This window comes from Thalia democratica, chromosome 8, assembly GCF_965202585.1.
Source record: "Thalia democratica chromosome 8, ktThaDemo2.hap1.1, whole genome shotgun sequence".
NCBI lineage: Eukaryota > Metazoa > Chordata > Thaliacea > Salpida > Salpidae > Thalia > Thalia democratica.
The window spans coordinates 16,852,955-16,925,043 of NC_139172.1; the positions used below are offsets into that span (position 1 = coordinate 16,852,955).

Genomic DNA, 72,089 nt, shown 5'->3' on the forward strand with positions numbered 1-72,089 from the left:
TTCCGACCCTGAAGTTGAACCTTCAGATGCCTGTCTCCAAAAAGGTCACGTCATCCTTTCCGACCCTGAAGTGGACCCTTCAGATGCCTGTCTCCAAAAAGGTGACGTCATCCTTTCCGACCCTGAAGTGGAACCTTCAGATGCCTGTCTCCAAAAAGGTGACGTCATCCTTTCCGACCCTGAAGTTGAACCTTCAGATGCCTGTCTCCAAAAAGGTCACGTCATCCTTTCCGACCCTGAAGTGGACCCTTCAGATGCCTGTCTCCAAAAAGGTCACGTCACCATTTCCAACCCTGAAGTGGACCCTTCAGATGCCTGTCTCCAAAAAGGTGACGTCATCCTTTCCGACCCTGAAGTTGAACCATCAGATGCCTTTCTCCAAAAAGGTCACGTCACCCTTTCCGACCCTGAAGTGGAACCTTCAGATGCCTGTCTCCAAAAAGGTGACGTCATCCTTTCCGACCCTGAAGTTGAACCTTCAGATGCCTGTCTCCAAAAAGGTGACATCATTTTTTCTGATCCTGAAGTTGACCCTTCAGATGCCTGTCTCCAAAAAGGTGACGTCATCCTTTCCGACCCTGAAGTGGAACCTTTAAACAACCAAAAAGGTAACGTCACCTCTGCTGATCATAAAGTCGATTCTTCAGTTGTCAGTCTAGAAGAAATAAACGCCACAACATCATGTGCAATTGAAGCCGATTTAGCTTCTGTATTTTTAAATTACCTGACTGACGAGGCAATAACAGAATTCTTGAAAAATACAGGCAAAAGCCAGAAGACAGACACCAGAAAAAAACTCAATAAGGCAGTAGCTGTCTATGTTGCAGACCTTTTGAAGACCAGCAACCAAACCAACAAAAAAAATAAAAGCATTAACAAAGGAAACATTTCAGTTACGCGAAAAAGTAAAAGAGCCAAAAAAAGAAGAATTACAAGGGAGCTTCCTCCGTTAAAGGGTAAATTACCTAACCTGAATCTAGACTGATTTATTCAAAACTGAATGTTAAATGTAAACTCAGTGTTTTATGGAAATTAAGTATTTTTTGTCAAGTAAGTATTATGTTCAATAAAATGTCTTGTCTTGTCATTTCACTGTTTTATTTTCTATTTTAACCAAATTGTATATTTTCATTATGAAATATTTTATATAGAAAAGCTTTGAGTGTTTAGAAAATATAAATCAAGTTGAACGATAAAAAGTTTAAAGTCAGAACATATATGAAGATAAATTTTTGATCAATTATATAAGCGTGTAGTAACTTTTTTAAAGTTAGTAAAACTTTTGAATGCTAGTGGGTTTAAGCTCAAATGCTAACTTATAACACAAACAAAAGTAAAGACTTATAAAATCTAAACTGCTTTATGTTACTTAAACTTAAATTAAATTTCTTTTAAAGAGAAATTTACTACCATCAGAATAATAAGTAGTGGTAAAATAATATATAATAATTATAGTAATAGGGCCCGCTATCAGACGAAGTCGGCAGTAGATATTGTGCATAAGAAAAAAAAAAGTTATGTACAGAATACACTGCGTTAAAACCAATTATGAACACAGTGATGCAATGAATAAAAAACAATACAAAAATAGATAAAAAATAAATCTACTTTTTAATCTCATTACTTTTTCTGCTTCGGTTTCTTTGTCTTTTATTCTTTTGTCTAAAGTTTAAACGTTTTACGCAGTCATTTGCAAGATACTTCTACTCATCTGTTGTTGTATTTATCTTTTTATACGCCTTTAAAACGTAGTCTTGCACGACTCCGTCTACGTTTGCCAACGATCAATCGCTATACAACAGAGACTTTAGAGTTCGCATTTCATACATTCTTAGAACATGACTGAGCCAGCAAGGCCTGCGTTGACTGACGGTAAAGTACAAGGTAAGACCAATACGTCTCAACACTTCCATATCGGTGATTTTTGTCGCCATGCATTTCTAAGGATGCAATTCAAGGCATCTTAGGTAGAAGGTGTTGATTTTCTTGTCTTGCACGCTATAAAACGTCCATTTTCGCTACTTCTCGAATATTGATACGACCATACTGACTTAAATAAGTATTAACTGAACTTTGTAAAAACAAATTGTTTTTTGATATTTTTCGTAAGTTTTTTACGACAAGAAAAACATAACTAACAGTAGTTTTTCATAAGTTTATTATTGAAATACCTCTACTAATTTTTTTTCGCACAATCTTGATCAATGTAGGCTGTTCTAAAAAGGTAATAACTATCAATAACATCCGCAAAAAAGGAAGTAGTGTTAACTAACAACAATATTTATTTTAAGTTTTTTAACTAACATTTAAGCACTTTAATTATTTTTTTTTCTGAAGTGTGGATAGATAAAAAAAAGTTCGCTTTGATAAAAATACTAATAAACAATAAAGTTTAAATTTGTAATAAAATATTTTTTGAAGACTATTATTTCTAAAAGTTTCTAAATTTTATGTTTTTTTGTACTTTAAATTTTTAATTACTTAAAGAAAGATTACTTAATTTGAGCTTGAAATAGTTTATGAAAGTGTTTTGTTATTGTAAACTCCAACTTTAAGCAACTTAGAAAAAAGTTTTGTTTTGCATATAAGATCTTTTAAAATAAGTGTTCATAATGATATTACATTTAATTATAAATTTTAAATTTCTTTCAGCTGCTGGTTTACTCAAGCTTCTCACCTGCGATTTCTAACCAATCATTCGGCCATAGTAAGAATTAGTAGTTTACAAAGTCTTATATACCTTAATGATATTTCTTAATCAATATACGTGACTATTTCCACGTGATATTACTGAAATTTTCTTTAAACTAAATGTTTCTAACTTAAATTAATCTTGAAACTTAAAACAAATCTAAATAATCTCGCTTTGTACTTGATCATTAAATGTCACTTTATCCTGAAACATTTATTTCTTCAGCTTCGCATAATTTTTTATCAGTTTGAGTAATCTTGTTGTCTCTTGCATTGTCTTTAAAAGCAACAACTTTTTCACACTATCCATATTTTTTTTCAAGCCGTAAATCCAGGATTAAAATAAAAATTACAGTTATCATGATTTAAGATAGTTTCAAAACTGATATTTTAACTCGGAAATGCTTTCTAGCGCTTAAAAACAGACTATTTATTGAAATAAAAATAGAACTTCTTTAGAAATTAAAAGTAAAATACTTTATGCTTAACTCTGTTTAGGATCAGATAGGCTAATCATAAAAAAATTTTTTTTAAAGGCATATGAAAATGGTACTGAGCTTTCAAAGTATGTTTAAAACTTAAAGCGCAAATACATTGACTTTATTATCACTTTGGTGGTGATAAAAACAGCACAGACTATAGCCGATGATAATAACCCGGTGTGTAGGATGGGTCTAAAAGAAGCTACTGCCGTTATATACGCGTTGAACCAAGAGGGTTGTTTAAATAAGAGAAGCGAATTTTTGTCGTCTTGTAGATAAACTAAAAAACAAAATTTATAGCTAAAGTTAAAAAACAAAGCAAAATATGTTAAAGGTTCAATAAAAAGCAAGCTTAGTTTAAATCTATAAATCATGACGTTAAACTGTTCTGGTGTATGACTTGATAACCGAAATGTTTTTTCGTGCACCACGACCTTGGACCAAACTTTTTGAGTGTTTTTTGTCGTTTAATAAACTATATATTATAGGTTGATTGGAAAAAATTTAAGAAGTTGAATTCAAAAAAAATGTTTAAAAGATATTAGTAATATAATTACGAAAAAAGGTTATGGTTTTCTCTTTTGTTTCAACTTTGGCTGTATTTTTTTATTTAAAGTTTTTTACCAAGACATTCCTTTTGCAAAAAAGTCGTTTTTTTTTAATTAATCGTTTGAAACTTACATTTCAACTTTTGAACGAATGTGGTGAACAGCTCGATGAACGGGAGTTTTTCAATACATCAAGTCTTTAGAACAGAATCTTTTTAGCGTTGACTTTTTATCGTCTTCAATAAACTATTATAAATGTTTAAGATTCAATTTTTTTAGATACATTAAAAAAGTTCTAAAACAACTTAAGCAAGTAGCGGGCCAAAAATTAATGCTGAAGTAATAATATTTGGAATCTCATTAGTATATTCGGCAATCTAATAGTTTAAATTTTAGTATCCGTATAGTTTCAATCTATATTAAGTAAATAAGTTTAATTTTAAACTAGTTTGAATAGAAAAAAACTAAACAGTGTCATTTTAATAAAAAATACTATCAACTTCAATTTAAAGTTTAGTTATTGTTTAGCTAAAAAATTAGCTAAAAAAGCTTTATGTCTGATTAACTGATGCCTGTATTTAAACTGATAAAAATTATACTATTTAGAAGATCTCGGACGTTTAAAGATTTACTAAATTGAAATGTTACTGTAACAATTAAATACAACTTTGTACCTAACAACGTTTAATTGTTAGAATTTTATTGTCGTTATCAAAATATTTTCTTTCTAACTTGACAGTTTGGTTATATACAACTCAAAGTAACTATATACAGAAACTGACGACAAGAAACTTACAAGCTAAAAATTGTTAGATTTTTCTTTGGTTAAGATTTGCACATTAAAAAGTATAAAACTAAAAAAAATCATTTAACAAGTGAATAATTATTTTTCTTTAATTAAAATTTTTAACTTTAGGGTTAAAATCAAAATTAAGCAAGCCTAGTAAGCAATAATTTATGATGTCATCCTTAAAACGTTGTAAATAATGCTAATTATGTTCAAATATGAACGTGTATGAATTTTCTTGGCGCAAACTACAAAAAAAAATCGTAGTAAGTAAAAAATATAAGTTTGTATGAAATAAAATTAGTTAGAGTTAAAACTTTAATAACCAAACCATTTTTTACAAACAAGATACACAAGTAAAGAAGCAAATATAATTGAAAACAAGATAAATATTGATAGTTTTAAGCTCAAGCATTCACCACTTCTTTCACTGATTACTTCTGAACGTTTAACCAAGCTTTCGTTTATTAGCAGTTTTAATTCTTCATTTGTTTTTTCATTAGGATCCTGATATGTTATAGTTTTGGTATAGTGAAATGAAAACAAAACTAAAAATCGATTAATAAAAAACACTAAAGTAATTATACACGACTTAAATTAACATACTTATTATATTTACTAGAATTTTATTCCAAATTAAATTGAATTTTTATAAAATTTTAAAAGTTTTGTTTCAATTTTACTAATTGCAAAACGCACACAAGTAAAGTAGTTTTTTTTAATGTTTGTCATACATTTTTCAAGATTACTCTTTTTTTCGTTATGCCGTTTTTTAGCTTTTCTGACTTTCTTTGTTTTTGATCTTTTCTCTTTAGCTTTTCTTTTTTCAAGTTCTTCTTCTAACACCAGTGCAACTTTGCGTAACTAAAAATAAATAGAAAAAGAAAAAGTAATTTGTTTAACATCTTTTAAAAGTTTATATAGCTATATAAACTTTTAAAAGATGTTAAACAAATTACTGTATGGTTATTTAGCACGAAAAATAATAACGAGTTTTTTATTATTAAAAATTTTCTTAAGTATTTTACTTTTAAAGCATACCATTATTTTCATCATTTATTTTAACACTCACAAGAATATTAAGTTTTTAATTCAAGTTTAAATTTGTACTGTACTTCTTTTAGTTATTAGTTTTTAACTTTAGGTCACAAAAATTCTTGCTTCATTTTAATCTTAGTCGACTAAAATACTACTAGTTGACTACAATAATTCTTAATAAAACACAACACCAATAAAAATAAAACTCAGGGTTATATAATTATTCTATAGGTCATGATCTTTTTAATTGTTTTTTTTAAACTAAGCATCAAAAATTCTTGTTTAGTATGAATAACTTAAAATAAAAAAGTTTACAAGTTTATAGTACTTATACACTCAAGTAGTTAATAAACTGTTCTCTTACTGTTATAGTCGTTTCTGAGTCTGTTGAGATATTAGAATCATTTACACTTTCCTTTGAATAACTATACTTTTGATTTTTGTCTTCATTTATTCTAAAAGTAAATAACGACCATTTATTTTATATTATTTCATCTAAACATATAATCTCTTACACACATTATTAATTACAATACTTAAGTCTTAACTCACCCTATCCTACCGTATGTAGCAACTTCTTTTAAAGAGTTTTTTTCTTGATAATCGCGGTCACTTTCTGAACTATCCTCGAAAAAATTTTGATTATAATAAAATTGATTAGAGTTCATTCTGAAGATTAATTTAGACTACATTAACTTAGGTTACATTAAAAAAGTATTGCGAATTTTACACAAAAAAAAACTATCTTAACAAGTATATATAAAAAATTCGATGGTCATTGATGCAGTCAATGGACTTTTTGCAAAAACAGCCCTTTTGGACATCGTGTTAATCAAAACGTTTTTTTTTTCTTTTATCTAAGATATAAACTATAGTTTTTAACAGTAAATATTTTAGTTTAAAAAAAAATACGACACTAAACTCAATAATATTTTTCTAAGGAAAAAAGTTGCTGTTATAAATCTATTATTATTTTGGTAATATTTATTATCAATTATTATAGATATTATTATTTTAACTCTAAATTTTTACAACTGTGTAGTTATACCTAAATCAAAATACTTAGTTATAAAAAGATAATCAGTTTAAACAAAACAAAAACCACTTCATTAAAATAAAATCTATTAGTTTCTCAATGAAAATAACATACGAGCTAAAATAATACTAATTTTATTTTTTAACATAAAGTTAATTTATGGTTTGACTAATTGAGACTTTTTTTAAACATAAAAAATATCATGAAAATTTAAAGTAAATAAAAAACTAATCTAGCTCAAACTGTAATTATTTTAAAAACTAGAGAAATAATATTTAAAACAGGTTGAAAAAGCTTAAACTTAAACTTTTTTTCTAAAACAAAATAGTAAATAAATGCCTACGCATTTTTTACATACACTGATCAATAAAATTTACAGTCTTAAGTAACTCACTTAGATTGCACTTATTACCGTATACTTAAAATTATTTATAAACTTAAAAATAACCTAAGACAAAGTACAGTATGCTTTTATTACAGATAACGTAAAAATAAGGCACTATTTTAACTCTACCTTCGTTAAATTTAATACAGATTTTCCTAGTAATTATTATCGCCAATTTTTTGAATTCAAGAGAAATTTATACTTTAAAATGATAAAACAAAACTTACAAAAGAAAAACAAAAATCTTTTTATTAAAATATTGAAAACACAGATGTTTACTTACTTTTTTAATTTTTTATTTCTTAAGTTACACTGAACTAAGTAAAACAAAAATAAGTAGATGTTCAAACGTATACTTTGAAACTTGAACTTAACTTAAATTTTTTTAATTGTACGAATACTTAAACTGAGTTATTTTTTTTAATAAAAATGCTATGTATTTTTCTCAAAGCAGCCATCGATTCTAGAAAAACTAAAATGTTTTTTTACTAAGTCGTAAACAAAAAAACATAAACATTTTTCTAAACTTCTAAATGCACAAAAAGAGTTTAGTTTATCCTTATAAGTATTAAAATGTTTCTATATGGAAATATATTTAGAGAAAGTTATAATCTAAAGAAACATTTAATTTATTATAATAATAATCTGAACTTTATATCATGTTTATTTTTATTTTTTATTAGTTGTTACATTTTTACTTATTTTGTAGGTTTTGATATTTATTAAAATATGACATCATTATTCTTTTGAAACTTTAAGAAACATAAAAAAAGTATTACAGTATTAAAAATCTTTCGTTTTTTAATTAAAGTGATTCATTCATAAACATAGCAAACGAAAATATTATTTAAATTTGTCCATTATAAAATTATAATTAATAAAAAATTATGCTTTTTAATTTGTAATTTAAAATTAACTTTTGGCTGAATTTTATAGATAAAAATTGCAAGTTAGTTTTATAATTTTGATTTTGCTAAGAAAGGAGAATAGTAATTTTGTATTCATAGTAAAGTTGAGTTTTTTTTTTCAACTCATATGAATTTGCTAATAACGGTTCGTTAGAAGATGATAACAATTGTTTAAAAAAGTATAAAATTTTATTTAAATTAATAAATAGTTTGGTATCAATTTAAATCAAAAACTCAATAGAAATGTTTAATTTAAAATTTATAAAATTCTTACAAAAGCGTTTTTTTGTTTTAATTTACTTGTGGAGCAGGTTTTAAATCTACAAATAAAAAGAATTAATTTTTTTTCAAGTAAATAAGAAGTAAAAGTTTAAAAACAAGGACTTTTAAAGAATGACTTGTTTTTTAATTTTAAAACTAAACTTCTTTATAATTTTTTTTATATACGTTTAACTTTATTTGTTACAACAATTAAAATTCTGTTATGTATTTTTCTATTACCATAAGTTCTTAATAAGCTAATTAAGACACAGATAGTAATAAAAATTATCTTGTTTAATGTTACAAAAAGTCTTTTTTAATAACTTCTAAAGATGTTTAAAACTTACAATGAAAATATCTATTTTTTAAATATAAAGACCGGTAAAAGCTAGATAGTAATTTGTAAGGACTTTCTTAATAAGTAAAACAGAGTACTTAATCATCGTAGAGCATCTAATTATGACATCTTTTTTTTCACAGTTATAGTTTAAATTTGAGACAATAGATTATTATAGTTTGTGACAAACCAATGATAACCCTAAAACTTTGTAACGTATTTTAAATGTTGCAAAATATGATAAAACCTACTTTAAAATGGTTTTAAATATTACTATAAAGCACTACAAATTTTTCAACTTTAACAAATTATACTTGATTTTTTTTGCTAAAGAATATTAAGTTTTTTTCTTCGTAATATGATATGCATGTTTATGTATTTTAAGTTTCGTGAATAAAAACATTAACATAGTTTATTTAATATCTAATCAAAAAAAATGAAAAAAACTTTTTCGAGATTTTGTTCATTTTTATAAGTTTTTAACTGCTAAAAAAACATTTAAAAAAGAATAAACGCTACCATTTTCTATAAGCACAAATTAGTACTTTTGCAAATGTTTATTACATAGTAATTGAAAGTACATAATAACAAAGTAATTCTTCAGTAAAGAAGATTATTCTCTAAAAAAATTATATTATCTAGAGCTTTTAGCTCTAGTAAAGAACAATTCAGTTAAAAAAATAGTTTAACGATTGCGTTAAACTTTTATATTGTTATAAATGTGCATTATAATTATAAAGCGATAGTTTAAAATAAGGATGGTTAGCCTTTTTACTTGGCTCGCTAGATATTAGAAAAATTAGGTCTTGGCGGGATGTTAATTAGGTTTGATTTTTACTAAAAATTATTATTTTACTCAATTATTACTCAGTTATTCAATCCAGTTCGAATAGATATTAATTATTTGTGACTTTTTTCAATATCTAATGTAAGTTTCATATCTCCCTTTAGTTGTACCTCAGACTTTTTATCTTTTACTCTTCATTTAAATTCTCCTTACATCTAGTGTAATTTTAAAAATTTAGTTTAGTTGGCCAGATTTAAATGCTCACGGACCGTAGTTTTACCTTTTGCGGGCCGGATTCTACTTAAATTTTGTAAACATTTGCGGTCGATGATTATTACCCTAAGGGTAAGAAACAGCTCGCGGGCCGTATGTTGCCCACCACTAGTCTAAAACAAATCTTAATTTTAAAATATCTTTCCAATCTTAAACGATGTATTTAAGTTTTAGTTTATATTCTAACTTCTCTAAGTATTATACAATAAGGTAAAATATAAACTGCTTAAAATGTTATAAATAACTTTTAGAATTACTAAATTAAGCAAATAGAATTTTTCCACTACACTATTAATAAACTTTTAGCAAAATTGTTTAAAGTTATACTTTTGTTACTTTGAAAAATTAAATAAAGTTTATATTAGAAAACTAATTCAAGAATTTCTTAATTTAAATTAGTTGCTGAGCATAAAAACGCGGTCTTTATTGATGTGTTGCAAATTAACATAAGTAAGCATTTTTTAGAGCTATACTTCTGCTAAATTTTAATCACAAGACTTATAACACACTTCTTTTTGTTCATGTAGTTTGTTGAATTAAAGAAACATATTTTCTTGATAATCAATTTAAATTTAGTAAAAATTTAGTTTTAATTTATTAGTTTTACAATTTTTGTTACTGGTTATAAAAATTATATTATTATAATTAAACGTATAATAACTTTATATAGAAATTTGTTAAGTTCAGTTTAGTTTTAGCTTATTACCTGTTATGAAAACAAGTAATAAAACTGTCTGAAACTTTAATATTCTCAAATTTTTAAGAGCTTTAAATAAATTGTACAGAAAATTACTGTTTTATATAAGTAAAGGAATAAAACAAAGTAAAAAAGTTTGTGATATGATGTATAACAAGCCAGACATGTCGACTGATTCTTCGAGTTTCAATTTCTCTTCCTTGTGTCCAAGACCAGACAAACCACCTATACCATGGATAGTAACAACGTTTAACCAGTGCATCTACAATGTGCGTTCTGAAATCGGTCTTTGCCTGGGATTGATTTCAATCGCTTGTTGGATGAGCGCTGGATTCCCGTTTGTTTATTATAATATCTAAAAAAAAACATAAAATAAAATAAGTTTAGTAAAAAATAATAATTTTTTCTACTCTATTTATGCATACTCTAATCAATATTTACGTTCTATTTTAATAAGTTTAGTAAAAACAAACTTATTTAACAGTGTTTTGAATTTATAAAAATTTTAATAGCAAATTAAGCTAAAAAGTTAAAAGTAGATCAAAGGTAATTTAAACTAAACAGCCAAGTAGTAAAAAACTTCAAAACAAAGCTAGTGCACGAAGCATGGTCAATATATTCTCTTTTACTGTGGCTTACTGGCGACTCTTGCAATTTAGTGGGTTATGTTTATACTGTTAACTACGTAAATTTTAATTTCACTAAATTATTTTTAACGCTTTTTATTTATTTACGCACAGCCAAACAAAAGAGTATACTTTAACTTTACTGAAAAGTTTGTTTATATTAGTCGTAAGTAAAAACAAAACTGACTTTATTTGCCATTAAAGCTTATATAACATAGTATTTACTTAAAATTCGTTTATCAACAAAATAAATGGTATACAATTAATTGAGAACCTACCTTATAGTTATAGTTTATTGAACGACAAAAAAACGCTTAAAATATTTGGTGCTAGGACGTGGTGCACTAAGAACATAGAGAGTTTATTGTGCGAAGATGGCTCGGGCATTAAAACCTGAGCCGCTTAAAACAATACACACGAAAAAAGAAACAAGCAAAATACATTTAAAAAAATATAAAAAAACTAAACATAATATAGTAAAAAAATTATAACATTATGATAATAATACATTATAAAAAAATAGTTCTGTATGATCAAATATAACTTAGTATGCACAAAAATTAAAACAAAATAAATTTTCATATATAAACTTATGAATTGACTATAAAAGATTACACATTTACAAAAGTATATATAACAATATATAATCTGTAGGGGGAAGGCGTAGGGAAGAATATACTAGATTTCAGTGCCTAATTTCAAAAAAGTTAAATTTTAAATTTTAAAAAAGTACAAAATATGCCAAAATTTAGATACTTAACCTAAGTTAAGTATAACTTAATATATTTTTATAATCTTCAAACTTTTTTCAATGGTTATCAGTTAAAAACCATTCTTTTATTCTTATTAAAATCCTGTTAATGTATTTTTTGTTAGCACTTAAGAATTAAATTTAAGATATATTTAAAGAATTTTTTACAAAATATTTTATAGTGGTTAGTATTAGTCTCATCATTAGTAATTTATATTGTAGACTATTTTATATGATTTACTCTGCAATATTAATTTTTTTTAATAGCCGTTTAAACTAAATATTTCTTAAAGTTTTTCTACTAATAATAATTCTTAGCACATTGTAGAATTCGAGAAGTTTATGACACAAGTATTTTGGTTTAATAGATTTTTTTTGAACTAAAGCATAAAAGGTAACTATCAAATAATTTTTTTTTGTTATTTTATTTGATTTTCTCAGTTATTTGTTAAAAATTTCCGATGTTTTTTTAAATTTTATAGATCATTTTTAGTATTGAGCTCAAAAATATATCTTTTTTTTTTTAATATACACACATACAATACATAATCTATAAGTATTAGTTACTGTACATTTCACCAGTTTGATTTTTTTTTAGTAAGCCTAAACTAAAAACTAATAAATAAACTTGAGTTTTATAATTATCTGATATAATTAATGAACGTTATTGATTATAAAAAACATAAAACAAAAGGTTTTTTTTTACAGAACTAATCAAGTAAAATATTTTATGCGTTTTGTATATTATTTAATAGTTATAAAACTATTCAAGAAAACAAGTTATTAGTAATATGTAAGAATCAAAACAAGAGTTATAGTAGTTCAAACTCTAAGGTTTAAACGTTCAAAAACATTAATAGTTTTTATAGTGTGTAAAAGTTTTATTGAAACCCCAAATAAAATACACGATTTAAACTTAAAGTTGGCAGTTCTACGAAATTTTATAAAGCAAACTTTTATTGTAAAACTCAATATGAAGTTTATTAGACTTTATAAACTATTCATCTTTAATGGTCAGAGAAGTGATCTCAGTGAAACTTCATTTCTATATGCTGAATCGGGAGCGGGTCACTTTTGACTGAGCATAATTTTTGCACGAAGCGTCACTTTTGCACGAAGAAACTTTTACACGAAGGGTCACTTTTGGACGGAGCCTCTTTTTTTAACGGCGTCAATTTTGCACGAGGTTTAGGTCAGAGTTAAGGTAAGTGTCAGCGCTAGATTTAGGTTTAGAGTCAGGATTATAGTTAAGGTCAAGGTTAGGATTAGGGCTAGGGCTAGGGTCACAACTAAGGTCAGAATGAAAACTTGCAAAGTGACGCCGTGAAAAATTGACTACTCGTACAAAAGTAAAAACTTGAACAAAAGTGAAAACTCGTGCAATAGTGATACCGTGCAACAGTGACCTTTCGTGCAAAAGTGCACTTTGTGCAAAGGTGTCCTTCGTTACAAAGTAACACTTTCCCAGTGAAACAAATGCTAAAGTACTTAGGTAGTAAGTAATGAATATTTATTTACAGTAGTATAAAATTTCGAATGAGATCAAATTTTTAAATAAAATAATACTATAATGGTAATACTACAAGAAAATAATGTTTAAAGAGCATTTTTTAAAATAATACTTTAACATAAAACGCTTTTTATTTGTCATTTGTTGTTTCATTCTAGTTTAGTTTAATGAAAAATTTAAAATCAAACAAGAACTTATGAAACGATCTATTCACTATTTCCGATTTAAAAATTAATTAATGAATCAAATATCACAAATTTCCCTTTTTCCATTGGTTTTTTATAAATTTAAGTTTATATATGTACTGTAAATAACTACTACTTTATTTTTCTCTGAATCAAGTTAACAGCAAAGTAAAAAAAGATTATTTGAAAACTCAAATTATAATAATTCTTACAATTGACTAAATTATTTTGAAGTATGATTAACATGAAGGTAAAAACAGTCATTAATTAAACTCATATTCATTTTGTAGATAAATCATATAGTTTGATTGAAAGTGAAAAACTTTTATGTTAAATACTATAATTTACATTGTACATTAAAAAGATTTTCTTATTAAAATTTACAGATTGGTTGTCTTCTTATACATCAGTTACCGGTTCAAATTTACACTTCATTTTACTACGTTTGTATGGATATCATCATTATATCTCAATACATATACTGTTATTTTTTGCACCGAAATAGATTGCAACATCAAAGTTTGTTATTAAAAGTTTTTGAATAAGTGGTTCTACTCGGCTAGTATAAAAAATAATAACAATTAATTTCAAGTTGGTTATTTATTAGATTTTATCTTACAATATTTTTACCACAAACAGTTAACAAAACTATTACTACATAAACTTATTTTTACAAACTGGTAAAATAAAAACTTCAAGTATGTAGTTTTTTTCAAAGTTAGTCTACTAAATTATATATTTTTTTCCACTAAAATTATTTAGAAGTTAAACATTTACAACTCAACACTTTTCCATACAAGAATAACAAGCTTCAACGTTACAGTTTTTTATTTGTCGTAGTTTTTTTAAACTCTTTTTTTTTTACTTAAAATTCATCACGATAAAGTTACTATTATACTTTTGTAATAATATGTTTTAGTTTTACATACAATTTACTACCTGTATATTAATTTTGTTTTATTTTAGATCGCAGTATGTTTGAAGGAGTAGCTAACCAACCATGGTCGCCACACACTCATCGACGTGGAACAATCATCGTAGTTTGCTTTATTACTGGCGTAATTATACCTTTTAAAATTGCGGGTGGAACGAATATGTCATCTATGAACTTGGAAAAAGTTTACCACCAAAGTCGAAACCTGCTACAAATTAAAAAAAGTTACGATCCTAACAGCTGGGTTGTTTTTTTTAAATAAATTAATAATAAAAATTAGAAACAAAAATAGACACAATCAGCATAATAAGCTTTTGATTAACAAGTTTTATTTATTAATACTTAAATGTTGCAGATATGCTTTCTTATACTAAAACTACACTAGTAGTCGTTATAAACTTCTTTTTTTTAGTTAAGTTCATTGTAATAATTAACTAAATGAAAAGTATAAATATAAGTTTATATTTGTTTATCTACTATGTATCAAATTTTGTCAAGTTATTTTGCTTTTTGTTTTCCCAAATGCTTTGATAAAAACTTGATTTAAAAAAATATTTCAGGTATTACTTAGCATAACTTTAAATACTCTAGTTTTAAGTTGTTCAATGAATATACAATACATAAAATTTTAGTCTAGTTTTATTTCATGATTTAAGAATTTTAACTGTTAAATAGGTAACACAATCAAATAATTGTTTTTTTTTGGTGTAAAAAAACAACCGAATCTACGTAATATATATTATAAAAAATAAGCCAGGGTATCAATTATATTATAAACAGTTTATAAATTTAACGTATAGTAAAGTAAAAACCATATTATAAGAATTAAAAAAAAACGATCAAATACTAGTTTTTATGCGATTTAGCATTTCGCACAATGAATAAGTGGTCTACATTAATATAAATAATAATTTAAACTAAAAGTCTCCACATAATAAATAAACAAAAACTTTATGTGGTTTCTTAACTTAAAATGATAAAACTTTTAATGATTAAGATCAGTTAAATGAATAAATAAAAAAAGAATTAATGGTAACTAAACAAGTAAGAAACAAAATATTCAGCTTCACTTCATTTTAATTAATTGTTAATAAAGTATGCTACTTCCAGTAATGTTAAATATTTTACAATAATTATTTCGTCAGCTACATATTGTAATATTTTATAAACTTTGTAAAAAGTAATTTCACATTTTTAATTAATACTATCATAACAATATACTGGTTGAAAATTAATATTTTGTTTAATGAAATAACACAAGTTTTTTGCATTCCAAAAATTCTTCTAGCTAGAACTTTATTGGATTCTCTAAAAATAAAATTATTACTGTGAAAAGTGTTTACAAGTAACCATTAAAACGTAACCTAAGATAAGTACAAACTTTAATCGTAATACTTTGAAGAAATATAAGTTTAAATAACGAATAATTTTTTTCTTAAAATAGCTGCTTTGCTACTCAGTGTTTTAAACTTTTAGTCTAAATAATTTTAATTAAGATGACTTTAGTTTTTAACTCCTTGTTTTCAAAAAGTAATACAAATTTATGCACTAAAAATGCTTTTAAATTGAAAAAATAATAACAAAAAACTTTTATTTAAACAACTTTTGATTTAATGAGTTTTTTTTTAATACTTTTAAATTAATCAATCTTTTTGTTAAAAATATTAATTTTTTTTTTAGATTACCTTTTTTCAACAGATAAATTCAATATGTTATAATTTTTTAACAATATCAGTTTTTCAGTTCTAAATATTGTTTATTAACATATTTTACCTAATAAATACCTTGAGTTTATATGAAATAACTGGACTAAAAATCAGTCTAAAGTTACGTTCAAAATAAAATAAAAAGTCTTATAAATTTTCTGATAGTTTTCTTCAAAAATAAACGAGGAAATCCAATACAAACGTAACAAAATATAACATAACTTATATACTCCTAAAACAATGTAAAATAAATATTGTTTTTGATTAGTTTTACTGTGTTTTTTAGATAGAATTTTAACAATTAGTTTAGATAATTTTTAAACTCTACTCTATGTTGTGAGGTTTGTATTGGATTTACCTGATGATAGTTGAATCAATGTTTTAGGATATCAATTGAGTTTCTTTTCTTAGTATAAGACTTTTTTTTTTAAGAGTTTCATCGTCATATGTTTTTATGGAAAGTGCCTTAAGTCTTATTTTAAAAATATTACACATAATTAATTATACTTTTATATTTAGCTATTAAAAATAGCGATGGTGACGGTAATAGAAGAATTCGTTTATAGCTATTATTCATTTTGTTGATTTTTTATTGTAAAAAAAAATTCTCATTATTTTATCACTAATTAATGCTTTTTTTTTTCTCTTTAACATGCAAAAATAAGTATTTCTTAAAAATATTTTCACTTGTTAAAAATTACATCTTAGTTTTTTTAATGGTATATTATTAATCAACCAAAACATAACTATTCTTTGTGTTTCATTACAAGTTTACAGTGTTATAAACTTTAAAGACTTTTTAGTTTGATGTAGATGGTTGATTAACAAAAACCTATTTTGCCTTTTCATGATAGCTTTCATAAACTTCTTGCAAAATATTGTTTCAGATTTTTAGCAGTAAACAATTTGTAGGTAGATAATTGAAAATTTAGGCTAACTATACGACAAGATTTAGTATTTTTAGCTATACACTTGTTAAAAGGTATAAATATAAAAAACACTATAATTCTGATACAAAATTTTTCCTGTTTATTATGCAAATACTTATTAGTTAGTTTTCAAAATGCAAATTTAAATTTAGACTGGTATTTTGTAGGGTTACTTTCTTGTTTAACATACACAATAGGAGATATTATTATTATTTAAAAGAGGTATATTAACGGAAATTTGATCATATAAGTGTCACATTTTTCTACTTATTCCTTACAAAATCAACATGCGTTTTTACTATTTCTACTACAAAAAGATATTATTTTCTTGAAATTTTTTTTTTTGACAAAGTAATGATTTTGTGCAAGAGTAAGTTTAGCAAACTAGCTTGCACATGTAAGAAGCACAACATCTGTTGATCAGCTAAAACTGTTTCAACTAAATCTATTAAAAAAATTAAGAACCGTACTTTTAAGAAAAATATATAAGTCTAACTCAGTAGTTTTTAATATATGATTACTACATTATAACAGACAGCAAGACTTATAGCAGGATATATTACTGGATGCATTTCCGCTGTATTCTACCTTGCATCGAGAATACCTCAGATATTAAAAAACGTAAGTTCTGCAAGTTTTTTGTTGTTAAAAAGCTGTTCTAACTTTGTACTAAAGTTGGTAGTACAACTTATTTGATAATTTAAAATAAAACTAATATACATATATATGATATAACACTTATTCAAAACTAACTTTTATAATTTGTTTTACTATAAAGCATTTTAAATAATCTTATCGAGTTAAACTTCCTGAAAATCAAGCAAGTTTTAATATAAAAGACCAAAATCAAAAAAAAAATAGTGAGAACTGTTTTATAAATTTTTAAAGGTTTACCTATTTTGTAATCAAAACAGTTTAGAAGAAAGAAAACAGATGGAGTTTGTTACACTTTGTTCTTACTAGCAGCACTTGGTAATTCGTTGTATGGTGCTTCAGTTAGTTATACATTTGTCTTACAATTAATAAAAAGCAAGTTATATTTATCTATCACCAGTTTCAGCAAAGGTCTAACTTTTAAACGTTTAAAAAGAATATTTGTTAAAGTTCTTTATTGAGTCCTTTTATAAATATTAATAATTCAGAGTTATTTTACTTTCCAATTATGTCTAACTTACAAAATCTGCTAACAAACTTTTAGTTTTAATTACCCTAGATCTGAAAACAAAAACTCTTTATAAATAACATCTGTATTAGTTTTTTCTACTTTAAAAACCAATTAAATAATTCTAACGCGGAGGGATTCTGTGTACTCTAAAAACTAAACATTACTAAATATTAAATTATAGACTTATAAATTTAAAGATGTTGAATGGCAATAAAAACTAACAAAAAGTCAGTGTTTAAATTTTTTCTAAATTGTTAATTAATGTAATAAAGTAGTATATTTTAATTTTGGTTTTGAAAATGCAAGTTTAATGTACAATAAATAACTAAATTTTTATTATAGTCCGTTTTTTTCGACCAATAGATTACTTTTGTCATAAATTTTAATACTTTTGAAAACAAAAAGTCGCTTTTGTGAGTGTAAAAAACTAATAAGCTTGTTAATTAGCACTTAACTAGTTACACTTATATAGTTTGTTTTTAACAGCCTTTGTATTGTTTTACTATTGATTGCAATGAGAAAGCATTCTTTGTTTAAAAAACAGTAGTTCTATAAAGTTAAGAATTTACAGATAGCACTGTTTTACAACGGTATAATTTATCACTAACATGAATAAAGTTTTTGCACTTGGTAATATTTTACATAAGGCGTTAATGTTTAAGAAAGACAAGACTTATCCGTTCTATAATAGTACATACATACTTTACTTAATTTCATTAATGAGTGTTCAACATTTTAGTTTAATTAGCGGTTGCTTGCTTATAAATTTATTTAAAACTTTAAATATATAAATAAATTTAGGATAAACTTCATATTTTACTACTTTTATTTGCCCTTTTTTAAACAACTTTATTAAAAAAAATCAAATGTTTTTATTAGTGAGTTTAAATAAAGTTTTTATCCAAGTTTGAAAAATATTGTACATTAAAACAATTGCCTACTTGTACTAATAATATTTAAACTTTTATAAAGCATTGCAAAATCTTTGGAATTGTTTTATATTAGCTTAAGTTATATATGAAGTACACAATATCATAACTAACATTTTTTGCAACTCAGCTTTAAAGGTCAATTGAGTTTATCTTTAAATTTATGAGTTCAAGCATGTGCTGTTAAAGTATACTTTTTTTTTGATTTATATAATATAACACTTAATTTTAGTATTTTTATTGCTTAATGTTATTTTAAAACACTTACAATTTTATGAGAAACTTAAACTATATTTTTGCAGTACAATAACACTTATACAAAGAGATAATACTCAAGTTGTACTAAATAAGTTTGAAATGTATTTTAATACTTAAAAACTTAAATAGTTAATTTATACTATCAGTAAAAAGATTTAACGTTCTTTTAAGTAATTTTTTTATTAACTTTAAAGAATTCTTTGTTTTAACAAAACATATAATGAGTACTAAACTATATTTAAAAGTTTTTAATTCTAATTTCTAATAAGATTAATCTTACTTTTAGATTATAATGCTTTTAATTTTTTAAACAAAAAAAAAATTGAAAATTACAGATACATAACCTGTTTTTTTTTTGCGCTTACTAAGCGTTATCAATATTCGACCCAGCTTATTCAAGTATTAAATTAGAACAAAAAATATACAATTTTAACAGTTATTAAAAAGAAATTGACAATACTATTTTATAAATAAGTAGTTTTTTGTTTGAATTATTTTTATAGGGTAAGTCATTATATACGGTGTACAGTACAGTTTTAAAACAGCAAGGAAATTCCAATACAATTTTAAAGAATGTAATAAAGCTAAAAAGTTAACTTAGTTTTGTAAAAAAAAACAAATAGTTTTTAATTTAGTATGTTCGAAAAAGATAATCATTTTTTAGATTCTACTTCAAGATCCACCATATAAGATGTCAAGACTTCAGTTTTTATTTCGTCAAGCACCTTGGCTTGTTGGTTCACTAGGTACAATGTTCCTAGATTCATTTGTATCCTTTTGTAAAAATTTATAGAATATTTCTAACTAATTTATTATTACGAAAAAGTCCAGTATGATACATTTTAATCAGTTTACTTATACAAGTTTAAACGACCATAAATTTATTACAATATTATACATTTCCATTGGGATTGTCAGATATAATACTTCTTAAAAATAAAATAAATTAAATGATAATAAGGTTTAACTAAAGTTTACGAACTACATTTGGTGGATTATGTAAGAAAATAAAATAAAAACAAAAAGCTAAATATTTATTAGTTTATAGTTAAAGAGTAAAATATTTCTAATGTAATTGAAACATTAAAGTTTTTAAATTTTTTACAAGTCTGTTCTTATAAAAATCGTTACTAAAAAATTTATTTCAAAACCTAATAACATTTATAATTTTAAATCAATTTGTTGTAGATAAAAATTCAACAAAAATAAGAGTAATGGGCTATAACAAATTGAGTTATAAGCTGGGAACCTAAGTTTAGTATACAAAAGATCAAATATACATACTAAAACGTAATTTAATTAAATTTATACGGTTTATATAAAACTGTAATAAATATGAAAACATGAAATTAAGTGTGTAAAAATTTTTTTGTACTTTTAGACTTTTGAGTACTTTTATAATTGTTAACTATAAAGAAATTAATTAGTTTATAATATATTATAAAAATGTATGATAATTTATTTACTTATATTTGTGTAAACTTTTAATAATTATAATTTAATGTAATAATAAAAATACAAATTATATGTAGTTGCTAAGTTCAAAATAATCATAAGAAAATGTTATTTAACTATTTTCAATAAAGTTTACTAGCTGAAATCCGTGTTAACACAAAATAATGTTCAGCAAATAAATTGAGCAAATCAATACACTTTGCACAAAAATATTATTAAAACCCTTAAAATGACTCGTATTTATAAATATTATTATTATGTTAAGTTTGTATCCAGATTTCCCTTCTTTTTATACATTTGCTACAAGCTTTTTGTTGTTGAAAAGAAGATCTACTTTCCTTACATTTGTTTTCAAACAACCTTTTGTTCTTGCAACGTCCTCATTTGAACTTAACACTCTTTCGAAAGAGCATTAGGAGAAGCAGCGCTAGTTTTTACTAAGAGAGAGATAGACGCGCGCACGGATTGCCCTTGTTTTACGTTGCAATCGCTTCGACGGCAAAGCTGGTCAGTATTTTCAAGTCCTATTTCTTTTACATTCGATTGTGACGTAGCATCGACGGAAGGGCAGTTGAGTTTAAACGCCCGAAAAGTTTTTCTTTGCGATTTGAACTCTCGATTTGTAGTTTTGGTATGTCATTTTGAGAGAACGCGAAAAAAGACCATAAAAAATAAAATTAAAAGTTGTTTACTTTAAATTAAAATTATAAAATGTGGCTATATGACATAAAATCGTTTTTTTTTTTTAATGTAACTAACTTGGTTTCACACAGTTTAGTTTTACTTTATTATGATTGTTTAGATTTTGTTAAAAAGTATTGATAACAAATAGAGTGCAAAAAAAGAGGGTTTACAAAGCAAGTTCTTAGGTTTTGTTTTAATTTTTGTTATATAGATAACTAAGTTTGTTTTTACGAAAAAAATCAAAAGTTAGTCGACAGTTTAAAAATAAATATTTTGAAGCTTTAAGCTTTTAGTAAAATACAGTATTTAGAAAAATAAGTTCCATTGTTAAATAAACTAAAGCTTGACTTACAAAACACATAAAAACTTTATCAAATCTCTATATAAACCTTTAACTGATTAGAGTAAAAATGTTTTTGTAAAAGATCCAATAGTTTTAAAACTTTAGATTACTTTTGAGTTTTATTAGCTTTCTCTTTAGTTAAAATTGTTTACAACTATTTTTTAACTGATAACCTAATTATTATGACCTAATAATGCTATATCATTTATCAATAAATATTTAAATTATTGTTCAGTTAATGGTATTTTTTTAATTAAATAACTTTTCATATAATAACTAAAGCTAACTATAATTGCCTTAAAAATACTTATGTTCACAAAAATAGTTAGGCTAAAAACTTTTTTTGAATTTAATTACTTTATAAAATAATTTATTATCTTCAAAAGTTCATTTTAAAAAAATATGAGCTAGTATTTATAAAGACACTATTTTATTCTAGTTATGTATTATATAGAGCAGTGCTCTTTAACCCTTCCAGAAACTGTGCACACAATATTATTTTAAAAAACTAGATTATAAAAAACATAAACTATTTTCAAAAACAATACTTTTGTTATGTTTTTAGTTTATTAGTATATCGTCCAAATATTTTAATTTATGTTACAATTATCCTTTTTTGATAGAAAACCACAAAACAAACGTTATCAATTTTTACATTGCTAAGCATTTTTGTGTACAGTAAAATAGCTTTTATGTGCACCGTGAAGAACACTGTTATAGGGTATAAGCTATAAATTTTTTATTAATAGTTTTGTCAGATATTGTCAGTCTCTACTCATAACTTTATTATTAGAATCAATTTTTCCTCTTTTTTTTTTTGATTGTATTTTATTATTTTCAAACTTAACTTATTAAATAATAGCTAATGTTCAATTTTAAAATGTAATAACACTTAAACATATGTATATAAAGGTTATTAACCAAAAAAACAATTAAAAAAATATGTTAAAGTAAATTCTTCTTTAACTCTACTTGTTTTGGCTTGGAAGATCATCTGGCAGATACGTTATTATACAATGAGGCAGCGTACAATCACAAGGACCTCGCTTCTAACAACTCAACCGATTTCGCAGGATGGTATGACCAACAGTTCGATAGAATTCAACCAGCCTTTGATAAAAGAAGAACAGTAAATTTAACATTTGGAAAATAGTTTTAAGAATAATAACAAAAACAAACTATATGTTTCAAAGTCTGGCCTTAACTTTTTTATCTAATTCATTACTAATAAAAACTTGTTTATAAGGTACTTTAAATTAAAATAATTCTACTAACAGTTATTCTTACTTTAAAGATTTTTTTTAACTTAAATAGGTTTTTTAAAACGTTTCTTGAAACAGTGATGCTGAAAAAGTAAACAACATTGAACAACAACTAATTTTCTACTAGATTTGTTTTAAAAAGATAATAATCTTAAGATTTTTGTTTTTCTTACAGGTATATGTACCAAATATTAATCTATAAATTTTTACTTAGGTATCTAAACCTAAAACAGATTATACTGTTTTTTAAAATGTACATAAAGCAACTAATGTTGTTCTTAATGACTTTTATATGTTTTACGTTTGAAACTCATATAAACTCAACCATGTGAATATTTTTCTTCTATGATATTAACTTTTTACTGACATGAAAAGTATTATCATTTGTATTTATGTACATAAGAATCGTAGTTTTTTAAATTGTAATCAAAGAATAGAAAAATTCTTTAAAATGTTTGCCGCATCATACGTACGATGTAAGGCACTCGATAAAACGAGGGCTCATCGCTCTCATAAAACTTTTCTAAGTTTTTGTAAATACACATAAAAGTTACCCTCTACTTACGACGTGTCAGATGCTTCAAAGCTAGACATGGTTGTTACTTGTAAATATTTTACTCGCTTTGCTATATCAAAATTCTATTCAAAATTGCTTTTTTGTTTTTTTTTGTTTCAAGTGTATAAACTTATATTCTATACAGTTAGTATTTCTATTACAAGATTTAAAGTCTACAATTTATATTTCTGTTAAACAATATAAAAACATAATAAATAACTAAAACAACTCTTTTTATTATAATACTTTGTTGCATTCATAAATTATAGATTACCAAAATAACCAAATAAAAGACGTTTCGTTAAATGTATTAAGTCAAGAACTATCATCAGCTAACAAAAGTTAGCATGCTTAAAAGTTTAAAATTTTAGTTTAATAACTTAAGATCAGGTTATTATTTTAACAGTTTTTGTTCGGGTTATGTATATTTATCTCTATTTTCATATTTAAAAAGTCTACTAAAAATAATACAATATTTTTAAACTATAGGGTACAGTTTATCTAACCAAAGTTTTTCAACATTTGGTAAATGAAATATCTTTAGTAGCCATAACACTGCTGTAGAATACTTTGCAGAATTAAAAAAAATAAATTAAAAATAATTTTTGGTATAATGTATTTTTTCAAATAATGCTGCGTAATATCGATAACGTACTCTTCGAAAATTACGAAAACTATTGTGTTTTTATAGATGTTAAGAAAAGAATATCAGCTTTGTTATTACAGTTTTACCTACCTCTTTTAGAACTAAAATTTGAATTAGGTAGAACTAAAAATTAAAAAATTATAAGTATAAAATCCTAATATCTTATAATTATTTTTTTTGCTAAACGGCATTCAATTAAATATTCATGATCAAAACTCAGAAAATAATCTTTTTGAAGAAGATCCTTTTGATTAGTCCTTCGAATTTAGACTTGACAGCTCAAGTCGAAATTGGTCAAAAAATGTAAATTTTTAGTTACTGTTTTTTAAATCACTTCTTGAAGTAATTAATCAAAAGCATATCCTGAATACAGAAAAATATACCTTAAAAATTTCTGAAAAACTGTTATCGTAGTGTTTTGTATCTACAAAGTTAAACATCTTTAGTAATCTATAAACTATGCAAGACCTTTTCTAAAATTACCATAGTTATTAAACCATGTTTTTCTATACTGATTGTTTAAAGTTTTGTTATATATAATTTTTTTGATTTCTCACGTTATTAAAATAAAAAACTGGTTTGGCTCAAAGAAGACATAAGACATACAGAACTCACAAGTGTTTTCGCAGAGCGATAACTTGATTAGTTTTTAGTCAGTAATCAGTACTACTATTATCAATCGTACTAAAAATTATTGTACGTACAGGTAAAAAGTCTATAGGTCATTTATTTTAACTACTAGTACAAAAATCTCATGCAGTTTTAAGTACCTTTATCTAAATAACTTACTGGTATATAAAGTTACACCGTAAAACCTTTGGTTATAAAAATATTGACTCTTGGCATATCTAGTCATAAAAAAAATTGTTTTATTTAAATACTTAATAAAATAGATGACATTTGCTTCAATTTATTTACAAAGCACAACCATTAAATGAAAAATCCTTAAAATAGCGTATCTTAAATTAACACTTTATTATTCTTTTTATTATAAAATAAAATTATAAAGTGTATAAATTCACATTTTTTAGTTGGTAAACAAAAAACTTAAATTTCATTTAAAATTTTTTTTTACATAAAAATAGTTCTGAAATTTAATATTTAAAATAAAAATCTATTAAAAAGTAGTTTCTTGAAAGTATTGATACAATACTATTTTTTTTAAAGACAGACCAAAGTTATCGTTTACAAGACAAGTAAAAAAATTAATCTTTCCTTAATGTAATCTATCATTTTTTTAGATATTTACATAATCAATATGCATAAACACATAATTAATATATTAGTATTATATTGGTCTGTTAAAAAATCGATAATTATGAAGTAGTTTAGTTTCTTTTAAAATGTTAAACAAGTTCATTTTACACTGTATTTTAAACCAACTGTAAAGAAATCCGGCTATTTTTTTAGCATTAAGACAAATAAGTTTAAGTATACCTGCATCTTCTTAAAACAAATCGAAACAATATTGAAAGTTAAGGCCTTCTTATTATTTTAACTCCATTTGTAAATCTGCTTCTAAAATCTTATATATATAAATGTTAAATAAGTGTTTTGAAACAAGTTAATTTCTAAATACACTTTATATATTTTTACAGTCGTATACAAAGTTAATGACGTTAAAAGTATACAAGTGACTTTTTTGAAATAATTTTCTGTAAAATAGAGAAAAATAATTTTTACCTGGGTATAAATACGTTTTTACATAATCTAATTAGAAACTCCTAATTTATAAGACATGTGCCCAGAATATATGCCAAAAATGAAATTGTCTAAATCTAGTAGTTGTTTTACACTTAGATCGCCTGCATTTACAATAGAAAATTAATTGCGAAAATTATAATGTTAGAGTCTTTAAATTTGGAGAAGCTTCCTTTACAGCAACTTTGCTGGTTTGGAAAAAAAGTTACAACAAATATAAAAGTAGATACTAGCAGCAGTAATGTTCAAATACGTAATATTACAATATGGTAGGCTTTTTTTACCTTAAATAAAACTGCGAAACTTTTTATATCTGTTGATGTTGTTAAATTAAGCTTCTTTTTATAACATTTTTTATTTAATTAGATTTTAATAAAAGATATAAACGTTTCTACTAAAAGTTTACGTATGTATGTTGTTAATATTTTTAATCTAACCTTTTAAAATTTCACTACTTTAAAACAGTTAAAAATTTAAATAAATTTGTTGATAGAAACATCATTCAAAAAAATACTGTTTTTCAACATGTCAGTAATTCTTTAACTGTCTTAAAGTACTTTTATCTTGGCAACTAAGTAAAACCTTTTGTACAGATCAGCAAATAACTTAACTTTTGATAGTGCTGCTAAAGAAATTTTGCCACAAAATAGAATATTTTGGAATAGGTATAAATGTGCATTTATTGTCGAAATAATATCTAGTAAAAAAAAACAGCTTCTAAATTTCTGAAGGTATGTATCAACCTTAAAACACTGATGTTGGAGCGTCAAAAGGTACAATATCCTAGAACCTTTATTTAGTTTAATACATAAAAATGCCTTGCAAAACTGTAATAGTTTAAAAAATGTATATATCTAAAAGACAGTATCCCTTTTAATTTGGAACTTAAAGTTATAGGGTGCTACAACAGATAAATATCTTAAATCAACTAAACAGACCACGTAGAAAACTTATAAACTAAAACATCAAAAGCAACTAAGGAATTACATAAAACAAGGTGTATAATACATGAGAAATTTTTGTGCTTATTCTTTAATTCACTCTTCTTGAATCACAGTAAGTAATTTTAATTGTGTTTGGACAGAAAATAAAATAAGTAGAATCAATGAAGTCAATTCTCTTATTAACAAAGCACTTAGATGTATTAATTATAAAATATACGATGAAATTTTAAAAACCTAAAAAACACAGTTATTGAAAACTTTCTAAATATGAGCTATGTGTACCTAAAAATAATTTTAATAAATACTTTTTATTAGTTATTTTTGATAACTAAAAAAATTGAATAAATATTAAGTACATACATACGGAAGTATATGAATTTATTTATTTTTTTTTCCTTCAAGTTTAACTAGAATGGAGTGAAGTTTTAGGTAACGTAATACTTTTATTAAAAAAAACTATTTTTAGAGATTTTAATTTTTAAAAACAATTCTTTTTACACTTGAACTCAGTCAATTCAAATATTTGTATGGACACCACAATAATTTTTGCAATCGTTGCTTTGATAGCTTTGAAAATTTCAAACAACTGTTAGATTATGTGGACGGCAAAGCTTTGGACAAACATATTGATGAAGATGGTTTAGAGCTTTTTTAAACTTATATGTTTTTTATTAATCAATTATATTTAGAACATAAATGAAACTAATTAAAAACAATAGCATGTTTATATGCGTGAGATACAACTAATAAAAGTATTTAGATTTAAATAAATATAAAAAATAACAAAATGTAATATAGTAAAATACAAAAAGTTTTTATAAGTACAAAATACCATATAACAAACTGTTAACTTATATTAAAATTTTCTCATGCTTTTCATACGAGCTTTTTTTTATTATGAATGATTTTTAACTTTGTGTAGTTTAGTTTTTTCTACATGAAAATATTATCATAGCAAACTGGTTTAATAATTTATACTTATTTACAATTGATGTATATCAAACTCGTTTAAAAAGTTAGTTTTATTATTATTACAATACAACCCTGAAAATTTGTACTCGACTAAAGGTACTTACAGAACCTTACAGCTTTTACTAAAATGTACAAATACAAATATGTAGTATATAGATAAAATAGATTCTCATATCTATTTTAGAATCTCTGAAATTTTAAAGCTTTTCTAAGAACAAATCCTTTTTTTTTTTCCTTATTTTTGTAAAAAAAATTCTACAAAATCAAATTTTATTTCAAAACAATTCAAATTTTAATAATCTACTCAAAAAAACATATTTTCAATTTTATTTTTATAATTCACAAAATTTTAAGCATTTAAAATGACAAAAGCTGACATTTTGCAAATATTGCAAAAAAAAAAAGATTTAGCTTGACGCATATGAACTAGTGATCTACCTGATCAGAATCTTTTTTTAAGTTTTGCTCCGGATGTATTAAAAATCAAGATATATAAAAGATTTTAGGAAACTTTTTTAGTCGACGGGTAAAGTTAACTAAATAGTTGTTTGCGGGCCGGATATATTAATAAAACTCTTAACACAAAATCGTATGTAAATCATAACTTTTTTAGTACTATCACGTACAAAAGATCAAATTAATAGCACACTTGAAAAGCATACTTTTTTAAGAAAGCTAAATGATATTTGCTTTGCACAAACTTGTTCTCAAGATGAAAGCTACGTGTCATGCAAAAGGTTTCTGCTTGGCGGGCTGGACGGTACGTCGCCTGTTCCTAATCTATGATTAGCTCTAGTTAAAAGTAAAGTGAAATTAGATAAATATATTGTAATTTATCAATTTTTAGGTCAACAAACTTTTTATAGAAAAAGGGTAGACAACATACGGACTTCGGCTAAAATCCGGCTTGTGATTGTTTTTTAAAAGATAACAGTTTGTACTATACAAATTTAAGAAAAAGATGGTAATAAAAGTTTTTTTATAGTTTAACTAGAAACCAGCTTTCGCAAAAACTAGTCAATTCAAAAAAACATTAATTGGAACACCATTAGAATTTATAAGACATATCTGCAAAATATGGAATCATTAGCGTTTGGGCCAACATAAAATTTTAATGCTATTAGTTAACTTGAACAAACTACTTTTAATTTTAAAGCTCATAATCTCTGCAAAATTATTTTTGTTGTTATTAAATATAATCGGCCAATTTACAAACTTAAAGATGGCAAAATATAGTAGTTTATGTCTCCTTTCAATAAACTCATTAAACATATAGGAATTACTTTTTGGTTTTAAAGCTTTGAATCGTTTTCAATACTATAAGTAAGACACTAAATGATATTATCAGACATAACACTAAAGTTTTGTTCAGTAGTTACAAAATAATTTGCTTTAACTCAATTTTTTAGCTAGTGATCTACCGGATCCGGATCTACTTTTCAAACTGAAATCCAGATCTATAAAGACAATATCCGGCCGGATCTAGTAGATTACTAGTATAAACCTATACTATATTTTTGAAATAATTTTGTTATTTTTAAAGATGAAAGTTAATACTATATTTACTATTTAGACACGAAAAAAAATTAGGCTGCTAAATCAAAATAACTACATAACTTTCAACTAGTGTAATTAAACAAAAAAGGTTTAAGGTTGGAACCATACTACGCTATTTTCATAAGAAATAAGACTAAAAATAAATTACTAACTATCAGCATTTTCATAAAAACGAAGTATTTTTTATTCTAAAGGAAAAAAGATAAAATATTCATCTATTAAAAAAGAGTTTTGATTAAAAATTATGCATAGTCACTAGATACGAGAAGTAAACAATTGAAACCAATTCTACTAAAATAAAACTGTTGAAATTCTTAAAATCCATAAAACTTTAGTAAGTCAAAACTAAATAAATAAACCTAATTAAAGACATGTGCAGCTTAAATTAAAGTTGATCGACAAATACAAAAATTGAATAGCACTTAAACCGATGATGATTATGAAAAATTAGCACAATGAAAATTATTGATTGGCACGACTTGGTATTAGACTGATCAAACAAGTTAGTAGTTCTTCATACTCTCCTCAAAAAGTTGGTAGAAATCGTCTTTTTCAGCAGGCCTCGGAGACAGTTTAGTTACTCGTTGTTGTGGCAACGTGCCTTTCACTAAATTAGGTATGTGCTCCGATGTGTATCCCAACTCGTTGAGTCCATCCGGCAGCTGCAAACAAAATTAAATGTACTAAAATGAGTACTAAAAGGAGTTTAAATGGTTGGCAGCTTTTAAATTCAAGAATAAAATAAAAGACTAGTTGATTACAAACTGTCCTGATTAAAGCAAAGTTTGAAAATGACTTTTGAAAATTAAAATAAGTAGTAGAAAGTAAGAAAATACAACAGAAAAATTTACTTTTTTTTTATGTAGTTAACTGAAACCTAGTAATATAAACATAAGTTTTAACAATAAATTGGCCCAATTTACTAAAATAAAAACTTTAAAAATACAAAAGTACATCTTATCTTACTAGCCGGAGTTTTTTGAATTTAAACTAAAAATTAGCCAGAATTCAATTTATGTTTTATTAAATGTAAAAAGTATATTTTAGATTACATGTGGCAATAACCTGATTAAAATAAATAAATAAAAATAATAAAACCAAAAATGTCTTAGTTTAAAACATTTTTTTAATTAACATTTTCGAGTCTCGAAAAACTAATAAACCATTTTTACACTTTTATTCTTTGCCTCACTATAAATCATTAAACTTAGACTACCACGTATTAGTAGATACTACTCAATAGGGTGCATCTGTTGCCTCGACCTTGGAATTTCGCTGAGTCAAATTTTTTGACGTTGGGAATTCACATAAATAGAAAGCTCAAAAAAAAATTAACTTTCTAGCTTTAAGCCTATTGGAGCAAACTACTTTTGAAATTTTTGCTTTATATCGGTATATTTAAAAAGGGGAAAAAAGACTATTTCACTAAAATTTCATTTTCTCCTAAGTTTTCTGAGATAATTACCTGAAACGGTTAAGAAATATTTCTAGCCATATTTAGAAAATTATGTATAAACAAAGTTAAAAAAAAATTGTTACAAAAATAAAAAAATAACTCAATTTTTTTTTGTTATTTTTCTATAAAATCTATGTTTTTGCTTTTTTTAAACTTTGTTTATACAGAATTTTCTAAAAATGGCAAGGAACATTTCCTAACTGATTCAGGTAATTATCTCAAAAAACGTAGGAGAATATGATTTTTTAGTGAAATAGTCTTTTTTCCCCTTAAAAAATATACCGGTATAAAGCAAAATTTTCAAAAGTAATTTGCTCTAACGGGCTTAAAGCTAGGAAGCTAATTTTTTTCTTGCTGTCTATTTATGTGAATTCCCAAAGTCAAAGAAATCTACTTAGAAAAATTCAAAATTATTATTTTTGAGGGGCAATAGGTGCACCCTACTATACAAGAAACATATATGCTTGATAATTTCTTAGATATTTTATTTGTTTTTTACAGTAACATATAAGAAATTAAAAGCAAACTTACGTCCAAACCGTACATAACTTTCCTCAACTGATCTGCGATGATCTTACCGGCATCCTCTCTCTTGCTGGTCGAAGTGTCAGCTCCCAGGATCCTGGCGCACTCCAGATGACGGTCGGGACATGCGGGTGCGGTGAAGTTGAACACTGAAGGCGAACTGATCACTACTGACAATCCGTGCGGCTGTTATCAAGTGAGCTTAGATTTTGTCAGGAATGTCATTAAGTGATTGTTAACAAACATATCGTTATATATTGTTTTTATTTTTAAGAAGGAAAATATTATAAACGCAAAATGCTTTACTAATACAGAATTCATATTTGACATACTGTTGAAAACAATAATAACAAATGTAAAGTATGCAAGTAAATTTTATCTTTATAGTTAAGACACAATAGAATAAAAAAGATAAACTAAGTTTTATTTTTTTTTAATATGATAAAAATTATTAAACAGATTAGCAACTAAAAAACATTAGAACTATTTTTAAACCTTTTAAAACAAGCTAACAATTTTTAAAACTGCTAATAAATTAGATTAGAAATAGAATTTGTTAAATGGCCGTGTCTAAAAACACAAGGAGAGATGAGTGTAATTTACAAAAAGCAAAAAAAAATGTAAGCTTTTGTTAAGAAATATTCACAAGTAAATTCAAGCTAGCTCACCACCATAGAATGGTCATCATCGTAATCATGTGACTTGAAACTTTTCACCATTCCTGAGATTGGGTAAGACATTCCGTGGCTAAATATTACTTGTTATAAATCAACATATAGTATTATTATATAGTGTATTGTTGAGTATAAAACAAACCAAAGATGAACGCCAGCATTGCCGAAACCGATACCAGCGAACGCGGACGCAAGATGCATCTGACTTCTGGCTTCCATGTCCTCCTGGTTGTTCACTGCTCGTTTCAGGTACTTTCCAGTTAGATCCAAAGCGTACAACGACCACACATCACTAGATGATTTTTTTATAAATTGTTATTGTATTGTTACTGTTTAAAATGAATACGTGTCTAAGCTTATGCTAGATATGAAACAATTTCACAGAGTTCATTTATTTAGACTATGCGAGTTAATATTTTATTAAATTGTTAAACAATAAAAAATAATATACAAGTACTTATAACATTTATTTTTAATGTTCTATATATCAAGAAAAAAGTTGTGAATCTATTATGCTAAAGTAACTTAAGATATTAAGTTTTATGTCTTTAGTAACTTGATGAAGAGATATAGCAAACAGAATCTGTAAACTTACATGATAACATATATTATTTAATCTCATATCGGGAATTTTATAACAATTATACTAGTTTTGAACGTCATTTTATTTATATCTACAAATGCAGTCAGCAAATAATGCATCACTATTATTTATCAGCCTCTATGTAACTTATTTTTGATAAAGATAATGTTTACTATTAAGGGCATAGGGGGGGGTAAACACCCTTTTTTGGTTTTTGATTTTATTTTATAAAGTTTTTACTAAGCTACAAGATGCTTTTTACAGATTTAGAAAATTTAAAATAATTTTTGAGATATAGCCGGTCAAAGTCGGAGGCAACAATAGGAACCTTATGGGAGGCGCAAACTAAAATGGCAAATAACTAGAAATCACTAAAAATCTATCTCCTCCTACGTTTTTTAAGATAACTACCTCAAATTTTCAGGATATGTTCCTTGCAGTATTTAGAAAATTCTGTCGAAACAGAATTTAAAAAAATTTAAAAATAAAAATTTTATAACAAAAAAACAAAAAAAAAACTGTTTTTTTTGTTTATTTTTTATATAAAATTTTTATTTTTTATTTTTAAAAAAATTCCTTCCGACAGAATTTTCTAAATATATCAAGGAACATTTCCTGAAAGTTTGAGGTAGTTATCTCAAAAAACGTAGGAGAAGATAGATTTTTAGTGAAATAGTCTATTTTTGCCGTTTTAGTTTGCGCCTCCCATAAGGATCCTATTGTCGGCTTTGACTTTAACCGGCTATATCTCAAAAACTATTTTGATTATTTTAAATCTGTAAAAAGCATCTTGTAGCTTAGTAAAAACTATATAAAATAAGATCAAAAACCAAAAAAGGGTGTTTACCCCCCCCCCCCCTATGCCCTTAAACAAAACTTCAATAAACCTTATTTGGTTACTTCCTTGGTAAGCTGGTCTCAAAGCAGGATTTGAAGGTCTCGGGCTTCTCAAGTGGAAAGGAAGTGCTGTGTATGACTCTATTGCATGACTGTAAAAATTTAAATATTATATGTATCTCTTAAAACTTTAGACATAACAGATAAGAAACTTTACATTTTAAATTTCTGATAGATATTGCTTATATATAAAACTTTTCAAACTAGAAAACTAAAAAGTTTTAAGAGCCAATAAAAAATTAAGTTATATATATAACTTTAAGTAAACACTTTTTTTATTCGTTTTTTGATTGTCTGACTAGGAAAAAATATATAAAAGTTCATATAGTTTTAATGAACTGTCATTAGTTTTAGATTTTTATTTATAAATAAATTTCAACAATATAAAATGGTTGTGACAACTAACAAATTCATCTTATAAATTACGTAAGTAGCTAACCAGAGAACATCGAATCCAGCGTAGCAAGTTACCCGATTGGGACAAGTCATCAGAGCTTCAGGGTCAACAACACCCAACAATGGTTTCAGCGCCCTGTTTGAAATTCCCGTTTTGGCGTTCATCTCGACAAAGTCAAATATGGCGGTTCCTGTCGTCTCACTTCCTGTACCTGCTGTTGTCGCAACTGAAAAAAATATAAAACTAAATTGTTAAGCTTTCAAGGCGATAAATATGTGCACTATTGATATCTAAAATAACAACATCAATAACACATTTAACAATTGTAGTTTGAAATATCTATTTTAGTTACGCAGTACTTTTATTATCAGTAGGTTTTCAAATATCACTATAAATGTAAACTACAATAGAAAGTATTTAAAACATGTTATACAGACAATTTTCATCAAAGGTATAGTTTTATTATTAGTACATAGCACTGAAACAAAAGTTAGTTTCATTAAAAAAAAATATTTCTAAAAAAAAAATCTTAAGAATTGCAAATGGTTTCAATTCAAATATAAATAGAATTTAATTTTTTTACTGTTACTACTTACTTTTACAATGATTAGTTTATCAGATATTCTTACTTCTTTGATATAATTTGACAGTTTTTTTTTTACTATTCTCAATTACACCTTTAGAACTTAATTGATTAATTAAGAGGCACAAAACATCTTCGAAAAATCAAATATTTCACATTCAAGTGCAAATCGTTAAGAGATGCAACTATAACATTTATTGATATCAGTATCAATACTTTTGTCACTTTCTTTGGGATACCAAAAGGCTTTTCATCTGAGTTTTGATTAATTTTAAAAAAATTTGAAACATTACAAGCTTATAAATAAATTTAAAAGTGGGTACTCCTTAACGGATAATCTAGATTAGGTTTAACTTTTAATAGCAAGATTTATAAGAGTGCTAGATGAAAAGCATGTAGGCCATATTAGGGAAGTGTTTAAACATTGAAATACTTTTTGTATAATTATACTAAGCCTAAAAATACACCAAGTGTTGATTAAACTTTTAAAAACATTTTTTAGTTTAATTTTTTCTAGTTATATGTTGCAAGTTATAAAACAGCAAACCACAAAACACGTTTAACACTATATGTGCAATATTTTGTTTGTTTAACTTTCCACACAAGGGTACATTAAATATTTACTCATTAAACAATGACTGTGTTACTTGGCTATTTTACGCAACAAGAAGAAAAACATGAAATAAACTTATTTGATAACTTTTACAGCTAAAATTTTACAGCTTTTTCTATTTATTTTTTTAACTTCAAGTAGTTTTTATAAAAACAACTTGAAAAAAGTAATTCTACTTCATGTTAGAATAAAGAATAACCATTATATACAAAAAGCACTGTGTATAAGGTCAAAATATTGTATCTGTTTACACATAACTTTTTAATGCATTAAACACTGTAGTCTATAAATTTTTTTTTTAAACCTTGCAAAATAGTAGAAAAACATTGTGAAATATTTTTAATCAACACAAATAAATAAATGCATTTTATTTAGATAAATTAATGTTTTAAATAACTAATGAAAGCAAATTTTAGGCCTTATCTTTTTAAACTGTTATTAAGTTTTAAGACTTAGAAGCTTAAAATGGAAAATTTATCCTTATTGTAAATAAGTTAAATTAAGCATACTAACATCTTAAATAAAAAATACCAACAACCGTTTCTTTTGATAAAAACGCATCAAGAACTTAAGCAGCTAAATTAGTTTACAGACAAAAAAAAACTAAAGTTAAACTATAACCAACCAGCTATTAATGGTTTAACTGGATTTGTAATGGGAAGTGCTTTGCCAATAGGAGCATTAACGAAGTCCAACAAGTCATTATCAGGGTGACACACGTACAGGTTCACTGCTTTGCATGTGTCAAGAGCCGAGCCACCTCCGACTCCTACGAATGCATCATAGTTACCTGCTTTTCCAAACTCTATTGCATCTTTGAAGCTGGTATATTTGTATACAATTTAGCTTTTTTTACAACATAAAAGTTTAAGAAAACTAATTGTTTATATTTCTTCTATAACATGTGATTTTTAAATGTGTTAGTCTACTTTTTTAATTTTTTATTTGAAAATTTTACTGTGTTTATTTAAATTACTTTCTTTCTACAGATTAAAGTAGCCAAAACTTAAACCGTAAAATTTTAAATAAGTACTCTAACTTTCAATACTTACAAAATAATCGAAAGTTATTAAAATAACATTTTGGTAATTAAGTTTATACTTTTTTATTTTTAAACTTTATGATTTTAAACAACTTGATGAAGTAAGTAAGTATTAATTTTATATTTTACAAAAATACACTTTCTACTCTAGTCATCACTATTATGCACAAGACTTTTAACAAAGTCAGGATAACATAGTCTCATTTAATTTTTTACTGTTAATAATTTTAATAAAGATGATCTTTCACGTTTTTTTCTTAAACATTCTATAAATAGATTTACATTTTAGTATTAAATACGCTAGATTAATTTAAATTATATTGATGTGTTTTTTACCTAAAGTTTATTTAAGAAATTTGAATCATAAGCAACTTTCTGTCTGTTTACTTATTTAAAATGAAAATTTTCTAACCTTTGATCTGTAGGTTCAACTCGTACATCTGAGTAGACTTCATAATTCACATTATTTTGTTGTAAAGATTCTTCTACATTTTTCATGATTGGTAGTTTGGCAACCTGTAAAAAATTTAATAAACAAAACTATTTTAAAAGACTTAACTGCAATTTTGTAGTTCTTTTACAAATAATTAAAGAACATTTTTGGTGTATTCACAATCTGTTGGTGTTTTTTTGAATTCTTGTAAAAAAAACTTTATAAAATTGTTTATTTTCATCTTAAACAACTAAAAACTTTTTTAATATATACACTTAGTTCACCATTAAATATTCTTTTATATCATGTGAAAAAATAATGTTTATTTACTTTAAACAGTTAAGAAAATGTTTTAATTATGCTAAAAACTTTCGAAACACACATTTTTGTCTGTGACAATAAGAACTTTTTTTGACTTTAAATTGACTAAATCCTTTCCAATTTCTTTTGAAACTCCAAATCCATATCTAATGTTTGAACAAGCCATCTGTCAAGGTACAAATTAAACAGTTTTATATACAAATTTTGTATGTTTTTAAATATTAAAATAATAATAGAACGTTTAGTATTTTAGCACAAAAATTTTAAATTTGAAAGTTATTTGTTGTTGCAGTATAATAATCATTAATTTCTATTTAGACATAAATTTCTAAATTCACAATTTATTAGACAAATACAGATTATAACAAATTAAAATTGATGATATGATAAAAAACAATTTTATACAATTTTAATTATAAAACATAATTTAATCAATGTAGTTAAAGGCTTTTGATAACTATACATGTAAACATGTAACATGCAAAATTTATTTAATTTTAGTTATTTTTGTATGTGATGTACACTAACCTTTTATTTTTTTAAGTTTTCTAAAAAAATATTAAACAAACAGCTTTGAAAGACAGTGAAAAACAAAACTATACATGTATAAAAACTTGTTTTTTACAAACCTACAAATTTAAGGCAAGTAAAGGAAAGTTTAGCTGGATACAATTTGAATAAAACAAAGTTTAGAACAATGTTACATTAAAACTGTTAGGTTGTAATTAGTGATGCACCGGACTCACTATCCGGGTCCGGGTCCGGCCAGATATTGCCATTTTTGTCTGATATCCGGATCCGGCCGGATTCTAATTTGAAAAAAAAATTCCGGATCCGGTTCCGGCCGGATTCTAATTTGAAAAAAAAGTCCGGGTCCGGTTCCGGCCGGATTCTAATATGAAAAAAAAGTCCGGATCCGGGTCCGGCCGGATCCTAACAGAGATCCGGCCGGACCCGGATCTAGTTAGTAAAAAAGAGCATACTGAAAAGTATTTTTTCAAAAACAAACCCTGTGTAAATTAACAAGAGTCATTTTCGTCAGTTAAAATTTAACATCTACTGTGATTGGCTCATTTTGTACACGTGACTAATTTACATCTGTTTTCATTTAAACTATGAAATAAACATTTCATGAAATGCAACTCTTTACATATGTTGTAAAATTGAAAACTTTGGAATGAATACTTGCATTATTTATTGTTTAAAACTGAGCTCAGAGAATATTTAGAGTTATTACGGTTGAATGTACGAGCCAATGAGAATCATATGACGAAATGTTTCGAACTAAATACTGATGCAACAAAACATCAGAACATGACAGGCAGTTTATATGTAAGCAGATAGTTAGTTTGGTGTGTAGGTTGAAGCAACAAAATATCTTGAACGTTTTTGTGAATGCTTATTGTAAGTAGTGTTTTGTTTTAAAAGTGAATATTTTAACGGGTGTTTATTGTTTAAATATTTAAGCCAGGTTTATAGTTTAATAGTTTATTAAAAATTTTACAGTTTCTTGTTTACTAAAAGTTTTTTTTAATTTTTAGTTTTTTGTTTTGAGTCTTTTGGTATAGATTTAAATAGCTTCCAGCTTTTAAAGTGTTACCAAAGAGATTAATAATTTTGTATATGCAAGTATTTCTTGTTGTATTTTATATAAAATATTCATCACTCAAAACTATCGTGTCTGATTATAGAAAGTAGTCTCAGTTAGAATTTAGTATTTGTTAGATATTAATTTAATAGGTAGGTTTTAATTATGATGGGTTGTACTAATAAGTTAAGTGTACCACAATCAGTCCACAACTTAACTACCAAATTGTCAACCTTTGCTAGCTGTTCTACTGATTATTAGATTAAAGTAATATTTTAAGCTTTTAAAAACCTCATTCTGACTCAGGCTTGTTTATCCTCAGCTAGTTTTATTGACTTAAACAGTGGCAACCCTGCTAGTTTGAAAACTTTTGGGAATTTCAGAAAACCTTGGACTGCCTCAGACTAGTTTAGTTTTTTATAAAAACTCAGGCTAGTTTTCTTTTAGATTTTGAATGAGTTTGAGCTGATCCAGTTTTCAATATCTTTGATATTTTCTAGTGTATTTTGTTCAAGAACTTGATTTCAGATTTTTAATTGTAAATAGCACCTAAATTTGTAAACCTTGTGGCTAGCTGTTCTACTTATTATTAGATTAAAGTTCTTTCTTTTCAGTTTTTAAAAAACTTATTCTGACACAGGCTAGTTTATTCTAGTGATGTACCGGACTCACTATCCGGGTCCGGCCGGATATTGCCATTTTTGTCTGATATCCGGATCCGGCCGGATTCTAATTTGAAAAAAAAAAGTCCGGATCCGGTTCCGGCTGGATTCTAATTTGAAAAGAAAGTCCGGATCCGGTTCCGGCCGGATTCTAAATTGAAAAAAAAGTCCGGATCCGGGTCCGGCCGGACCCAAAATTGTGGGTCCGGTACATCACTATGTAATACTTGTTCCTTTTTTATGTTTATCAATAAATTCAAGTTTTCAGTTAAAAAAATATTTTGGTTTTACTTTTAATAAACTACAATAAATATTTTATTAAGTTTGGTTATAAGATTTAAGCTAATCAACACTTTTATTTCTACTTAGTTAAAAAAAATAAGCTTCAAAATATTTTACTAGATACATTTTAAATAAAATATTTACAATAAACAATGTTAATAGTTCTTAAAGGAACAGTGAGTAATTTTATTTCCAACAAATAATCAAACAAATTAACTTCAAAGAGCAACAAATCAGAACTTTTTTGTTTAAATTCCGAAAAATTTAAGTATAAGACTTGTAAGAAATAGGTTATGCTTTTTGTTTTAAATAGAAAAATTTATATTGAGGTCTATTGAAAATATAAATTCTTTGAAACTTTAAAAACTAACTTCTATTGCATATTCTGTTTCTGGTGATTGAGCTGCAAAATTTATAACTAAAACATTTAATGTATTAAAATAGAGTAAAAAATAAAACATTACGAAAAATCTAAATTAGTTTTTAATCCCTATATTTAAGTATATCACCATTTCTATAATTTTAAATATATCAAAAAATCAATTAAACATTTTTACACATTACCTTTTTATAAAATCAGTAAACGCAGATAGACCTCAAGTTGCTTATAATTCAAAAATTTTAAATTTTTATAAATATAATAAAATAAACTAACAGCTTAAAAAAAAAGTTTAAATGGTAGTCAACCAAAGTGTAGTAATTGTTGAAAAGCTTTAAGAAAAATTTAAATAGTAGTCAACTAAAGCAGTAGTTATTGGAAAAGCTTAAAATTTATTTTCTTTGACATAAGTCTCTTGAAAAAAATATTTAAGTTGTTTGAATATTTTTTACGGATTTTTTTCCAAAAGTACACAAATTTATTATAACAAAAAAAAAAGTTTTTTTTCAACTCACAAAAATATCAAATTTTAAATAGAATTAAAAATATTAAATATTGATAAATTAAAAGTATAAAAGATAATTTCTGTAAGCACTAGAATCAAAAAACACTTTTTGTTAAGGATTCAGCCCTGATATTGTACAAAATGAATATTTAAAAAAACTACCATGATGAAAGTATAGCAAAGTTTAACAACTTAACTTAATAACTTTTAGTAAATTTATTGAGAATGCAAGCTAAAAGTGTTTATAAATACTTATTTAAAACTAAATTTAAAACTACTATTTTAGTTAGTAAAAATGTTAGTTACAAGCTTTTTTTCATTCAAAACCTTATTTAACTTGCTGTTAGCAAAGAAAGTTTTTTTTTTCAAAAAAAATTAAATAACTACAATTAATAACCAATTCAATTCAATACTTCAATAAATAATAGATTTAATGGTACATAGAATATTTGTTTATTGAAAGTTAGTAAAACTAGTGTAATTATTATCAAAGTTCTTAATGAATTTAAGAAACAGTTTTTAAAAAATAAGTAACTAAGTAAGTAAAAGTGGGCAATTATGATTTTGATTATGTTAAATCAAAAAACATTGAACAACAAAAAATATATATGAGTACAAACGAAAGCATACTCAAGATTTTTAATTAAACGCTAGTTTCATATTTTTAATATATGTGACTACTATTAACTAAATATTTAGTTTAAAAAAGTTTTAATGATTTATATTAATTTAGAAAGTATTTTTTTATTTCTAAACTAATAAGACTTTTTATTAAATTTCAAATATAACTTGTGGGTCTACACACACAGTTAAAAATAAATTAGGCTTTAACTTTTCTTTTTTAGGTTATAAAACCACAATACTTTCGTTATTTAAAAAAAAAAATTACCTGAAAAAGATCTTTTATGTACAATACTTGAAAGACATTTTGACATTGACCTGTAAAAACATTTTTTCAAAGAAACTAATTATTGAATTAATTATTTAAAAGTAAAAACATTTTTTCTAAATAAATATAAGTAATGTATACAATTTTGGATGTGAGTTGTTTTTTCCTTGTCAAAAAAAACCTAAATTGTTTTAAACAAACTTACTGTTGAATTTGAACAGTATTGTACAAGGATGGCATTAGTTTTTTCATCATTTTAAAAGTTGTGGTATTTCAATTAAGTATTAAGTTATTTACAGTCTAAAAGAAATATTATAAGTAATCCTTTGATGTTTAATACTATAAAAAAAATAAAACAAATACTAATATTCTAAAACTTCAATAAAAACAATCATGTTTAAGATACAATAAATATATTTTTCTCATTCACAATTTTATATTTTTTTATAAAGATGAACTTTTAAAATTATAAATGTTATGATATGTAAATTTAGTTTTTATTTTGAATAGATAGAATAAATATTTTTTAAGAAAAACTAAACAAAATAATAACTAAAGACTGTGCTTTTATTAAGATATACTGTTTTAAGAACAGTTGAAGTTTTAAATTTTAACAAACCTTATGCTTTTTATTAAACTACAACTTAAAGTTGATGATTTATATAATTTTTATTGTAATTTCAATATTTAGCTCAATTGTTAACATAAAAGTATTCAATATAAATATAGTTATAGTAATAATTAAAACAAAAAGGTTTCACACTATAACATTGGCAAACCATTTAATAGAAGTAAAAGTAGACTATTATATTAAAATTAATTTCAAATTTTAAGTAATGTAGTTTTAATTTTAACTTCACCTTTCTTATCTTAGCAGAAATATTATTTTTAAGTTTTGTTTTCTCAAATTTTAAATTATTTCCTAACAAAGTTATTAGTTTTTTTAATGCTTTAAACTCAAAGTAAAAACCTTTTTGTATAGTTTGCAAATTTTTATGTTGAAATTTTCTTGTTGAAAAAATTTATTTAAGAAAAAAATAATAAACTTGCTTACAGTTACAAAAACTAAACTATTATTAACTTAAAAAAAACTTTTTTGACTTTATGGTTTTATTAACCAATAACCAAAACGTTCATTGTGCAGCAGGTCCTAGGACCAATTATTTTGAGAGTCTTTTTTTTCTTACCATTCAATAAACTGTAATTATTAGTTAATTTCTTACAAACAATTTATAACAAGTAGGTCTAATAATTAACATCAGTTTCAAACCCAAGATTTAACCTTTCACTAATCTTAACAATTGCTGAATATGTCTGTATAATGAAAATCCATTTAAAGTAAAAAAAGTAGAAACTTTAAACAAAATTGTTTATGTTCTTTCTTTACAAAACAAATAAGTTTTGTCTTAAAATGTTGTGTATGAAAATAAAAAAGGGTCTAATACTATAAAAAAAATTAAATCTGAAATCTAGTGTTTATTACAAGTTATTCAACAATTTTTTTTTTGTAAAACTGCAATTTTTATGAAAAATCAGAGTAAATCCATTGAAGTAGGAACCTTAAACACCATTCAAGCCAAATCATCCTTATAAGTTAGATTATATTATATTATTGGTTTTAAGAAAACAAATAGAGAGATCTAAACTGCTTGAGGAGAAGTAATATAATTATTCTTTCAAAAATTTATTTTACAAACTAAGTTTTGGTCAAAGACCTTGTCAGTGCTTAAATAAATCTTGTTCAAATAGAAATATTTCTATTTAAATAAGATTTATTTAAGCACTGACGAGGTCTTTGACCGAAACTTAGTTTGTAAAATAAATTTTTGAAAGAATAATTATATAAGTTAGATTATTGTAAATAGCTGCTTTTTATCACTGCTCAGCTGATTTTAATTAATCTGTCATAAAAACCCCGAAGTAGAATATTTAGATGCAGCTTTAAAGAAACTAAAAATCTTTCAGCTGCATAGTTAAGGCGTTTCTGATTAGCTTACATTTTATTTATTTTTTTAAAGTTTTATCTATTAAAATATAATTATAATTACTTTTTTATATACTTGAGTGAGTTGGATAAATTTCAGATTAATAATTTTGTAAAAAAATTGTTAGCGGTAAAAATGTTAAAAAAATATACTGCTCAGGGGCGTGTTCTGACTGGTTTCCTTTTTCCTGTGAACCCCCTGAAAAAAAGAAAAATATATTCTTAGAATATCACTAAAAACGTTGTTTATTGACTTTGTTTTGGTTATTTGATAAACTTTGAATAACGAATGTTAAATTTATAACACTGAAAGATTAAAAAGTTTCCTTAACAAAAAATGCTCGTATTTGCCCAGCTGAAATAGATTTTATATAAAATTATAATTGTGACGTCACAATAGGTAAAAGTTTTAAAGTAGGATTTTTTTTCTAGGAAACTTTTTACTAATATGCTCTTAATTCCCATTATAAATTGTTGCTCAGTTTAAACAAACTTTTATTAAATATTGTTTTTAAACTAGTAAGTACAATTTTACTTAAAAAATGTCAAATATAATCACTAAAGTTTTATTTTACTTAGTGTATTGTATATAATAATGTTTTGTGAAGCTTTTGTGTTTTGTTGTTATTTATTAATGTTGTGTTTGTACTTTAACATTTATATTTTTTGTTTATGTGTCAACCAACTGGTTTTAAACCTTGAAAAGTTCAATTCAGTGAGTTTTCAAAATCATCTTTAGACAACTACACCACATGGCAACTTATTTTTTTATCATTTGATGGTATTTTAATATTTTTGTTTAAGTTCTTTTATTTTTGTGTAACTGTTGGCCACAAAGTTGTATTAGACTTGAACAATTGTATAAGTCTAAATATTTTTTATAAGTGAAGTTTCAATTTTTATTTAAGTTGTTTTATTATTGTTTATGTGTTGGCTACAAAGTTGGTTCTTAATTTTTTTAAATTTTTAACTCAGAGATTTCAAAACAAACATTAGAATCCTTGCACCATCAGGCAAACATTTGATAATAATTTAAAGATATATGTTTAAAGGTATAAGTCTAAAAATTTGTTTAGTGACATTTTAATTTTTATAGATTAAATTAGTCGAAAAAGTTATTTTTATTATAAAAAGATATATAAATGTAAAGAGTTTAAAATTTAAAAGAAAAATTTGTAAGAACTCCATCTACACTAACATTTTTATCAAAATTTGTAAGTTCATAATTTTTTTCTGGTTCTTTTAGCTTTAATTTATATAAATTTGTACAGTATAATAAATAATAAATAAAATATTTTTCTAAAACTTTTATTCTTTTTTTTCTTTCTAAGCAGAAAAAAACATTTTAAACATAGAGTTTATTCTTTTATCATTTAATGGTATTTTAATATTTTTATTCAAGTTGTTTTATTTTTGTATAGCTATTGGCCACAAAGTTGATTCTTGGTTTTTTTAATTTTCAGCTCAAAGAGATTTTTAAAACCATCATTAGAATCCCTGCACCATCAGGCAAACATTTAAATAAATTAGAAAATATTTTTAGTTAATTGTATAAGTCTAAACATTTGTTTTAGTGAAATTTCAATTTTTAGAGATTATATTACTTGAAAAAAAAAAATATTATAGATAGATATATAAATGCAAAGAGTTTAATATTTGTAAAAGTCCATCTATACTAACATTTATATGTAAAATGATTTTTTTTTTAATTTAATTTAGTTTTAATTATTTTATAATATTGTTTCCTAATAAAAAGGTAATTTTTTGTAGAGTAAGTTAGTTATGTCTGTAATGTTTTTTTTTTTAATAAAAGATTTGAAATTTGATATACAATTTGTAAGTTCTTTTTTTTATTAGTCTTGTAGTTTTTTATCTAAATTTAATACAGTATAATAAATAAAAAATATAATGTTTTTTTATTACTACTTATATGTTTTTTTTTTTTTTCTAAGCAGAAAAAACATTTTAAACACAGAGTTTTACGGTTAAATATTGCGTACCTAAGTAGCAGTGCATAACAAAAAAATGCGTACTTAAGCGGGAACTTAAGAACAAAAAAATTGTGAACCCCCTTCAAAAAAAGTCTAGACACGCCCCTGGCTGTATTACTACTTTACCTCATTTGCATAATGTAAACATAACTTAAACAGCAATCTTAATATTTTTGGCCATAGGTATTTTTGGTATAAGTATCAAATGTGCTAAAATTTTTGTTCGAAAAAATAAACATAAACTTTTACAGCTAAGTAACTTGATCGGAGTAAACTAGTTTAGACCTTAGATATTTTTTTAATAATTGAAAAGGCTCGATTTTTTTTTCGAACTACTTTCTGAACTTCAGTTATTATTTATTTTTGAAAAAAAAAATAAGTAGAGACAAATTTATTCGTTTAGTTAAAGCAACAGACAATTGTCTTATAAATACTTTCTTATTTAAAAAGGTTTCGCTAGAAAAAATTATCTATTTATTTTGAAGTATCATTTCATAAATATAACAGATAAAATTTATTTAGTACCAATATTTTAATTTTATACAAAGTACAAAAATGAAAGAACTTTTGTCAAGGAATAATTAATCATAATTAACAAGTTATTTTTAACTAATATTGATTAAAAGGCACGTTTATGAAATGTTTATGAACAACAAACTAATATTTTGTTTTAATTAAAACAACAAAAACATAATTTACAGCTTAAACAAGTTTATAAAATTTAAATGTTTACAAATTTAATTTTAATTTTTTTTTTTAAACTATATAAAATCAACAAACAAATATGTAGTTTCAAACTAAAATAAGTTTAAATAAGTTAAGTAACTTTTTGAATCTGAAATGCACTAATTATTTGGCAATTTATCTTCTATTATATTTTTAGTTAAATTTTTTTAAGCTTAAGAAAATAAAATATATACAACAAAACTTAAGTAATTATATATGTTTTTAACTTTAACATATCATAGGTAATAAGTAAGCTTAGTATGTATAACTTCAAAAATATGTTCTATTCAAAGTTTTTACGTTTTATTGATATTCAATTTAAAAAATATAAATGAATCAAAGAATAGATATCATTCTTTAATAATTTTAAAAGATATGTGTTAAATTAACTATCTATATGCGTTTAACTAAAAGCAATCATATAAAAAACTTTATATTTATTTTCAAAACCTAGTAAACTTTAACTTATATACAAAAGTAAAACGCTAAAGTTCTATCAATAAGTATAGTAAATAGAAAATAAAATCTGCTTCTATACAGTAATCCCTTGTAAAAATTAGTCAAAAAAGTTAAGTTTTAGAACATGAATGTATAGAACTGTTTTTTTTTTTGTAATCTAGCATACTTAATCAAGCAACTCTTGATCAAACATGTATAACAAGTGCTAAAGTTTAAATAAAAGCTATTTTTATTTAAAATACATATTTTAGTTATGCTTTAAATGATAGAAAGTGTACATTTATAAAACTTTGTATATTAAAACAAAAAAAATCAATAAAATATTCTAATAACAAATTTACTTGTTTTTCGGCTGTTTATCAATTTTTTCTAAAGTTTGTGGTACTTTGATATGACTTCATATTTTTAATGACCTGACTACAATCCTTTTCTCAGTCATTGCAAAAACTACAAGTTTGCTTCCAATATAAATTTCAAGCAATTTTTAAATATGCTGAAGACGGTTAGGCTAAACTAAAATCGATCAAAATTATAAAATACCTTACAAAGTAATGTAGAAACTACAAATGTAGATAATTAAGGGGCATGTTTAGACTATTTCCTAATTTCCTGTGCGACCCCTGATAAAATATGATATAAAGTTAAAAAAGAACTTTGTTTAATCAGAAACTTTGTTTTCGTAGGTTTAACTTTTGTTCTATTAGATTTTAAAATTATAAATTAAAAAGAATATAAACAACCAAATGTCATAACAACATTGTAGAAGTATTTACCTAGTTTTAGTTATGTTTTGTATTACAGACTTTATTATTCTTGTAATTAGTTTGTGAATAAACTCAACAAAGAAAGATATATTTATTTAAACATGAAAAAATTTCATTTACACTTAATAAAAGTTTGATTTTTGTGCTGTGAACTACTTAGAAACGACTGAAACTAGTTTTACATTAATTTCATTTCTTTGATGTCATAATGAATTTATAGCGCTTGAGAGCCTGTTTGTAAAGTAAAACTAATAATTTTTTTGAATGAAAATTTCTAATTTAAGTAATTAGTTTAAGACTGTGCAATATTTTTGAACTATAATTTGTATTTTTACTAGTGATGTACCGGACCCACAATTTCGGGTCCGGCCGGACCCGGATCCGGACTTTTTTTTTCAAATTAGAATCCGGCCGGAACCGGATCCGGACTTTTTTTTTCAAATTAGGATCCGGCCGGAACCGGATCCGGACTTTTTTTTCAAATTAGAATCCGGCCGGATCCGGATATCAGACAAAAATGGCAATATCCGGCCGGACCCGGATAGTGAGTCCGGTACATCAGATTTTTAAAAACTGAAAAAAAAAACTTTAATATAATAATAAGTAGAACAGCTAGCCACAAAGTTTACTAATTTAGGTGTTATTTACAATTAAAAATCTGAAATCAAGTTCTTGAACAAAATTAACTAGAAAATTACAAAATATTGAAAACTGGATCAGCTCAAACTCACTCAAAATCTAAAAGAAAACTAGCCTGAGTTTATATAAAAACTAAACTAGCCTGAGGCAGTCCAAAATTTTCTAAAATTCCCAAAAACTTTCAAACCAACAGGGTTGACAGTGTTTAAGTCAATAAAACTAGCTAGAGTGAGTATAAACAAGCCTGAGTCAGAATGAGGTTTTTAAAAACTTAAAATATTACTTTAATCTAATAATAAGTAGAACAGCTAGCAAAGGTTGACAATTTGGTAGTAAAGTTGTGGACTGATTGTGGTACACTTAACTTATTAGTACTGCCCATCAATCATAACTAAATCCTACCTTATTTAATTAATATCTAACAAATACTAAATTCTGACTGAGACTACTTTCTATAATCAGACACGACAGTTTTGAGTGATGAATCTTTTATATAAAACACAACAAGAAATACTAGCATATACAAAACTATTAATTACTTTGGTAACAGTTTAAAAGCTGGAAGCTATTTAAATCTATATCAAAAGACTTAAAACAATAAACTAAAAATTTAATAAAACTTTAAGTAAACAAGAAACTGTAAAATTTTTAATAAACTATTAAACTATTAACCTGGCTTAAATATTTAAACAATTAAACACCAGTTGAAATATTCACTTTTAAAACAAAACACTACTTACAACAAGCATTCACAAAAAAGTTCACTATATTTTGTTGCTTCAAGCTGCACACTAAACTAACTAAGTGCTTACATATAAACCGCCTATCATGTTCTGATGTTTTGTTGCATCAGTATTTAGTTTGAAACATTTCGTCATATGATTCTCATTGGTTCGTACATTCAACCGTATTAACTCTAAATATTCTCTGAGCTCAACTTTAAACAATTAATAATGCAAGTATTCATTCAAAAGTTTTTAAATTTACAACATGTGTAAAAAGTTGCATTTCTGAAATGTTTATTTCATAGTTTAAATGTGCACAAATGTAAACTAGTCACGTGTACAAAATGAGCCAATCATGGTAGGTGTTTAGTTTTAACTGACAAAAATGACGCTTTTTAATTTACACAGGGTTTGTTTTTGAAAATACACTTTTCAAAAAGCTCTTTTTTACTAACTAGATCCGGGTCCGGCCGGATCTCTGTTAGGATCCGGCCGGACCCGGATCCGGACTTTTTTTTCAAATTAGGATCCGGCCGGAACCGGATCCGGACTTTTTTTCAAATTAGAATCCGGCCGGATCCGGATATCAGACAAAAATGGCAATATCCGGCCGGACCCGGATAGTGAGTCCGGTACATCACTAATTTTTACAGAAAAAACCTATGTGATTACTGCAAATTTGAAAGCATGATTAAAATTAGTAACACCTTTTTAATATTTCTTTAAAATTGTCAAGTTTTGATTCTTATATTTCATAAAAACTGACAATGTAATTTGAACTACTCGAACACGACATCGGTATAGTGATGTTTTATTTTTTTTCTTTGTTTTAACTTAACCTAAAATGTTTTATACTAGTATATATTTTTAAAACTTATTTCAACAGTGCTAATGCTAAAGCAGTAAGTTATTTACAGTGCCATTTCAAATTTAAATAATTAAAGGAAATTATTAAAAATCACACAATTCTAATTTTCTAGTTTTTCATTAAAGTTATTTTTGTGTATTGGACTACAAAATATGTTTAATCCTAGGGTCTGGTACACAAAAAAAAATTGTTAGGGTATTTTTAATCTTGTTAAAACTTATTTAATGTTTTTATTTTAATAATTTTAAGCAATAGCTAATATCTAGTAAAACTATCTAGAATTCTATATTAGTTATTAGAAATACTAGTTATTTAGTATTTTTATTCTTTAATTTCAGCCACTAATCTTTATTTTCTTTGGTTTTAAATTTTCAATCAACAGTTAATATCTACTGATAATACCTGCACACCTAACAAATATTGTTTAGTTTAAACAAGTTTTTTTTTTCACTTATAATTTGCTTCATGCTATATCAAAGTTTTAGCCAATAGTTAATGTCTACATCTTCTAAACTAATTGATTAAAATCTTTTGTCAGATTTGCTTATTTATATTAATGAGCTCATAAAGTAAGACTCTGTTTATGAAAACGAAACGACAAACCAAAAGTTTAAATAAAGATAAATGACTAATAATGTTTTATCGTTGTATTGTTAATAATATTAAAAATACTTACATTACAACAAACAAATGTTTTTATTTTTAGTAGACAGTTACATAATTTTAAAAGGTTTGTTATATATAAATACTACAGAAAATATTCTATTATTTAACAAAAAATGTGCTACCCATTTTACAAACCTAGACACGCCCCTTGAATAATTACTTATCAACTTTTACTAAGTTGTTATCAGGACCTCTTTTATTCATGTTATGCTTCTGAAAACACAAGTTAGGTTCTTTATGTCAAGTATTTGTGATGAAATATGATTTTTTTATTAATTACGAAACTAGTACTACAAAGGCCACCTAATGCGTAAACTTTATTTTTAGTTTTAAACTGTTGTATAACAGTACTTATCACAGTTCTTTTAACTGCACTATTCAAACTATCAAGATTTAATGCTTTTAACCGTTTTTTTTTTACTAACAAAAGTATCTGTTTGACATCTTAAACTACACACACGATTATGTCAAAGTTGTTTTGATTGTAGTTCCTTCTGGCAATGCTGAATCTAGTTGCACGGTGGTACTTTTTGCTGTAACTTCTTTAATAATGCTGCTGTACCAAGAACTACAAGTGAAACACATTTAAAATTGATTAAAAGTACATACTCAAAATATTAATATAAAAATCATATGCAAACTATCTTTAGCGTATTTCTTACGTTTAATTACTTTATGTGACAACCAACTACATACTTACTGAATTTAACGCTTGAAGTACTTAAAATATGTTTGAATCACTGTTTTCGAATCACTGTTAAACATAAACTATTAAAATGTAAGTTATAAACTTCATATAACTGTAGCAATTTCAGTATTTATGATGTAGTTTTATACTATAGGTAGGTAAAAACAGTTTTGAAAATTATTATCTTGTACAACTGATGAAACTTATACATTTCTTTTTATAATTTTTTAAATTAAGATCGATTTGCTAGTTGAAGAACTTACTTTTTTGTAATAATATTTTCTTTATATACAAACTAGCTTTGGTTTTAATAGTTTAAAAAGAGTAGAGTTTGATATAAAATAAAAATACCTTAAACTCAAATTACTTTAAAATCACTTTACTGCAGTTGGTTACAAATAAAAAAAGTAATAACTATACCGATTTAAACATTTAATATTAGAACAATATTAATTTATTAGAAATTGTTTCTAAAAATTATAAAGTGTAAAAAATGTGCAAATTTTCCTTCATTTACTTAAATTGGATTTACTAACTTTGATAGTTGTTTACGTGGAAATTTCATTTGAGAACTCAACCTAAATAAAATTTCAATATTCTTTAGACATTAATTTATCAATCTACTTATTTCCAAAGTGCCAAAAGAAAAAGTTTGTTTGTTTTAAAGACCTCAACAATGTTCTTTTATGTAATATGATTTGGCAATGTACTTCTTAAATACTTTAAAAAGCTCAAAATTCTCTTGTTTGGATATTCACAACTCTATTTTACAATCTACAACAAATATTATGTTGTATTTTTTTCAAATAGAAATGTTTAAAACTTAGAAATTCTTATGCTCTAAACAAGCGACACATTATTTTATATGTACGTTACGCAACTTTAAATGTTCAACAAACTATTTTTATAAGCTAAAATTAATTTTCGTTTAGTTTATTATAAAATTTAGGATTTTGTTGCACTACGATTCAGGGACGACGCGTAAGGTTGAACACTAAAGCAGTTGTTCCTCCTAGGAAAAAAAAAACAATTCGTATCAGTTTTGTCCTTAAATCTTTTATTTTTTAAATTTAAAGTTCCCCTTTTTATTCAAAATAAAGGTCTTCGAGGGATATAGAATGCGAAATTGCTCTTCTGAAAAATTATCTTATGTACAAATTACATAAGTTTTTACAACAGAAGGAGCTGAGAGAGCTTACTTTTCTTAGGTACTAAAATATTGAAATTGAAAAAAAAAATTTGGATAAAAAATCAAGATAAACTTATATTATGAAAATGCCTAAAGAGTATAAGCAAGTTCAATGAAAGTACTAAACATGAAACTGGGCACACTTTTAATATAGTGTTGGCCTTACTATACAAAAAGGCTGACTTAAAACTCAGTAAACTTTAAAAATTTAGTATAAGTAATTTCTACTTTACTTTAAAAGTGAACAAATCAAAATGTATCATTGTAACAAACAGTAGAGTTGACAAATTAATCAATTTACAAAGCATCTCAGTCCGCTTAAATTTTTTTTTATACTTTTTTATTAAAGCTATCTTTTAAATACCTTTTTTCAATTTTTTTATACTCATGTATTTATTTTACAAAATACTAAATATATTTTAAGGACTTTACTGGTTGCCAAAATATCTATACTTAGAAAAGTTTAAAGTAAAGTTTAAAAAGTAGGTTTTTTTTAATAAATTTTGATTATTTAAGTCAACAATTACAAAAGACGGATCATGAAATTGGTTTTAATAAGAAATTTGAAATAAGAAATTTTAAATTTAAATATTTTTTAAGAACTTGTTAAATCTTTTAACTCTACAGGTTACTACAACATTGCAAGTAACAAATTAAGCACTACTTTTAATCAATTTGAGATCAAAATACATTCGCTAATTTAAAACAAAATTTTTAAACAAGTTAGCAATTAAATTTTGCTTTTTTTATTATAAAAATGTTTAGGTCTTAAGCCTTAAGAAATATTTATTATAAGAATTGACAATTTTAAGCTGTTATGGCCGTAGAGGTAAACTTCTTATTGGAGGATAGTTTTGGTTGAAAACTAAAACGACTTGTTTAGCAATGTTACTGTATGTATAGTAATTTTCTACGCATTCTATTCGAATATATTTTTTATTCGATTGACTTTATTTCGCACTTTTTTTTTATATAAAACCACTAAACTTGCTATTATAAAAGAATCATTTTACAGCATTACTTTTCACAAAGAGCTGAAAGCACAGCAGTGTAAATTTTATTACAATAAAAATTAAGTTATTTAAAATTGAACTGAAAATTCTTAAAAGTTTATAAAGAAAATAGTATAATTAAGGCCATAAAACCTTTTTATTTATAAAGAAAACCCAAGTTAAGTAGTTTATGATTCACATATTATTTTTATACCTGAAAATTTTTTTAACCATTTTAATTGACAAAACCTTACGTCAAGGTTTCCCAAACTGTGCCAAGTGGCCCCTTAGGGGCCATTCTAGAAATTTAGGAGCCATGAGCAGTAAAGAGGCCACAGGGGGTCAAAATTTGAAACGTGCACTAGATATTCTGGAGTTGATGATAAAAAAAAGGTCTTAAGCGTTTTTAATGGTAGTTTTGAAACTTGTAATAGATATAATGGAAAAAAATCAGGAGGCCACAAGCCGTAGAAGGGGGAGCGCCCAAGGCCATGATTTGAAACCTACATTGAAGATTCTGGTGTTGATGTTAAAGAGCAAAAAAAGCAAGGTTGCCAAACGATTTTGGTTAATTTCTTCAGGCTTTAAAAAGCACCCGTTTTAGGGTCTATTTTTAATTAAAAGTTAAGTTTAAAATTTTTTTTAAGTAGTATAACAACATTGAAAAGATACTGTAAAGCTACTTAAATGCGTTTTTGATTAAAAAAAATTAAATGATGACAAAAAATTTCATCGTTATGATAAATGTTTTGTGTCAAATCGAAATTTCACTACTTAGCATGCAAAATTTTTTCAAAATTCTAGGTTTTTTAGCGATTTTTGTTCAAAATACAAGGTTTTTTTTTAAGTTTCTAAAGTTATAGATTTTTTGGCAATCCTGAAAAAGGTCTTAGGCTGTTTAAATGGTAGTTTTTGTTTGAGAAATCTTGTTGGAGGGGCCATAGCATTTTTAATTTCATTAAAGTGGGCCTTTTGATAAAAAGTTTAGAAAACCCTGCAGAACATATTGACAATATTTCTATAAAACTGATTAAGCCTTACAAGTACGAACCCTCAATACTATTAAAAGATAAATGGTCATGTAAATTGTTACTCTTGTTAGTAAAAGCATATTTAATTAAAACTCGTTTAGTGTTTGAAAAATGATATAAGTTGTTGATGTTGTAGATGTTATATAGGATGTTGATGTTTTTACACATTTAGCTGTATGGTTATCTGGACTAGTAATATGATAGACTATTTATATCTAGTCTAAAATTATTATTTTTGATGCAAAATTGTTTAAAATTCGAGGTGTATTATTTTATTTATAGAACTATTCCAGATTTTCCATGTCTAAATAGTCAAATTTAGCTTGAAATTTAAATTTTTATACAGATATATTCTTTACAACCCAAAAATCTTTAATTTTGTCTATTTTTGTGACAACTTAAGACTGCAGTTTACAGTATGAAATACGCAACATGCTTTTACCCAAAAGTATAAGAGTAATGTGCGACATTAATATTATTGAAAAGTATAAGACACAAATATTTCTGCTTTGAAGTCATGCTGAAAATTAATCAAAAGATTATTAAACAAACGAACTGTTTAGATAAGCTAAGTCAATATTTTAGAGTTTAGTCAGTTAAAAAAATAAAAATTGTTACCAAACATACAAACTGAACCAAATTCATGCAAATGTTGTTAATAAATTTATCTGAAATTGATAATATAGAAAGACAACATGAAAATCAATAAGTGCCTATGTAATGAACTGAAAACAAATATTGTTTAAAAATCTTAAATTAAATTTAGAATTCTTTAAAATAAAACATCAATTAAAATTGTTTTCTCGTACTATTTATAAAGATATTTTTCAAATTTTGTATAAAACCGTTCAACTCTAAAAAAATAAGATGTCAGAATACTTAACTTTTTTAACAAAATAAATAAGCTCCGAAGGTTTAAGATTATACATAAACATAAAGTGTAAGCAAAAATTATAAAATACTTATTACATAATTTAATATTAAAGTTTAAACCTTAATCCCGTTCTATTTATAAATTTAATCAATAATATCTAAAAGCATTGATTATAAAACTTTTGTAAAACATTTACTTATCTTCATCTTAACTAACATCTTTAGATTTATAAATTTAATTCAAAATTATTGAAACGGGTTAACAAATACGGAGGAAATAAAAACTTCTTTACTAAAAACTAACATGTTTTTTTAATCGTTGCAGTAGTGACAAATAACTAATAGGAGGTAAATTAATTTCCGCTGTTTAGTATCAATTTAACAGCCTGAAATTTAATTTACCTATCATTAGACAGTCCTTCACAGATTAAAAATAACAATTTGATTAATTTCCAGAGGAAAGGGAAAAAGAGCTGACCAAACATAAAGAGTGTGATTTGCCTAAAAGCAGGTAAATTAAATTTGGCTGTTTTATACTTTATCAACAGCCTGAAATTGTAATTTACCTTCTACTAGACAAACATTCGATATAATTGACCAAATTCAATCATTTATTATACTGCAGTCATTAGATTTATTTATCTTAGTATTTCATTTCAATAATAAAACTTAATATTATTCAAAATAACACTCAAGTAATTAAAGCTCTGACAAAAAGTATAAAACACAACTAAACTAATTATCTGTATCAAACTTACTATTAAGGAAAATGAAACTAAGCTATAAAACCAAAGCCATTTGAATTAACCACAAGTGAACAGTATAGCTACTTGGTTAGAAAAGTGAAGAAAACATTTAAAACATCAAGAGAAAAAGGGAGGTTATTTCAAAATTTTATTTTACTTTTACTACCAGCGTAGCGTTTGTATGCTTAAATTTTAAGCTTCTTTACCAACAGTTTACATTTAATTTTGCCCTTTAAAGAAAGCATACAATGCTCATGTTTATGACTGGTTTTATTTGATTAATAGAAGTTAAATGACCGCCCTAGAAATATGTAAATGTAAACTTTAAGTTTCTCAGTTAATCATTAACTTGCGGTATGAAAAATACTTGCCTTACAATTCAAGTGTTTACCAAATTTTCTAATGTACTTACTTGATGTGAAAGAATATACATGATGAATTGTATAGTTTTTAGTTGACACGTCGACTAGAAGTAAAAAAGTTTTTATTAAGACTTGCGCTTTGAGTTTTATAAAACTATGACTTTTTGTTTCAAACCAGCTGACCTTAATTAGTAAAATATTTTAAATAATAAAATATTCAATACATGTAACTAGTCAATCTTTTCATATATATATATTTATTTATAAACATCGCAAATTTGTTAAAATAAACAGAATCGAAATATTGCTTTTTAAAGAATAATATTTAATTGATAAAAAACAAGTTTACTTGTATTATGCAAGTAAAAATTTTTATCACTTTGTTGATTATTCAAATAAAGAGTAACTAGTTAAACTTGAGTTATCTTATGAGAAAATAAACTGTTAATTAAATTTAAATCAATTACTGGTCAACCAAAAAATATAAAATTAACAAATCATTTGGAAATGAACAACTAAATAAAAATTTATGTTTACACTTTTTTACACAACTGAATTTAATTACATCAATCCAAAAACTATGTTACCATACGCATAAATTATTATAATAAGCTAAATTTTTGATAATTACCACATTTCGTGTTTATTTTAGGATCCACTGACTTTTACTTGAGTATTTATCAAATAAATATTTCAATTAGAATTACTGTATTAGAGCTATCTATACATTTTATCTGCATACAACATTTTCAGAAAATCTATCTTTTTTAACTGTTAACATCAACAATTTTTTCATTTCAAAAATAGACTTTTTTTTAAATGGTTATAACTTATAATTGTAAGAATGTTTACTTTTTGTGAGCAAAAAAATTTTTTTAAGATAAACTGCTTAAACTTTTATTATAGAATTTAATGAAAACCTTAAGATTAACCAGACTAGTAATTAGCTACCAGTATTTTTAAAGAAAAATATAACACTTATAAGTAACTAATTAATATATAATTAGTTACTATTATATGTTTTATCTATTTGAATACGATTTATTTAAGCACTGACGAGGTCTTTGACCGAAACTTAGTTTGTAAAATAAATTTTTGAAGGAATAAATTCATATAATTAGTTACTTCAACTTCAATTTAATTAGTAATACATAAATAGTAGCAGTAGCATTTTTATAATATGTTATCTAAATTTATAACGATAAGAAGTTTTAAAAAGACTAATGTTTAATAAATGAAAAACTTTCAAATTTAAAACAATGGCTAGAGGAAAATTATAATCTTAAGTAATTCATAATAACTATAACAAAACCTTTTTAAAAACAACAAAAAAAACTTTAATTAATCGACAACTCTATTTATATAACTTAAACATAATTAGGAAGAAAAACTTAACTATTAAACATTGTTCATAATTAATATTTTGAAACAGGAAAAAATCTTCATAGAAAAATTAATAATACTTAAGCGTCAACTTAATATCTAACTTAGGTAACTTAACTCTCAAGTTAGTAATCTATATGAAAAAATATCTTATTGAAAAAAAATCGTAATCAGCTAACTGTATACATATAAATAAAAATTTGCTTTTCACACCCTTTATGCCATTTTAGTAAAACTTTATATGAGAAACTATGCGTTAACTTGATACTGTTTCGCTGTTTATCTTACTTTAGCAAACAAAAGACAAATATAAGGGTAGTTGCGCCACAAAAACTTGCATCAACTTCCTTGTCGTATATGAGGAAAATTAAGTAATTTATCAAAAGTGTAAATTACACGTCAAATATTAAATATATAAAGAGAAACTAGGATTAATATAATTTATTTTATTTTATAAGGAAAAAGGCTTTCACGTTTGCTGAACACAACATAAACCAAGTCTAAATATTAATGTTTAAAAGCTTTGAAATTTTAAAATATTTAATTAAAATTTTAAATATTATGATACATATTCAAATAATACAACTACATTAACTATATGAATTTAAAAGTTATGAACTTATAACATTTTTGAATTTTCACATGTTTAGTCTTGTAAAAAACTTCAAAACCTGTGGTTTTTGACTGCCTTTTAACTTTTGATAAATGGATAAAAAGTTCTAGCCTTAAAATTAAGCATTTATTTTTTTTTATTTCTACCAAGCTTGAGATTATACTCAACTAACTTAACATAATTTTATCTTATTGGTTTACAATATCATAAGGAATATTAGTATTTTTTCATCTTTTTACTGATGTGGTAAGTGAATAAAATTACGTAGGTAGATGGTCTAACTTAAGCCAATTTTTGATGTTTTGTTGTACAAAATAATGTTTTTAAAATTTTTTAATAAAAAATATGAATTTAACCAAAGTTAATTGATGAAAATAGGTGCTTCAAAAGGTCATTCATTTTTTTTAACCCTTTCAATACTCAAAACTACAAAATTTAAAACAATGCAGTGGTTCTCATGGGGTGCGCAAAAAATATTTTATTATGCACAAAAAATTCATTCAAGTAATAAGTTATTTCAATCAAGAAACTTTTTTTTGCTATTCAAAAAAATCAAATATGCAAAAATTGTGTGTTCAAAGAAAACATGGAAAAAAGTTTTTTTTAAACTTTAATTTAATAAAAACACACTTTTATTTTAAATATATATACATAAAAACAGTTTATTTCAAAAAAAAAGTTGTTTAATTTTTATATTTATAAGTCAAAAACTTAGGGATGTTCACCACTTTTAGAGAGAAAAGACTAGAAACATTTGGCTACTTTGTATAATAATTCAAATACTTGACATATATAATTTTATTTTTAATATTTAGAGCAGGGTTTCCCAAAGTGGGCCAAGTGGCCCCCTAGGGGGCCATGACAGATACTCAGGGGGGCCATCAGCAGCAAAGGGGAAAGAGGGGGGCCATCAGCAGTAAAGGAGCCACAGGGGGGCCATGAGGCCAAAACTTAAAACTTACACTAGATATTCTTGAGTTGCAGATGAAGAGCAAAAAAAAAAAAGTCTAATGTGTATTTTATGGCAGTTTAGAAACTTACACTAGATATTCTTGAGTTTCAGATGAAGAGAAAAAAAAAAAGGTCTTATGTGTATTTTTATCGTAGTTTATGAGTAATCTATATGTTGAAGGGGGCCATTACTTTTTCAAACTCTTTAAAGGGAGCCATTAGCAAAAAAGTTTGGGAAACCCTGATTTGGAGGCAATAAAAATGTTATCTTTAAAGATAGCTTTGTTGTTTTTTAAGAAGTTGCTTATTTTACAAGTTTATAGCCAGTAATTTGAAGTACATTAATTCAATCTTACAGTAGTATTTGTTTTTTAAAGTCTGTTTCTTGATAACCTTAGATGGAATTCATTTGATAAACAGCCTTATATTTTTAGATTTTTAATAATCTAATAGTCAATTTTGCATTTTTTTTTAGCTCATTGCTTGTTTTAATTACAAGTTTAAGTGTAATTAAATGCTTAATAATTTATAGTTTAGTCTATTTTCCATTAGAATTAATTTGTACTTTTCAAGTTTATCAGCCAGTAATTTTTAAGCATGTTTGATAAATTAGAATTAAATAAAAATAACCTGGTAGTATTTATAGGTAATTCTTTTTTTTTTGTTGTAATAGTTTTCTAATTTTAACACAAATTCGTTTTAATAAATGGCCTGAAACTTCTAATATTTTTGCTCAATCACTAGGGGTATTTTCATTTGTTTTCAATTACAATTAAAACTGTCAATAAGATTTGAAAAAAACCAATTGAGAGTTTTAGTTTAAATTCAGCCTAGTGTCTTCTTACCATGTTTTAGTCTTAAAATTTATTTTTGAGTTTTTTTCAAAAATTTGCTAATTACAAGTTAATTGAAAGATTGAAAACTACATTTCCTGAAAATTCGAATGAAATCGATTAAGAAATTAAGGAGATGGGTCTTCATTAATTTTTTTAAAACTTCAATATTTTTTGATTTTATACAGTTGTATTGGAATTTTTTACAAAATCTATTTCACAAACTTAGTAATAATTAATAGAAAAAAATACCTCAAAACCTAATTGATATTTTTCTGATCTATTTCTTTACTTTACAGTATATACTCTTAAGCTTTAAAATAAGTCATAATGTTAATTTTTGTAAATAAATAGTTTGTCTTTTTTACAATTTTTATGTTATTTTTAAGTTTCTTTGAGAAAATGAAAAATTCCTCTATCAAACTTTTTACAAATTCTTTGAAAATGCATAGAAATGTTTTTGTGATGATTGCTACATATATAAAAATTTTCAGTCAAAAACTTAAAGGTCAAATTTTTATAGACACATACAATTTACATAGGGGTTGTTTTCAGAAAAATGTAAAAAGCGCGATGGTGGTAATGGTAAAAACTAGGAAACTTTTTTGTATTGTTTTTTTTATGTGATTTGCCACGCACAAAAAAGTTAAACTAAGCTTAACTCAAAAATTTAAATTCTTGAGGGGCAATAGATGCACCCTAATGGTCAGTATGTTAAGTTTAAGATAAATTTGCTAAGTCTAATTTCTTCAGGATTCTAAAAATTTTGAAAATTCTACCTTAAGCTACCTTTAAAATAAGCTAATTATGAAATATGCTTCTTCAAACTCCTGTAATAATGAAAAGAACAATACTCAAACATGGTGGCCACTAGTTTTTCCTGAATTTCTTCCAGGTTTTTTAAAGTACACATCTTTGGTCTATTTTTAGTTAAGTTTAAGGTAAAAAAATGTGTTAAAAAGTATAACAATATTAAAAAGATACTGTAAGGATACATTACATGTGTTTTAAATAAAAATAATTTTGATGATGACAAAAATGCTTAGTTTATATTAAAAAGAATTTGTGTCAAATCAAAATTTTACTACCTAACATGTAAAAATTGTTTAAAATTCTAGATTTAAATGATTTTTGTTCATAACTCATTTTTCAGAATGATTTAAAAATTGCTCAAATTCTAGGTCTTTTTAGCCAAATTGTCAAATTCCAGAACTACAGGTTAAGTAGCCAAAAGTTAAATATTGTTCTTTTCATTATTACAGGAACTAGAAGAAGCAGATTTTATAAAAAAAAAATCTTTTTAGTTTTTAAAGAAAAATAATGTCAGAAATTATAAAATATGCTTCTGACAAATTTTTTGTAGTTATTAAGACTAGAGTGTAAGTTTTTTGAAAGTAACAAAAAATTAAGGAGATAGATTCTAACTTTAATAGTCGATTTTAACCTTTGTAGTTGTGCATTACATAAAAAATTTGTTGAACTCTCCAATTTTAATGATTAGATATTAAAAATTGCTTAGAATGTTAAAAATAGTAAAAAACTACTAGAAGCCTATCAATTTATGTTTAAGTGACTTTGGTAAAAACAAATTTTGAACACATGTCCTGAAACAATTGGTTAATATAAAACTATGGTTATTTTATATCATATTTTATTTATATTATGAGGTTAACTCTCAATCTTAAAACTTAATAATTTTTAACACCACTCAAACTTTTTTTCCTTTATTTCTTAAATTATAAATTCATAATTAATTCAACTACTGTTTACTTTTAACTGGTTTTTAAAAACTTTAGCAACTTTTAAGATATAACCAATCAAAGTTAGAGAATTCAATAGGTTTTCTAAGGAAACTAAAAACAGGGTGGCCACTAGTTATTAGAATTTTCTTTCAGGTTTTTAAAAGTACACGTTTTAAAGTAGTATAACTACATTATAAAAGATACTGTTAAGCTACTTCATATATTTTGTAATATAAAAAAATTAATAACAAAATTATTTATCTACAGGATAGATTTTTTGTGTCAAATCAAAATTTTATTATTTAAAATGTAAAAGTTGTTTAAAATTCAAGGTTTTTACAGTATTTTTTGGAATACCAGGGTTTTTTTAGCCCTAAATTGTCAAATTCAAGGTTTTTCCAGGATTCCAAATTTAGTGGCCACCCTATTTTAAGTGAAAAATTTTCAGACTTTCTTCTTTATTTGCACTTTCCGTTATGAGCCTATTGACTCTACAAATTTGATGGCTTTTATTTCAATAATTACAAACATTCATATGGTTAAGTTTCTAATAGATATGATAAAGCTCTACAAAATAAATTCAACTTGTAAAAAATAAGGTTGACCACTTTTATTCAATCATGTTATCAACAAATTTTAACCTAATATCAGACTGAAATGGCATCATTAGATTAGCATTGACTCAAATTAAATTGCTTAAGGACAGCTTCTTCAGTATTTTAATGAAGCCAAAGATTTTTGGTAATTACCTTGGATGATGTCACACCAATATTAAGCTGAAATTATATTATATTTGATGTCTTTTTCAACCACATCTTTAAATTGAAAATTTATATTTTATAAATACATCAATAAAATTAAACTTATTTATTATAAAAAACTAATAAAACTTATATTTAATTGCTTTTATTTTACAATATAAAGCAATTACATCAACAAAATGATTTATATTTATTACGATATTGTAAAATAAAATTAATTAGTTATTTTAGTTTATAATAAATAAATTTAATTCCTACCATGTATTTATATATTTTGTTTAAAATAAAGTATCTTTTTAGATTAAATTTAGTAGGCTTAAAACATTGATTTTTAGCCTAGAGTTATGGTTAAAAACACATCAAATACAAAATAATATCAGCTTGATACTGGTGCAACATCATCCTAGGTAATTATCAGAGTTTTAAAATTGATTCAAAAGTGTTGATATTACAAATGCCTGGATTACTATTTATTTTGTGCAAAAATTGAAACATAACAAACAGTTCACTTTTTTAGTATTTTACTAGAACAATTAATCTGAAAATTTGATCAACTTACTTTAATCAGCATCCAATTTAGAGATGAGTTTTCATTAAATACTATGCATTTCACAACCTGAAATAAAATGCCATCAGTAAATCATGAAATTGATAAAATATTCTAATATAATAACAACAATTTCTTTTATTTTAGTAAGATAAAAGCAACAAAAATAGTAAATGAATACTAATTACAAATAATTTTTTAAATGCCCTTAAAACAAATTAAATATTGTTCTTGAAACTAACTTTTCAAGGATTTTACATACTTTATATAACTTAAAGCTTGAATTCTTTAATTTAGAAAATGACAATAAAACTACTAGACAAAAATTGTGAAAGAGATATAAAACAACAATGATCTTTATGAAGATTGTGCAAGTTGAAAAACCAAAATAATATTATTCCCAACACTAAATATGAATAATCTTTTTATGTGGTTTCATTTCAAATTAATACTTATTTTAAAACTCAACTTTTGATGAACAAATGAAATTGAGTTTACAGTATCTAATGATTAATCAGTCAAAACATCAGATAGAGAAATTTTCTTAAGGTAATTTTTATATAAGTCAAATCTTTCTTAAGATAGAACTTGGTCTAAAGTTAAGAACAATCTATATTATCATTATTGCTAAATAGATTACAATACAATTAATATTATGGAACTAATATTTTGGGTAAATACAATTAGTATTTATGAATCTTAAATAAAATAATAAACAAAAGGAACGAGATTAGTATATATTTCATATTGAGAGCTTTGAGACATTAAATGATTTGTAGAACTTTAAAATGTTCACCAATCTTCTTAAAAAAATTTCATTTATAAATTGTTAAAACTAAATTCATTTAAAATTGTAGTTCACTATGGAAATAAAAGTAGCATTAAAATAGAAGCATCAAAATACATTTTCCATGTTAATTTTTGTTTTTAGCTTCCTTCATTTTTAAACTCTCTGGTAGCCACTTTTTGTGAAAAAAAACAGCCTGTATGACTATAAACTAGTCTGAGTAACATCAAGCTTGCCTAAGCTTATATAACATTGAAAAATAATAACAGGAATCAAAAACTGAAATAAAACACACTTTTTATGATATCTAAAGATAAACCACATTAATAACTATTTAATGAACTTAAAATACAAAGTAGTACCAAAATAATGAAGGAAGCAAAAATCATAAAACCTAGTTTGAGATTTTTTAAAGTCCAAACTAGCAGAGTTATCCTGTGTTTAACAACCCTGTAATCTGCTTATTTAATGCTGCTTCTAATAATCTTGAGTTGATCTTATTAACTATTGATCAAATAAAACAATATTTAACATTGTTATAATAATATTGATAGTAACTGCATAAATTTATTTTTTAAGTACACTAAAATAATTACAAATAGTTATAAGTTACAAGTAACATCATAAATTTTAGGTTGATTTTTACCTTGCTACCAAAAAAGTTTTTTTTATCATTAAAGCTAATTTAGTGAATTTTTGAAAGGAAAGAAATTTCATTTAGAGATTTATTTTATTGAAACCTACAAAATTTAGTTTAGGCCATTTTTGAATATGCTCATTTTCTACAGAAATCTTAGTTTGCAATTATATATAATTTTCTTGATCATTACATGTATTACATATTAAGAAACTTTTTAAGAATAGGTCGATCAACGTGTAAAATAAAAACAAAAAAATTAATTACACAAAAATAAACTAAGTAAGCATTTAAATTGGTTTTAAACAAAATCAATTTTATACTATTTTTATCAGCTGTAATTCTACCTCATCCTTAACTTTCAGAATAGTTTATTAACTAAAAGTATGTATACAGGAAAATATAAACTTAGTTTTTTGAAGTAGATGTAAAACAAATATTAATAAAGATAATCGTGAACTTTTATGAAATAGATAAATGAATTTGTTATATTTATAATAGTCAATAATTAAGATAACACACAAACAGAAAATACATTTATAGTATGTTAATTTTTTATCTTACATCAGATAAGTAAAAGCTTGTCCTGGACAAGACATGAAACTGTATCCACGTGGTATACGACTTGATAACCAAAAAAATTTTTTGCATAACATGTCCTTGGACCAAACTTTCTCAACGCTTTTTGTTTATTGTTCAATAAACAACATATTTACTATTTTTAAAACTAGTTTTTATGTATAAAAAAGTAGAAACCCACAAACAATCTATTTTAGTTTTTTTTAATCTACTATACTTAAGTTTGTTAACAAATAACAAATATTAATACTTTAGTATATATCAACTTGTCCGAATAATAGTTTTTATTTTTTTTAGGCGTTTTTTTATGTTTTTTGTTGTAAATCAGAGATTTTATAAATGTTTAAATATAACTGTTTTAAAAATTATACTTTGTTTACCTTTTTTTCAACTAGTAAACACGCACTTGACGGTTAAGGTTGAAAAAAAAAGAAATTTATTACATCCAAATTTACGTCATACTAAAATTTTACAATTGTAGAAATTAGGATAGTGAATCTATTTAACACCATTTTAAATTTAGCTAAACCAAGCTGATCCAAAAACAGCCTCCGATTTATATTATAAAAAAAAAACACAATTTTTATATTACCATTATACAACTCATAAACTTTTATTAGTGTATAATAATGTGTAAGTATATTTAATTAGTAAGCTCAAAATTATGTGATGCCAATATGTTTTTTAAATCCGAACATAACAAATTTGTTTCAATATACATCAATAATTTACTAAATACTTGCCTAATTAAAACTGTCTTACGTTTCAGAAACGTACTAGAAAGCTTCTTGAAGAATTTCATAGAACTATATTATTAGTTCAAATCAGAGAAACGTAAATCAGTTTTAATAAAGCATGTACTTTTTAAATTGCTATTATTAAAACTTTTGTATAAATAACTTTAAAACAAACACAATCTAGTCGGTGTTATTCAGTAAATATTTTTTTAATCATTTCAAAGTTTATTAAAATTTCTTTTACTTTTTGAAACTTAAAAAATTTTTTTTTGTACTTTAAAAAATCAACTTAAATGCTATTGTTCTCTATGAGTACGTAAAATAGTGAAATCGGAGATACTAAACCGCCATTTTTCTGCTTAATTAAAAAAATATATTAGCAGAGTTTTTTAAAACTACAAGGCTCTCCAGTGTAAAAAATAGTTCGACCAAATTTTACATCATTGTTTAAAAACTTCATGTTTAATAAAATAACTTTTACTAAATACAATTAAGTTACAAAACTAGAAGTTCTAACTGAAAGAAGTAAACGTTTTGAGATCATTGAGAAAATCTAATTTATTTTTTTACACAGTTTTTTGTTATAAAGTAAAACTTTAAAAAATACTAATTTATTTATTTTCTAAAATTTTAAGTTATAATTTTTTAGTTTACTTAAAGCTGATCATATGGTTTCATTGAGTGGAATTTAGACTTTTCTGATACATTAAAATTTTAGCTCTGTTTAAACTTAGATAACTTTAGTTAATAAAGTCATGCTATTTTTAGTTTTAGAATCAATTAAATCAATAATAGTTAAAATTCTTTAATCAGAATACTTCAGGATTTTAGCCATTGTAGTATTTTGTATGGTAAAAAAAAGTTGATTTTTAGTTAGATGTCAAGTTTTAGGGAATTTCAAAGTGTTACTACAGTGATGTAGTATAATTAAAGTAGTGTGATATGGTCATTTTAAAGTAAACTGTAAAAATTTGAACTTCAAAATATAAAACTAAAACCATACTGAAAATATTACTTTACTCTAATCTTTTCAAATAATGTTAAAACTTCTAGTTTTGTAGTAGTGCATCATCTTAGTTTATTTACAAACACTGACATTTTCAATAAAAAATATATCTCAACTGTGAAGAACTTTCATCCTCAAATTTACTTTTAATAATTTTAAATATGTCATGATATCATAATAAGTTTATAATTTTAGCTATTAACAGCTGTTTTCAAGGTTTTTGAAAGTCCATATTCTAATAATTGAATTTAAAATATCAATTTTATAACTCTTTAATTAGCTTTTTTAAAATACATAAGAAACAGTAAACAAATACATTTACATAAAGAAGTTGATGGTTTAAAAAAAGATTCACTAAATTATATTAGTTTATTTTTAATTTTTAGGGGGTAGCATAAGCTCTAGGAAACCAATATAGAGATGCATCTAACATGGAGTTGTCAATTAATAATTTTAATATAAAGACAGTTCAGATACAGCAGTAGTCAGAGATAACCAATTGATTTTTTTTATATACTGAAATTGGATCTTTTGAAAATGTTGATCCAAACGAAAACAAACGTTCGTCTTTTTCTTAGTTGCCATTAGAAAGAAGAAAAAAACAGTACATTATCAAAAATCAAAAGCTTATGAATCACTTCTTAATGGAACAAGAAAGTTTGCATGCATATGCAAAAGCAATACATATAGTTAGTCTATTATTATTTCGTAGGGTAATAATGTCGTAATATTTAAGTATAAATCTTATTTGTTTAGCTTTTTTTTTAAACAGCGTGTATAAATAACGATTTAAAAAAACATGGAATCTTCAGAGAGGTACCAGATTTCTTGAATTTTTAAGTTGCAGGTGGCATAAGTTTTATAGTTTAATGATATACATAATGAAAACATTTACTTTTTCTTTTTCCTTGTGAACACAAAAGTTTATTACTTGTCTTTGACCGTTAGGCACCTATCTATTCCCTTTTTTGGATAGTCGACTTGTTATATTTTAATAAATATTTTTAAGTAAAATAAAATATCGAATAGTATTTTTTTTTATACTTATAAACATCAAACAAAAGTTTCAATTTTTTTAGTAGACACTTCAAATAGTAGTTTTATTTATTTTATTTTTATTTTTATAGTTTATTAAGCTTAAAAAGTGGATTATTAATACTTACAAATAGTTAAACACTTTAAATTTAATAAGTAATATCTATACTTTCTTTTTTTGCTTGAATTTAAAAATATTTATTAAAAACTTGGTTTTACAATAGAATTTTTTAAATTCAAGTCAAGAATATAAATATAGATTTTGATGAAATGTTTTTTATGTAAATTTTCATTTACCAAGTAATTTTCGGATAAGTTTAGTTGTATAAGTGTTAAAGATACAAAATTTTCAGTAAGTTATATGTTGATACTAAACTTACATATACTACATGTACTAACTATATTTTTGTCTTATTAATTTACTTAAAGGATCGCTTAACTTTTAGTGGTTAAGATAACTGTTTTGATTTGTTTTAAACAATAAATTGTGTTTATGTATTGCCGTATTGTGAATTTAAAATTCAAATTAAAAATAAAACAAAAAAGAAAGGAAATAAATCATGACTTCTACTAGAGTATTAAAAAAGTTTAAAAATATAAGATTAAAACCATAGATTGTACGTAAAAATTGTAGTTTGTGTTATTATCATCTGACTATCTGATGAAACTCAACTACATTTGAATAGCTTTAGGGACACTCAAAAGTACATAAAAATGGTATCAGTGGTTCTAAAGTAACACAATAGAGAGAGTAAAAAATAAGTCAGGTTTAGTACACAGTTTAGTATGCAATAGAGGCGGAGGCTCATGAGATATTACGGAGTTAATTCTTTGAGGGTAGTAATTGCAATGCTGTGGTTAAAAAAACTCTGTAGACCAATGATTATGGACTGCCTTAAACTGCTGATTACAAAAAAGCTTGGTTTTTGGTTTTGTCAACTGACAATACTACAATTTATACTGTACGATAAACAATCAAACTAACAAAAAAATGTTTTTTCTAATAGAAAAGTTTGTTAAAATAAGTCAAATTAGAATTTAAGATCTTCAGATTTAACCATAAGTTATTTTTTTCTGTAGAGTTAGCTCAAATTAAAAGTTTATGCTAAAAAGCTGTGAACCCTGAAGAACTAAGAAAAAAAGAAACTAAGGCAGTGACCTATTTTATTTTCTAGAAATTTCTACGAGTAGTCAGTAAATCAGTATTAAAAGAGCCTCTATAAGCAAAACCACAGTAGTAAATATTTTTGATTATTCAAAACTATTTGAAAAATTTTAATTTTATAATAATCTTTAATGTTAAAATTAATTAATTTTTATATAATAGTCATTTCTAAAAAACTAAAAAAGCAAAAACTATTAAATATATTAAGAAAGTTTGTTTGATTTAGATTAATAAAGTAATATAGTAATGCTTCAGAAATAAAATGTTCAAAGTTTAAAAGTTAGTTATTAGATTTAAACAGTTTGATTAAGTTTTTGTTATCAAAATAAAAATGTTAACAGTAGTTCCGTAAAACTTATATTAAATTTATAGTTAAAAAGATTATGAAGTGGCATTCGGTTTAAAAACTAAATTACTTCGAAAACAAAAGTAAATTTATATGCACAATAAGTACTACAGTTTGTGCATATATGTTTATACTTATAATACTAACTTAAATGCATAAAAGTTAAAGCAGAGACTATTTTCATATATTTTAGCATTTGACGAAATAAAAAGTAATTTCTTGCTATCTACAACATTTTTTAGATACACATCAAGAGTTTATTGGTACTTGATTGTAAATGGTTTTAATAGATTAAAATATTAGTAACAAATTTAAAAAAATATATATAACACTTTTTTTTTTATTAAGTTGTAAATCTTTTTAGACTCTAATTAAATCAAAAAGTCTTTAGAACAACTATTTTAACGCAAAGCATATTATTAATCAAACCTATGTTTTATCATACAACAAAACATATCCCTGCTTTTTTTAAAATTTTACATGTACAAAATAGTACTTTAGATGTACAAAGTATTATGAAGTTCGCGGTTTAGCGTCGGAAATTTTTCTGATTAACTTGATATAAGTTATTTTAATTTCATACGTCTAATTTTTAAATACTTTTAACTTAAATCTTTTTAGATATTATAAGTATTTATTTTTAAGTTGTATTAATTAATTTTGACTATTGCATAATCTGAATAAAGTTATTAATTAACGTTTGTAAACTAATACTATTTATGATTAATGTACACATTAGTTTTAGTTTAATTTAGATTGTAACTTTTATCAGTTATTGTTTTGTTACTTATAGTTAAGATTTATATTCAAAAAATACACATATTCATTTTCTTTTTTATCTTCTACTATTTGAATTACTTATGTTTTTCAGAACTCCAATTAACTGTGTTACTAGTGTAACACGGAGATTTGTGCGTCAGTTTCAATGATACTTAGTAAGTTGTTGCTACATCTTCATAATTCAGATTAGTTTTATATCGTTAATTGAAAAACACTAATATATTAATTATTCTTAAAAATTATACTAAAAAAGTATCAAGATCGTCTTTAAATCACATATATTTAAATATTCTTATATGTGTAAAACGAAATTAGAAATAAAATAAATAAAGTAAAGTAAAAATTTACGATAGTAGAAATACAAAATCTAACTTTTTGCTTGCAACATATTAACTAACTTTTAAAAAGTTGGGATAAAACGAACAATAATAATTCATTTATCTGTAAGTAGCGTTCACTAAACCAGGAATTCTTAAACTCATCTCAAAATTGTCCACGTGGCAGAAACAGAAATTACAATAGTCCACTTTTATAAGATATCGCCCTTACTAGTTAATTATCAATTTACCCTTTCGCTTCCTTACTAGTTATTACCCATTGATAGCCAAGCCCAAGGGGTTATCAACATTTTAGGGAAATATTAACCCCTACACTAAATATTATCTGACTAAACAAGCTATTTAAATTAATTTATGATTATTTTTAGAAACTTTTAGTATAAAATAAGTTTATAAGTAGTGATTTTATTTAAAGTTGTTAAAACTACTTATCATTAAACTTTTAAAAATGCAAACAGTGTTTCAAAAACTTTTAAACAATTTAATTTAAATCAAATTATTTTTCATAAAAAGACCAATGATGTGTTATATCATCTATATGTTTACGTCGATAAAAGCCATTTAACAAAACTAAAGATTTCAGCAGACAAAAAAAAGTTAAATGTAGTTGGAGATTAAAAATATCAGAAGTATTGTAAAGAATATATTTAGATATTTCCAATCTATGTTTTAAGCATAAAAAAACCTTATTTACTGATTTTTTTATTGCACTATCTTACTTAAAGTGATGGAAGTATTTAATTCAAAACGTTTTGCGATGTGGTAAAAACAGTAAAATAATTACAACTGTCCTTTCAATTTTTCAAACTTTCTACACTAAGTATAGTTTGCTATAACCATATGAAACTAAATTGTTATTCATGTGTTTATAAGCAGGTTTGAGTTACACTTAGACTAAAAAAAGGCTAAAAAAATAGAATCTTTGTACAAAAAGCATACACCCTTAAGTGTTAAGAAAACTGCAACAACTAATCTAAATACTTGTACATATATATGTAGTTAGTTTTAATTGAAACAAAACAATCATTAGTGTTTAAATCCAAGCAAAAATAAAATCATTTTATTAAACTTTTATAAAATACATTACTAAGCTAAAAATAAAAAATTAGGACCTGCAAGATTTTCATAAAATAAATCAAAATCATACGAATAATTTTATATTTAAATTTAAAATTGGTTGTAACATAACTAGCCTCTTTAAGTAGAGAAATATAGTTTTTTGTGGTTTTCATGTTTTGTAGCATAATAATTAAGGAGCAATAGCTTTCGTGTATTTTTTTTAAATAGTATTAAGTAAAAAAGGTAAGATAACTTACAAATACTAAGTTAAAACTATTCTAACATTTTATAATATTTCATAAAGATTTTGCATCTAAATAATAATTCATAAATTTTTTTAATAAAACTATTAAAAAACATAATTATAGTTATTAGTAACAAAAAGTTGCTTAATTATCCAAGTAAATATGCTTTTCTTATGCTATAAGCATTATTAAAACTTTAATGTAGGTAGACTCAGTAAATAACAGACTGGTTATTTAGATCTAATTAAAACATATAAAACAAAAATAGATTTACAAAACAACTATTTGATTCAGTAAATTGATAATAAAACAAACTGGTTTACAACAATCGTATGCAACAATATAGACTTGTTTTAAAAATTAATCTTAAAGAACATTAAGCACTATTGACGAACAAAACATTTTTATAAGTTTTTATTTTTTTGAAAAACATAAGACTAAATAAAATAATTATTTTTTGTAATAAATATTTTTTAAGAGCTATTAAATACGGAACTTTTTGAAAAAAAAGTTGTTTAAAAAACTTTTCTGTTGTAAATAAAATAAAATTACCCTGATTGATGTATTACATCTCGAAGTAGTTTTATTTAAAATAATTACGATTTATAAGCTGCATTTTTTAGTTTTGGGACACGATAAATTTAACTTTTTTGTGTTTATATTTACAAGA

General features: G+C 24.6%; 2 protein-coding genes across 2 annotated transcripts; one reads left to right on the plus strand and one right to left on the minus strand.

Moving 5' to 3' along the window:
• Nucleotides 1-10,376: 10,376 nt before the first annotated feature.
• LOC145842935 (lysosomal amino acid transporter 1 homolog) lies at nucleotides 10,377-22,838 on the plus strand. The gene is made up of 8 exons (XM_082950409.1): nucleotides 10,377-10,554; nucleotides 10,800-10,888; nucleotides 13,689-13,821; nucleotides 14,269-14,480; nucleotides 17,406-17,492; nucleotides 17,786-17,866; nucleotides 19,888-20,002; nucleotides 22,657-22,838. The coding sequence occupies exons 1-8, from the start codon at nucleotides 10,377-10,379 to the stop codon at nucleotides 22,836-22,838; spliced, it is 1,077 nt and encodes a 358-aa protein (XP_082806535.1).
• Nucleotides 22,839-29,509: 6,671 nt separating this feature from the next.
• Nucleotides 29,510-41,474, minus strand: LOC145843421 (hydroxyacid-oxoacid transhydrogenase, mitochondrial-like). Its single transcript, XM_082950900.1, has 12 exons — nucleotides 41,378-41,474; nucleotides 41,173-41,222; nucleotides 39,771-39,802; nucleotides 36,929-37,033; nucleotides 36,526-36,629; nucleotides 35,697-35,893; nucleotides 33,918-34,101; nucleotides 33,469-33,570; nucleotides 32,141-32,290; nucleotides 31,993-32,071; nucleotides 31,331-31,510; nucleotides 29,510-30,005 (listed from the first exon to the last, which is right to left on the minus strand). The coding sequence occupies exons 1-12, from the start codon at nucleotides 41,425-41,427 to the stop codon at nucleotides 29,847-29,849; spliced, it is 1,392 nt and encodes a 463-aa protein (XP_082807026.1). The 5' UTR covers nucleotides 41,428-41,474; the 3' UTR covers nucleotides 29,510-29,846.
• Nucleotides 41,475-72,089: the final 30,615 nt, after the last annotated feature.

Excerpts from the sequence above, each read along its gene's own strand:
- LOC145843421 (XM_082950900.1), bottom strand. The coding sequence starts at position 41,427 with ATGATGAAAAAACTAATGCCATCCTTGTACAATACTGTTCAAATTCAA. Across the intron at positions 39,803-41,172 it reads ACATAAAAGATCTTTTTCAG|CTCAATCACCAGAAACAGAA; the intron begins GTAATTTTTTTT and ends TAAATTTTGCAG. Across the intron at positions 30,006-31,330 it reads AAGTTATGTACGGTTTGGAC|CTGCCGGATGGACTCAACGA; the intron begins GTAAGTTTGCTT and ends TTTTGTTTGCAG.
- LOC145842935 (XM_082950409.1), top strand. The coding sequence starts at position 10,377 with ATGTATAACAAGCCAGACATGTCGACTGATTCTTCGAGTTTCAATTTC. Across the intron at positions 10,889-13,688 it reads CTGGCGACTCTTGCAATTTA|ATTGGTTGTCTTCTTATACA; the intron begins GTGGGTTATGTT and ends TAAAATTTACAG. Across the intron at positions 20,003-22,656 it reads AGATTCATTTGTATCCTTTT|TAAATTCTTCTTTAACTCTA; the intron begins GTAAAAATTTAT and ends AATATGTTAAAG.